Consider the following 72,089-nt stretch of genomic DNA (forward strand, 5'->3'; position numbering starts at 1 on the left):
AATTTTCTTATGATAGAATAAAGGGAGTAACAATTAAAGAAGACCGAAGTAGTGTAAGGTAAAAAAAAAGTCTAAACATTTTCTCTCAATCCTTTTATGCTAAATATATCAGTTTATTTGGGAAACCTAATTGAATAAATTTTTTTGTGACACTTATTACAGACTAATAGAATCCTAGGTCATTTTAAGTACCTCTCGACTTAAAAGTAATGTAAATTTCATAAATGATTATATAATTGTAATTTATTAATCAAGTCGCATAAGTATATTTTCTAACAAAAAATTAATTGATTTAAAAAAATTTAAGTTGAGATTTAAAAAATAATTGATTTAAAAATTTCAAAAAAAAAAATTGCAAATTTTTATCTTACTAACACAAAAGTTATAATTATAAAAAACCCAACATCTCGAAATGAATTTAAAATTTTTAAAAGGCCTAAAACATAGAATAAATTATCATTCATCCAAAATTGAGTTTTTGGACAATTATAATTTTTGTATAACTATGAAAGTTTTGTGATAATTTTATTAGGAAAGGATTTATTTTTAATCTTTTTAAGAAATAAAAATTATATGTTTTGGTGGAGTCATAATTATGTACCAAAACTAATCAATCCAATTTGCCACGAATATTTTGCACTTATTTTCTCCTTAAATACCAGCAATAGAAATTGATCTAACCTTCAATTTTTCACAGAGCTCTTCTTTGTTATTTTTTGATTTTTGCCTATAATTTTTTCTATATTTGAACTACAAATATATACCAATTTAATTTCTCAAAATAGAGAGATGTCAAGCTAATACTAACATACCCCTTCTCACAACACTCGAAGAATTATTTTGATTGTTCAAATATTATTGAGAATTTTGGGATTTGCTTTCTGTTTGTGTGTTGTTTGAAGAATTGTGACTAGCAGACAGGTTCTTCTTTTTGGCTTTGATGCCTGCTACACCTATTGCGGAGGAGTTGGAATTCCTGACAAAAAAATATATATCAAAATAATAAAATAACAAGAGATACATACATCTACAATAACACAGAGTAAGAGATACATATAAATATATAAACAGAGAACTAGAGATACGAGATAACACAATATGTATCTTTAAACTTAATAGCATGTATATTTTGTATGGTTATTTCACTAAAACAAAAAAAATAGATACATATAAATGCATAAATAGAAAACCAGATATACAAGATAATACAATATGTATCTTTAATCTTACAAACATGTATCTTTTGTATGCTTATTCCAATAATACTTTAAAAAAAAAATACAAGATACATTTAAACGCCTAAACAGAGAACCATATATACAAAAAAATACAATATGTATCTTTGAGCTTACAAACATGTATCTTTTGGTATGCTTATTTCAATAAAATTTAAACAACACGAGATACATATAAATATATAAATAGAGAACTCACTTTTTTGTGATACAAAATAACATAATATGTACCTTTAAACTTATAAACATGTATCTTTTGGTATGCTTATTTCAATAAAACTTAATAAACACGAGATAGATATAAAAGCATAAACAAATAATCAGATATACAAGAAATTTAAAATGTATCTTGTACATCAAAATATGAATCTCGGCCTAATAATGCCCAAATCTAAACATGTAAATACCTTTGGAAGCTCATCCCTAGAAATAACTTCAACAACTCTTATTTTTTTAACGGAAACTTTACCTCGGGAATTGTTAGATCATCTCTTCTTAGAAACATGAACTTTTTTCTTATCCTTCTTGGCATGCCTTTCCTGCAATTTCTTCATAGTATATGGATCGTTTCTATGCTTGGATCTATTTTCATTGAAACCATCATTTCGTAGTCAAAACTATCAGGACAAAGTTTACAACTTCTTCATATTGTTTGATAATGTCTAATTGAGATATCCAAGACTAAAAGATGGTTTTGAATCTCTATTCATTATATTAATTCAAACAATATAGATTAAAAAAAATTATAATCAAAGATTTGTTTAACAATATCACCGAAAAATCACTTTGTAAAAATAATGTCAAATTATTGCTTTTTGAAAAAAAAAAAATTGTCAGACAGATTAGAAGAAATTGAATATGATTTTAGGGAGAAATTTACCTTAATTCAAAAGTATGAATTAGAGGAAAAGATGGGATTAAACCCACCGTTGAAATAATGGCGTAAAATAAGAAAGAAACGGTTCTTAATTTGGTAAAGTAAGGGCGTAGGATGAGGGGATCTTTAACATGTATCTCAAGTTTTAGTAAAAATACTAAATGTTGGGATATTTGTAATATTTTTAAATTGAAGGAAATTTTAGTAGTTTTGTAACTTAAGTTATTTTTTTAGATAATTTTTTCTTTTACATAAAAGGATTTTCTACCCAAATTTATTTTTAAAAAAGAATATTTTTCTAGATTCTCGCCTAAAACATACAATAAAATTTTTCAAAAGATTTAACTAAGGACCTTCGGAAGGTATTTCAATCCTTTTCCATTTTTGAAATAGATCCCAAAAAAAAAAGGGGAGAGAGAAGCATATTGTCGTTCGTGTGTCCATATGACACATTTTTTTGTAGGCTAAATCCATTGGGAGACACTAAAATGAATATCTTTCACTTAAAACATCTTTACGAAAATTTGTATCATTTAAACACTTAAAAATACTTGATTATGACACTTTTCGTTGAGTCAACCCAAACTATATAAAGAGTGTGCACTACACTCGCCCATGGCATGTCAAAATGGTGAATTAAATGAAGACACGTGGCATTTCATCTAAAATCATAATTAAAAATGAATTATGAGAGAAAAAGAAGATATTTTCAATCAAAACTAAAAATAAAAGAAATTATTTTCTAAGCAATCCCACCTCTTCAGTCCCTCCTTCCCCCTTCTAAATAAACACCTCATTTGCTGAATTTCTTTTCAAACTTTCTCAAAATTTTCAAATAACTTCATACTACAAATGGGGGATGAACGCATTTTTATCCCTTCCGACTGAATTCTTTTCTTTTTTTGAAATAAAAAAAGAAAAGAACTTAAAATTCATTTTCTGATTTTGATTTTTTTTTTTTTATAAAAGAAATGCCACATCTCAAAGAATGGTCGCGTTGTTAATTTTTCGGTGACCAGGGTAGAAATAATAGGAGGATTAAGTGGAGAAGGAAGAGAAAAAGAGTAAAGAAGAAGCAAAAACGAAAAAGAAGGTAAAAGAATAAAATAAAAAAGAACTGTTTGCTTAAATTCTTGAAGTGCCTATTTGATGTGAAATTCACACCAATTGTCAAATCCATAATAATATTAAAATGATAAGAGTCACACACTACTACCTGTGTTCAAATGATAAAAAGTGTTGACTAAAGACGTCTTGAGTATCTTTGCGATAGGTTAAACCTTAGTGTTGACTAAAGACGTCTTGAGTATCTTTGCGATAGGTTAAACCTTTTTTGCACCTTGTAACCCCACGGTCCCATCAGTTTTTTCCACCCCTCTTCCTCTTTATTTCTCCATCGCTCTGCGTGTTATTTTCTTCCTCTCGATATGTTGATCTTTTTATGATAGAACTCGTAACTGGACCATTAATGAGCAGACGGACAATATTTTCCACTTGACTCATGGAACATGTCATAATCAAGAAGAGAAGCAAGGCATTACCATAACTCTCCTGACAATTAGGAAATTAGCCCAAATGGCAATTAACAATTCAATCATTTATAGACTGAAATATAAAAGAATTTTTTTCAAGACCTTGCGAAGATATGAAAACCATGAAAGAACAAACTTAAACTTGTTTCTTTTTATTCTTTTTCCCGAGTCGTCCAAATATTGAGCCATCCGTTTCTCAGATATGCAAATGAAGGCCTCTGGAATCTGGCTTTTGCTGGTTTAAATAGCATATCCACAAGCAACATAGATATTATGAAATGTAAGGCAACAACCACTTCTCAAAACTCATTTGAGGCATCCTGATATGAGTAACATCATGAATCTAGAAGTAGAACGAATGGTTGCAGAAATTTACTCTCCATACGGCTGAGGCTGACGAAATCATAGGCATGCAGGGGGAAATAGAAGTCGGGTGGAGTTTTCAAGTACTGCATCTCAGAAAAGATGCACAATAGAAGTACTTACAATACCTGTGGATCACCCTAGTCTCCAAAAGGTGCATATATTTGCAATTATAAATATGAGGTTAGTGCCCCGTAACTGTTTGTTTAAGCTACCAGTTTCCAGCAAGAAAACTCTTCAAATCTACTCTAAAATCAGCATTTTCCTGAGAAATGCAGTGCAGACTTCAGTAAATTATCTAATTATTCCCGGGTATAAGTTCCACTGCAGTGTACATCTAATAGAGAAAGCACTCTACTCATAAGAGCTGCATATAACACAACTTATTCCACATGTGAAAAGCCTCCACCGGTCTCGGCCTGAGTCCTGCATACATAGATACCATCTTTTAGTTGACTTATGGACAACAGGTAAATGTAAAAGAGAGCTGAAGCCAAATTACAGGAATTTAATAGGGGCCACAGATGGGGACGTCAGGGAGGTGCCAAGCCCAATATTAGATTGCACCAGAAAGGAAAGAAGGCTGCAGCCTGATTTACATTTATACATTGGGAGGATGGACAATAGTAGGTGAGTGGATTGTGCCAAACAACACATGACTTGCCCATAAGAAAAAGATCATAGCAACATGGTCTCAAATATTTTTATGCCTCAAAAAATACAGGACTTCCTTAAGTTAACAGTGGATAATCTAATTCCAGGAAATTTATGTCATTAATTATGAGAACATTGTGCTGACATTCTCATCAAGCGCGGCTTCCGGCAGAGAAGTCTTGGTGTTTTCCTTCTTTCTGCAAGTCTCTCAACCTCACTCATGTCAGAATTTCCATCAAAGTTACAAGCAGAAACAGAACCACCTTGTGGAATTATCATGGAAAAATTGAAAAGATTTGGCATAGCTCATCGTCCCTTACAGGGTTGACATCACGGATTTGCACGGAGAACTTGTTAGGTCAGTTAGCTGCTACAAATAATATTAAGAGAGGTTTTCTAGTAGTGGCTTATGGAATGTTCTTTAAGATGAGAATAAATGAACTAAAAGGGATTTATGTTCAACTGATCTGATCTATTCTCAATATGATGAAGGGCGTGAGCCTCAAGAGAATGGTTGCGGATGATGAGACATAGAATGATCAATAGATTGTATGTGTATCTACATGATCAATAGATTGCATGTGTATCTCTACACCCTTCCTTGTCACAAGATTAGTAGATATCTACTTTTTATATTTCTTTCACACATTTGGGCAAACATAGTGTGGCTATTGCTGCTTTAGTTGGGAATTACCATTTCCTTAATTAATTACATTGAACAAATAAAAGTTGATCTGAGTGTTATGCTAAATCTATGTTTGCATCCACCAGATGCATGTTTTAATGTTTCCTCACGCAAATCTGGACACGTCATTTCTTTGTGAAGATAATAATTTATTAATGTGAAGGCTTGGATGGGTCTTCGTTGAACATTATTAGTGTGTATACCCCACATGTAGGCTTGGATGGCTTGGATGAGGATGAGAAGAAGAGTTTTTGGGAGGCTTTGGATGAGATGGTGAGGGGTGTTCCCAGCAATGAGAAGTTTTTTATAGGAAGGGATTTCAATGGGCACATAGGGTCTTCTTTGAGGGGTTATGACGATGTGCATGGAGGCTTAGGGTTCAGTGTAAGGAATGAATGAAGGAGTTGCCCTTTTGGATTTTGCTCGGGCTTTTGGGTTGTTGATAGTTAATTTGAACTTCCCAAAGGAGGTTCAGTTGGTTACCTTCTGTAGTTCGGTGGCCAAGACTCAAGACTCGATTGACTTTTTGCTCCTTAGGAAGGGTGATAGGGTTTTTTGTAAAGATTGTAAGGTTTCACCTAGTGAGAATATTTCGACCCAGCATAGGCTTTTGGTGATGGACTTGGAGCTCAAGAAGAGGAGGAGAGATGAGGATGATATGCCAAGGATTAGACGAGGTAGCCTGACTTTGGACAGTGAGCTTGAGATGGGGGAGAAGTTGACAGGGAGAAGAGCTTGAGAGAGTAAAGGGGATGTTGATAGTACGTGGGATAAGACTGTCAGTTGCATTAGCGAGACGGCTAGAGAGGTGTTGGGTGTCTCGAGAGGTAGATCTGACAAGCACCGAGGGAACTAGAGGTGGAGTGGAGAGGTTAAAGGGAAGGGGGAGGCTAAGAAGAGGGCTTACGCAAAGTTGGGTGAGAGTAAGAATGAGGAGGAGAAGCGGAAGAATAGGGAGGAGTACCTAGGAGAGAGGCTAAGTTGGTGGTTATGACGGCTAAGAATGTAGTTTTCGAAAGCTTATACATAGCGTTAGAGGGTAAAGATGGTGATAGAAAGTTGTACAAACTAGCTAAGGTTAGGGAGAGGAGGGCTCGAGACCTTGACCAAGTGAAGTGTATTAAGGATGCAGGCAACAAAGTTTTGGTGGAGGAGGTTCTTATCAGGAGGAGATGGCAGTCCTACTTTCATAAGCTCTTGAACGAAGAAAGGGACACTAGCATTGTGTTAGGGATCTGGAACACTCCAAGAGGCTTCATGACTATGGCTATTGTAGGCGAGTTAAGGTTGAGGAAGTTAAGGTTGTTATTCGTAAGATGCATAGGGGTAGAGTGATTGGGCCATACGAGATTTAGATGGATTTTTGGAAGTGCGCGGGAGGGGCAGGGATGGAGTGGTTGACTAGGTTGTTTAACATCATTTTCCGGACGACAAAGCTACCTGAAGCTTGGAGATGGAGTATGATGATTCCATTGTATAAGAACAAGGTGACATTCAGGATTGTAACAATTATGGGGGTATTAAGTTGTTGAGCTACACTATAAAGGTTTGAAAGATGGTGGTAGAGTTGAGGTTACGAAAGATTGTGACTATTTCTAAGAATCAGTTTGGTTTTATGCCAGGATGCTTGACTATTGAGACCATCTATCTCATAAGAAGACTGGTGAAGGAGTATAGGGAGAGGAAGGACTTGCACATAGTGTTCATCAACTTAGAAAAGGCTTATGATAAAGTCCCCAGGAAGGTCTTATGGAGGTGCTTGGAGGCTAGAGGTGTACCTATGGTGTATGCTAGGGAGATTAAGGATAATAATGACGGAGCCAAGATTCGGGTTAGGACTGTGGGAGGGGACTTGGAGCACTTTCCCGTCTTGATGTGGTTACACCAAAGATCGACTCTTAGCCCATATTTATTCGCCTTGGAGAGGGATGTTTTGACTTTGTAAATTCAAGGTGAGATGCCTTGGGAATTTGCGGATGATGTAGTTTTGATTGATGAGACCAAGTGGAGGAGTTGATGCTAAGTTGAAGATTTAGAGGCAAGCCATAGAGTCTAAAGAGTTTAGGTTGAGTACGTCCAAGACGGAATACATGGAGAATGAGTTCATTGAGGCATCGCATGAGATTGATCCTAAACTCAAAGGCAAGTTCTACAGAGTGGTAGTTAGACCAGCTATGTTGTATGGGGCAGAGTGTTGGCCAGTCAAGAAATCTCAGATCCAAAAGATGAAGGTGGCGAAGATCAGAATGCTACGGTGGATGTGTGGGTGCACGAGAAAGAATATGATTGGAAATGGGATTATTCGATATAAGGTGAGAGTAGCGTCAGTGGAAGCCAAGATGCAGAAAGTAAGGTTGAGATGGTTTGGGCATGTGATGAGAAGAGGCACGAATGTCCGAGTGCGGAGGTGTGAAAGGTTTGCTAGGGATGGATTGAGGCAAGGTAAAGATAGACCGAAGAAGTATTGGAGGGAGGTTATTAGACATGACATGGAGTAGCTTTAACTTACCGAGGACATGACCCTAGATAGCAAGATGTGGAGGAGGCAGATTAGGGTAGAAGGATAGTAGGATGAGTGTGTCTTTGTTAGAAGGTAGGAGGTCTTTATTTTGGTATCCGTGCTTGTAGCTATAGTATTATGTTAGTTAGAATATGAGTAGAAATAGTATACAAAATCCTACTTGGAAAAGAATAGTATTGTAGTGTCTATAAATAGGGTGTCAATGTAATTATGTAGACAACAATTCAAATAATATTTTTCTCTATTATTTCTCACATGATATCAGAGCATTGGTGAGAAAATTCCTGAGAAAAAAATATCAGTCACCGTGTGTCAATTTTCGGTGATTGTTTGAGTCATTACCTGTTTTATGGGTTGTGTGCACAATATAATAACACCAAGAGGATCGAAAAGCTTAGGCGACAAAACACCCGACCAAAACCACTGAAAAGTCCCCAGCCACGCGCTCCCACGCACCTGCAGGACCAGCGATATCTGTCACGCGCCAACGTGTGAGCCATTCTCCGATCGACTTTTTCGGCCTTTTCTTTTTTGTTGGGATCGCCCAGCTACTCCGACCTCCAACCATCTTTTGTTTTTCAGTTTCAGCCAAGTTTCTCAAATTTCGATCGCCGGAACCCTAATTCCCCAACTTTATATTTTTTTCCGGCAATTGGACAATGTTTTTCCAGATTCCGGCAACATATTTTCTGATCTTTTACTTGGTGTCCTATGATTAAATCTAAGCCCTTAATGAGGAGATCAGAAAATCAACCGTCACAGTCCACGAAGAATCGACAAGGGGAAGGTCGATTTGAAAGATCTCGTCCTAGGTGTAGTTATTGTAAAAGGCTTGGACATGCCCACTGACCTAGAAAAAATATACATTAAAGTCCCTAGGAGGTTTCTAGTGAGATGTTTGAAGGCTAGATTTGTACCTATATCATACATTACTCAATTAAGGACATATATGATGAAGCCAAGACTCCGTGAGGATAGTGGGCAGAGACTCAAAACACTTCTAAGTCGTGATGGGGTTGCACCAGGGATAAACACTTAAATCATTTTTTTTTCCTTTGTGATGGACCAGCTGAGGCGACATATCTGAAGGGACGTGCCGTAGTATATTTGCTGATGACATAGTATTGATCGACGAAAAGCGACGGAGTTAGAGGGTTCAATTTGAGCAGGACTAAGAAAGAGTACTCCGACTGCAAGTTTAGCAACATGACTTACGAGGCAGCTGTCGAAGTGAAGATCAACACACAAGACATCTCCAACAAGAAGAAAGTTTCAAGTATCTTGGATCAATAATCCAAGATGGAAAGAGTGATGATGATGTTACACATCGTTTTGGAGAGGGGTGGATGAAATAAAGGCTAGCATCCGATGTCTTGTGCGATAAGAATGTATCACCCAAGATTGAAAGGTTAGTTTTATAAATTGGTTGTTAGACCAGCTATGTGGTATGGGGCAATATTTTGGCCAGTCAAGAACTCACATGCCAAGAAGATGAAAGTAGCAGAAATAAGCATGTTTCAGATAGATGTGTCGGCATACTAGGAAAAATAGGATTAAGAATAAAGAAATTCAGGACAAGATCAGACTGGCGGCCGTGGTGGATAAGATGAGGGAAGGGAGGCTGAGATGGTTCGAGTATGTGAAGGGAAGAGGCATTTAGTGAGGAGGTATGAGAGGTTGACTGCTGAAGAAGTATTGGGGAGAGGTGATTAGAAAAGACACGACACACCTACCACTTACCGAGGACATGATCCTATATAGGAGGATATGCAGGTCGAGGATCAGGGTAGAAAGGTTAGTAGGTAATCGAGCACTATCTAGTATTCCTTATCAATATTAGTATTCTTGCTCCCCTATTATTTTATTCTTCGATTATTATTATTACCTATTGTTCTCTTTGCTTTGGTTATCATATTATTTGTTGTTGCTATTGTCTTTTCTCACACTCTTAGCATGTTCATGTTATTTTTCCTTTTTGTTTTTTTATAAGTAATGTAAATATACACATATAGAAGTTTAAGGCTAGGGGATATGCAAGCCAACCAAAAAAAAAAGCATAGGGCGCAAAACTAGTACATTGTTGAAAAGCTTAAGCATTATTTGTAGCCAGCAAAATATGTAACCATGTCATTCATCTAGGATTGAGAACACTGATACTCCTTCCATCAAGTTGTTTAACCCTATTTCTATTTAGGGGTATCAAAATATTTGGGAGTAGAATTATTGAAGTATTTCAGATGGAACATCTATGTATCTTCGATATTCTTGGTTTCTTAGAAAGTTCCGCTTAACGGCAATGGGGGTGTGCAATTATCAGGTGCAACCAGCAATGCCCCTACTCCCTTTCCCTTTAGGTTAGGGGAGCACTAAAATGCAACTTCGATCGGATGCGGGAATCAAATCCCACCGCTAGGATATCCATCAACTACTAATATTATTTTGACAATATTCTTGATAAGTAGATGTAATTCTATTGAAATTATTTCGGTTACAAGTTTCAAGAACTAAAATTCATTTGATGAATAATAGTTTAAAACTTTAAATTTGATGTGATAGTTTCTCCACTCCTTTTCAACTATTACTACAGTATTTTCTTCTTCCAGTACTTGTAGTTAATCTAATAAACCAATCAAACAAATATTTCAAACTCCACGCTACCAAAGAATATTACAGAGAATGGGATGGAGGGAATTCAGATATCAGGGACGGCCAGATTAAATATCATACTGATACTCCATCTGCAGCAAGCTAACATGATTCAGAATCTATATGATGACTACCTGAAGGAATTTTCTCTTAATAATAAAACTGCAACTTAATAATTCACATCCTAACAAAAGATCCAAAAAAATAACTAATGCTGAATTTGCACTCAATTGAACTGCCAAAGTAGGAATTAACAGTACAGAAACTAAACATACATTGAACTGCCAAAGTAGGAATTAACAGTACAGAAACTAAACATACATTATCTTTATAAAAGGGAAAACAGTAACTAACTTGTGATCAGAGGGGTTAGGCATAATCTCATAAACAATATTTGCAACAACGTCCCTCTTCATCTGTACACAATTATTTTGGAAGCAAATCAAGATAAATACCTGAAACAAGTTACCATGGAATTCATCCAAACATTTTTCACTATGATTACCTGTGTGGCTTCTCCTTTCAAGCCAATATAGTGTATTTGTGTTGTATCAGCACCAAAGTTATCAGGGAAATGCAAAGTGATATTTCCCACACTTTGAAACCTTGTGTACCTGAATGTGTATTTACAGATAGCATGAAACAACCAAAATAGTCAGCCAGAATATAAGCAACCTTGTTGTAGATGTGTGGAAGTCAAATTAATTAAGTATTTAATTATATTTTAAGTAGCTTTCTTTATTATTATAATTTATATAATAGAACTTATGTTTCATAGTTTCATAAGGATTAGGGTTAGCTATAGATATTAGTATAGAATAGGGTTTATGTTTCCTACTTCCACAAGGATTAGACTTCCTGTTGTTGTAATAATACTCCTAGTTAAAGAGGTTTTGGAGGAATAAATCAGTAAGTTGTAGTTTAAGAAAAAACAAGAGATTTGGAGTTCTCTCGTTTATTGGACTCCAAGGTTTCAGCCTTCTTTAAAGAGGTGAAGAGATCGGAGTTCTCTCTTCCATTGAACTCTAAGGTTTCACCCTCCCTTTAACGAGCTGAATTTATATATCACCCTGCAACTCGATCCTTCTCTAAAGACCCTAACAAACCTTCTATAACAGTGATCTGAACAATGTGCTCAATGTAAATATCAGAAAATTTATCTTACAATGATTGTGCTTATGCAATATAAATGTCGACGTGTGCGCATGCACGCACAGGAACAATGTCCAAAATTGCAACTACAAAATTGACATAAAGACCCTGCAGCAGCAATGTTTTGGATAAAGGAGCAAAATACCTTGTCTGGTACTCTAGAACTCCTTGCAAATTTTCGGCTAAATCCCATTCCTTACAAGTGAAATAAGTATCAGAAAAGGTGGTCAGGGGTGGAGGAGTTATGTTCAAGGCATCAAACTTTCAAAAGCCAACTTGAGAAAATATCTGAACAGAAGTTATCAAAACGAACGAACGAATACGTATCTATATAAGTACCTGAACCACTTGCATAGATTGAGCATCTGAAAAATCAATGCCATCTCGATTGATGAATCTGGATGAATAGCAAAAGCCAGTTAGGGCAAAAAACAAATAGAACTTCTAGGATGCATGCATGTTGAAAGAAGTATGTATCGCCTCGGATTTCAAGAAATTTGTTACAAGTGGAAGCAGACTGAATTCGCAAGTCAAAAGGAAACGGAATATATACAAGATCCTCTCCTGCTACAATATATTACTCATCAAACTTTGCCAGCAATTTATGGACTTTACAATGCAGGAAGTGTTAATAATATACTCACGCCCTCATCTTAGATGGACTTGTTCCACCAGCACCGCCAACAATTGCTATGCTCTTGATCTTAACATCTGCTGTGAACCTATCATGATTAAGTTCAGCCAACTATGAATATAAGATGATAGTCACATGGAGGTGCTGGGTGACTAAGAAATGGCAATCAACATTTACAGACATAATTTTCCGTTAAACCACTTTGAAGATAAACCAGTTCCCCTATTTCTGCAACACGATCAGATGATTTGATATTACCTTTTCGACAAGTACTAATGAATTTTATTATAAGGATATCAATCAAAAAGCTAATGCTAGAAAAATATAGTTACACATTGTGCAGTTCCTCAATTGTATCCAACATATCATCGAAGTCTTGTACAAAAGCTAGATTGTACAAATAAGCTAGCAAGAAAAAACTCTAGATTTAAGGCTAAGACTGTTTCTCTTCATCTCTTGTAGCCTTCAAAAAGTCTCTTGCTCCTTTCTGTCCAAACAGAAAAAATGCCGGAGAGAACCATTTGGATATCCTATTGACTTAACTAACGGATAAATTTCTTCTATTCCAATTGAAAGAGAGCTAATGTGGGAATAAATGGGCAAAAAGAGACAGTAACGTTCATGCTACATGATATGCAAAGCAATCTAGCCCTATACAGTCTTTTGAATTGAAAGAAGGGGATAAAAAGGAGAGGAGAGGGGTGCGTTGATTTTTCTCGACTGATTTTTGGGAGGAAATAAGCAGGAAGAAAGAGAGAAAGGAGATAAGGCAGGAAGAGGAAAGGGGTACATTAGTTTTCACCGACTGTTTTTTGGGAGGAGATAAGCAGCAGATAGAGAGAAAATGGAGACAAATGGTGGTGAACAAAGCGTTAAGTTTTGTTTTCCGAGTCAACATGTGAGTGAAGATGGAGGAAAAGGAGGAACCTCAAGATAAAGTTTTATAATGCCATATAAGACCTTCAAATTATTATCAGGAGAAATGCTTCATCAAGGGAACTAGTGTCAAATGACACTAATTCCTTCTTTAAGAAAATTAATTATAATCAGTCCAATAGCAAAACTTTTTTACTCCTCTCTCCTCATCCCTCTTCCATGTACTCTCTTTCTTTATAATAGAATTAGAACCAACCTTATAAAGAATCATCCTATTATTATCAACAATATTTGCCTTTGGATTCTTGTTCCAGATCACCTAGACTTTGTAGCAATCAGCCCTCTCTATAAGATTTTTCTCACTTTCCTCAAAGAAACAAGTGCTGCAACATGAATCAAAGTAAAACTCTTTCTTACAGAACTTGTACTTAATCAATTTGGAGTATTTTTATTTTGTATGAGAATAGTTGTTCAAAAGAAAGAACAGGAAGACACCTTGGGGGTGAAAGGATTGAAACAAACAACATCACACAATTTAAACAAGAACAACAAAGAAGAATGAAAAACTTGTAATTAGGGAAACAAGTAAAAATAGGAAAAGCATCCAGAAAGTTTAGTTTTCTATTCAAAGTACACAGAAATTATGCTATTAAGTACTGAACCTGTGTTGGGACAAGAGCCATTTTAGAAGGTGACCAAGAGACATGGAGGAAAAGGAATGTCAAAATTCAGAGTGACAGGAATGCAGCCCAACAGAAACAGCCAGATTGCTGTGAGGCCGCTGAATAAAAAACAAAATTGACACTTATGGAATGAAAACAATCAGTTCAGAAACAAACCAGATTGCTGTGAGGCAGCTGAATAAATAACAAAGTTGACACTTACGGAATGAAAACAATCAGTTCAGAATCATCTTCATTGCTTTCCAAGTGGCCCTGTACCAAAGAATAAGTCAAAGTATAGAGACACCCAACGAGGAAGAGAAAAGTACCAAGTTTCACAAAATAATGAGATAAGTTTATATATATACATACATAAATATGTATATATATATATATATATAGCGAGAGAGAGAGAGAGAGAGAGAGACATCCAAAGAGGAAGAGCAAAGTACCAAGTTTCAAAAAATAATGAGGTAAGTGTGTGTGTGTGTGTGTATATATAATATGACACACACATACACAACTGTGTATCAAAAAAGTCCATATATTTACAACAATTGTTAGCACTCTGTCATCTTTCGTAAACCAACTTGATGAAAGACAATATCAGAAAGAATATCACTAGCCATGGGGTATTCCTTGGTAATCTAATTTTTTTATAAGCTTCCTCGGTAATCTCATGTTACCAAATTGAATGATAGTGAGATAGTCAATGATCTCACTTTTGATGCAACAAGAAGATATAACTAGTCAAAAGGGATTGTGTTGGTCGGTTAATTTGTCACATTTTACTCATGAAAGGCTGAGATTGGTATTCGTCTAGATACACCATATCATTCTGTAGATATAACAAATATGCTTTACCAGCTCAAACTTTAAGTGTCCTTGCTAGTAGAAGATTTAATGATATAGAAGATCCAGGAATAACAAAGCACACTAGGAAGCAGCAAAACTCTGTCCGTCATAAAAACCAATTAACGTCACCCGAGAAGGGAGCAAACTTTGCTACCATTTGGTTAAAGTGTCTCACTGGTACTTGAAGAAAAAAATTCAAAATCTACTTTTGGATATTGGAGGAGGTTATATAGAAAGAGTTCTGTAAGTAGAATGTTGCCAATTAGAACCCATGCAACTTTACACATCTTTTAAATTATTAGTAGACAACTTCTCTTCCTGTTGAGGTAGATTTCTACATCTTGTTGATATAACTTTACGTTCTTAACAGGGTATGAAGAAATGAAATAACAGATAAGAATGTAGAATTAAAAGCAACATAGAGGCCTTGAATATGTAAAAAAAATAAAAATCAATAAGGATGACAATTTAAAACTATGTGAGACTATGAGACTTTTAATTACACTAACATCTAGTTGATGTTAAAAGTAATAAGGTGACTTAAGATTATCAATGTCAAGCAAACACTGTCAGCTAGCAGAACATACGGCATGTTTTTATCATAAAAGCATCACATTCAAGAAAGGATATTCTCCTCAATCAAGTCTCTTTTCCCTTATCTAATAGTAGGTTTAAAGGATATATATTCAACTCCAACAAGCACCAAGTACATCATGTCTGTTCTTTTCAACAGGATTAGTAAGATAGGAAGACTATTGAAACTATTTATCTGGGAAATTATATCTGAAAAAATTAATCCAAAATATTTACTGTACAGACTGAGTCATCACTACAAACTATATGATAACAAAGTAAAGGGTCAAGGATTAGGATTGCTCCAGATCCAGCCACTTTTTTTGACAGAAATTACCTCCGAAGAATTCAAACGCTGCTCCCATGGTTTAAAAACTGATTTGACACTCCCTGTGACAGCCTCATTCAAAGCAGACACCTTTTGGCAACACAAGAGGAAGTGTAAGGAACATGAAGAATCTAAGAAATCTCTGTGTATGGTAATCTAAGTATAGGCAATTCAAGAAACACAAGGCTGAAGTTTATATCCTATCTCTAACAAGGGAACCACAAATGACAACGGTACTGGCATTTTGATTTGAAATTTGTTCCATTTTGACCCTTACAACCTTCTCTCTCCATAGAATTTACTTTGAAGAATTATACATTTGTAATATGGATGATCAATTACCCGGGCCAACACACACCAAATTTCTTGTTCGAGCTATATAGTGACGCTATCTTTACAACCACTCAGATTCATTAGATCAGAAGTTCGGAACTCCATTAAGTTTTCTATCCCCACTCGCTCCGTAATTTCAAATTTACATACATATGTCATTATGTTGATGGGATGAGACAGACAAGGATATCCAATGGGATTACTTCATCCTACCTTGCATATGGAGAACTTATCCCACCATTTATACAAACAACAACAACAACATACCCAGTGTATTCCCGCATAGTGGGGTCTGGGGAGGGTAATGTGTACGCAGTCCATACCACTATATCAGATGAAGTAGAGAGGTTGTTTCCGATAGACCCCTGGCTTAGGACAGAGAACAGTATAACAAACAAAAAACATAAAAGCACACGACAAAATGAGATAACACACTGCTAGCTAATGCAAGAAACAAGACAACCACAAGATAATAATATAAACTATCTTATTCGAAATCATAGACATCACCAAAACACCACGAACAAGAAACTCCAGACGCAGACAAAGCACTCTTTCCTACTGTTACAGACGAACTCCTACCCACTAACCTTTTACCCTAATTCGCGTTTTCCACACCTTCCTAACAAGGGTCATGTCCTCCGTAAGCTTAACTGCTCCATATCATTATCACCTTCCTCCAATATTTCTTCAGTCTACCTTTATCCCGCCTAAAACATCCATAGTCAGCCTCTCACACCTCCGTACCAGAGCATTTGAGCACCTCCTCACCACAAGCCCGAACCAACATAATCTCACTTCCCACATCTTGTCCTCCACTGAAGCCACTCTCACCTTCTCCCGAATAATCTTATTTTTAATCCTATCTCTCCTGATAAGGCCACATATCCATCGTAACATCCTCATCTTCGCCACCTTCAAATTTTGGATGTAGGAGTTCTTAACTGTCCAACACTCCGCTCCATACAACATGGTCAGTCAGATTGCCACTCTGTAGAACTTACTTTTAAGCTTTGAAGGAACCTTTTTATCACACATGACTCCCAAAGCGAGTCTCCATTTCAACCACCCTGCACCAATACGGTGCGTGACATCTTCTTTAATCTCACCATTCCCCTGAATCATAGACCCAAAATACTTTAAACTCTCTCTCTTCTGAATGGCCTGAGAATCCAGCTTCACTACCACATCAGCCTCATCCGACAAATCACTACACTTACATTCCTAGTACTTCGTCTTGGTCCTGCTCAATCGAAACCCTATAGACTCAAGGTTCTGTGTCCAAAACTCCAACTTATCAGTAAAACCTCTCCGAGTCTCATCAATCAGTACAACATCATCCGCAAACAACATACACTAAGGCACTTCCCCTTGAATACGCCGTGTCAAAACATCCATCACCAAGGCAAATAAAAAATGTTAAGAGTCGATCCCTGGTGCAACCCTGTCAAAACAGGGAAGTTCCCTGAATCTCCTCCTACCGTCCCCACACGAGTCCTCGCGCTATCGTACATGTACTGAATCAACCTAGTGTACGCCACGGGCAAACCTCTAGCCTCCAAGAACCTCCACAGAATCTCTTAGGGGATTTTGTCATATGACTTCTCAAGATCAATGAACACCATATGCAAATCCTTCTTCTTCTCCCAAAATTGTTCCACTAGTCTCCTCACGAGGTGAATGACCCCCGCAGCCGAGCGACCTGGCATGAAACCAAACAGGTTCTCAGAAATATTCACGATCCTCCACAACCTCAACTCTACCACTCTTTCCCAAACCTTCGTAGCATGACTCAACAACTTGATACCCCTATAGTTGTTGCAACTCTGAATGTCTTCCTTGTTTTTATATAATAGAATCATCGTACTCCATCTTCAAGTTTCGGACATCTTCGCCCCCTAAAAATGATGTTAACAAACCTTATCAGCCACTCCAAACCTACCCTACTTGTGCTTTTCCAAAAATCCACTAAAATCTCATCGCCCTGCCCCCACACATCCTACGAATAGCCCCTTTGATCTCCTCAACCTTGATACGCCTACAATAACCATAATTGCGACACCTCTCTGAGTTCTCCAAGTCCCCCAGCACGAAACCTTCGTCCCCCTCGTCATTCTCATCATTCAAGGCACCATAAATAATCCCAGCGAATATCCCGGAATTATTATCCTTATCCCACCAACCAAACGACCACATAGTGCTTAACAAAAGAAGAATCACCAAAACAACTTTAAATTGAGGTGCCCCATTACTACAAGGCCTAGCTGCACATACTCAAAACCTCCCCAATTCAACTATCTAAACCCTAAAGGAGGGATGATACTAGAATCCAGAAACCCTCCCCCCGCGCCCCCCCACACAAAAACTAGCAGTTTAACTTTGATAGTATGAAATAATCAAATTGAGTAAATGAAGAAGCCATTAAATCCCAAGTTGCCAAAATAGTTTTGAGGAAGTGGGTTTATCTATCCAGTATTTAATAATATTATAAATCCTTCAGTATTTAAAGTCTAATAAACAAGAAAACAGAGTAGTAGTACCTTGGGAAGGTCGATATGCTTGAAGAGAGACCAATCAGAGGAACAGTTATGGTCGCCGCAATCGTGATCATGCAAGCAAGCCATCTGGATTTTCTGCGTGTTTCTCAATTCTAACTAAAATAAACGCTACGAATATAGTTGTTGCCGGATAGAGCTTTTTCTTTTTGTTTTTTAAGCTATATGTTTGTTCGTTGGCTATATTAATAGCCTGTTTGGATTGCTTAATAAGCATTTTGAGAAAAAAAATATTTTTTTTAATAAAGAAGGTTTTTTGATAAACTTGCAAAAATACTTTTAAAATAAGTTGAAGCAGTTTTTCTACTTCTGGGAAGAAGTAAAAAAATTTTGCTTCTAAAAAAAAGTAGAAGCAAAAGCAAAAAATTATTTTTTTATAACAAAAATATCCCTATCACACACAAATATATATATATATATATATATATATACTAGTTTAATCGCACGTGCCTTACAAGTGTAGCGTTTAATTATTTAAAATTAAATAGTTTTATATTTTGCAGAGATTTTTAATAAAGCGTAAAAGTTTAAATCACTTTTCAAAAATCTTTCACACTTTAATATTATAATAATATAAACATAAACATATACACATATATGTTTTACCATTTTCAAGTTATTGATGGATCATCCTCTTTCTTGTTGCCACGGGCTAAGAAAGACGCATTAATTTAAACCATTTGCCTTACAATTTTTTTTATTTATATTTAAAATCGTTTCTTATTTTTAAAGTCAAATCTTTACAAAATTATTGATTATATTCTTATTACGTACTTAAAACTTTTTAAAAATTGGTACTTCTTAAATTTTTCTTATTCTAATAATTTTACATTTATTTTTTTATTTTTCAAATCTTCTTAGAATCAAATTTAGTTGATTTAGAATTCTTAAATTAATAAAAAAAGTATAGTTGTCATTAATTTTGATAACTTATAATAAGGAAAGGTTTTATCATAAATATATTTAAATAATTTTGAACTCTTAAATTAAGAATAAATATTGAAATTCTTATTACTTCTAGTAAGGAAACGTTTTTACCATAAATATATTTAATTAATTTTTAATTCTTAAGTATTAGAAAAAAATAGTGAAAAAACGATTTTGTCTAAAGTAAGGAATTTTAATAAAGGGCAAAAAGTTCAAACAATATATATGTATTATACAACTTATTAATTAATTAACATATCTTACAAGTTTGATTAACGTTTGATTTTTTAAATTTTATATTTCATATTTACGTCATAATTCTTTATAATTTATATATTGTTATTTTATTTTCACTCATTTTCTTTTAAATAAATTATTTTATTATTATTAATGATAACAATTGGCAGATGAATCACGTTACAAGATTGTATTTTGACATCACATATAAATTTTTGTCGAATATTTAATTTTAAATAAATAATTCATGAAAAGTGACATATTTGTTAAAATATAGTGTATATATATATATGAATATGATGACTGCTTATTCGTAGTAAATTTTGACACCGAAAAAATACATTGAAAAAAGATAACAAATGACAAATAGAATCTTATTTTAAATATTTGTCATCAGGTAGTATACGTATATGAATTTGGTTACTTAGTTTTAGAATTGAAACGGTAAAAACATATCCAAAAGAAAAGGTAACAAATAACAAATATTATCTCATTTAGATATTTGTAAGCATGAATATAGTGTTTGTTAACTTTTAGTAAATTTGACACGGTAAAATGAATCCAAAAAATAAGGTAACAAAAAGAAGATAGATTCTAATCAAATATTAGTTTGACCTTTTCTTCAAACCGCCTATTCATTCAACGAGTTTATCGTATTGCACACATTTTCCTTCATCTATAAATACAGATAATATTTCTCATATATACATATACTTTACTGCTCTCCAAAATATAAAGTCATCTCTATTATTAATAAGTTATTTTTTGAATCAAAATTGTTTTCTCATTTTAAGGTATGTTTTTTTAATAATTATAATGATAAAATTAGATTTTTTATGTGCATGCATAAAATAGCATATGTGATAATATCGTTGTCTATGAAATTCTTAGATTTTGTTAAGTTTTTATTTTGACAATAATGTTTTTATTTCACTATTTTGCGTAATGTTATTATTATTAATCATATATCTCTAATGCATAGAAAATGAGTAATGCTGAGAAGGCTAAATGGAGTACAGAAAACGTAGAGTTATTTTTAAATTTATGTGTGGATGAGTTATTGCTGAAAATCGTCCTAGTACCCACTTCAACAAAACTGGATGAATTAATTTGGTGACAAGATTCAATGCTAGAACCCGAAAAAATTATGACAAAGTCAAATTGAAGAACAAATGGGATAATCTTAAAAACACTTGAAAAAAATGGGACACTTTAGTTGAAAAGGAAACTGGTTTAGAATGAGATAGTGAGAAGAAAATCATTCAAGCGAGTGTCGAATGGTGGGATAGAAAAATAAAGGTACTTCTAATCTTATTACATATTATTCAATTAAACTTGATAAGTTATTATGTTATTTTGGTCACTAATAACATATCTTATTTCTTCTCATTATTGTAGAAAAATTTAGGGTGTGTTTGGTATGATGGAAAATGTTTTCCATGGAAAATAAGTTGATTCTCTACTTATTTTCTCATGTTTGATTGGTGGACGAAAAATATTTTTTGAAAAATATTTTATGGTGTTTAGTTGGTGAATAGAAAATATTTTTCAAAAGAAATATTTTTAGTTGTTTATTGGTGAGAGGAAAAAATATTTTTTGAAAAATACTACTAAACAATTAAATTGTATATCAAACAACTCTACTGCCACGCCTCAAATCCTATTGGGGCGGACTGGCACCCATAACCGAGGAGGCCCGGGAGAACCAGCTCATAACCTTATACTTCTCATGCATACCTCTATGACAACCTGAAATTTGGACAGCATCATGTTGCATATAAAAGGAAATAATCACTTGTATAAGCTCGAGCACACATATATATGTATATACAATACTTGGTCGTTGGAGCCATCACGTCTATTAACAAAACACCATCTTGACTGTACATTAGGTCTACAAAGCCTCTAGACAATACACAGATTTTAACTAAGGTCGGGACACACCCCGTCATATAACTAACTTCTATACAATACCAAAAGTGACTGGATATGACACGGGAAGCCCCGAAGTAAACTGGAGCTCACCAAAAACAGCTGGATATCCTGACTTCTACTTGTGCGGTGTATGAGTTGAGGTACCTATGCCTGCAGCATGAAATGCAGGTCCCCCGTGGGGGACGTCAGTACGAAATATGTACCGAGTATGTAAAGCTGTAGATAATCACATATGATATAGGAGCTCAATAGAAATCAGAAACAAGTGAATAAATCGTAATAGGAGTGGACCACACTTACTAAAACTTGTGACAACCTGTACATTGTATTTATTCAATCATTTTACCTTCGTTCTTATCATCTTTGTAATCATTACTGTACTGTACTGTGACCATTAGGCTGCCTCCAGTACATATCAACTGGGATCGACCCATGATAGGCTTATGCCCCTGGGATACCACCCATAAACACATAAATAGGGATCGACCCATGATAGGCTTATGTCCCTGTGATACCACCCGATAAGAGAGAACTTCCATTACTTAGTTTAATTAATCTTTGAGATTGTTATTTCGGTCGCCACCGTATTTTTGATACTTTGAAACAATGATACATCAATAAGAGACATATAAATAGACCATCAATGCAATAACAATGAAGTAAGAACGCATTGGCACATCAATGAAGTGTTTTAGAGTCATCAATGTCATAACAATAAAGTAGGAACTTATTGGTATATCAATGAAACGTTTTGGAGTCATTAATAGCACATGGATCTTGTTTGAGTAACCGGATACCTTCTGATATTCATTAGCGCAATAGACATGTAAGATTTAGAAAACAAGTAAGTATTGGAATGTCTTGACATCTTGTAGGGTGGAAACAAGTTCATTGGTAACGTAGGACATCATACAAAACCATTATGGATCACATGTTACTGAATAACTTTGGAAACTTTCTTAATAGAACAATTGTTCACTTTCATGCCAAAGATATGGTATAGAGTATGCTTTACATACCTGACTGTCAACCTTCAATACTAGTCCCAAATGGACTTCCCGTCTTTTCGAATTACTTATCTACAATGAACATATATAGCAATCTAGTATTAGCAACTAAACGTCACAATTCAATTATTTGAATTCACCAAACTAGTGGTTAATTAGTAAGCCTTAATTACACCATAAAGGGTGTCACTTTAACCCTCTTATACTCCAATTACATTCACATGTCATGTATATTCATACAACATCCTTCAATATCAAGTTTGAATTCATTTATCCTTCCAACCAATCCATTAAACCAAATTGAGTCATAGACATAAATAATTATCAATTCAATAGTATATCACCATATCCACCTTCCATAACTCAATTACCATATCCACCTTCCACAATTCAATACAACCAAACCATGCAAAATAGTCCATAACCCTATTTCCATCACCTTTCAATAACAACCAATACATATAATCCTCTATCACACATATACATATAGAAAAGAACAAAGGCAAACAATATTCATACCTTAGAATTCACATCTTGATTATGCAATCCTGTTTGCACAAATAATAGATGCCGTTCGAAGCTCTCAAGATGACAAACGCAGTTATCGAATTACTTTGGAATTTCTATGGTTGAATCAAAAGTAATTTAAAGATCAAATTTGGCTAGGGTTTGTTCTTTCTCAATGATTGATGATGAAAATGAGTTTTTGAACTCATATACATGTATATATACACATATTCCCATCCATAATATAATAGGAAATGATCAAAATGCCTTTAAAATTTAAATAATGTCAAATCTGTCCTTTGGTGGACTGTTTTGATAAGCTAAAGTAGATCGACCATAACTCTTTGCTCCGATATCGGATTTGGGTGAAATTGGTATCATTGGAGGGATAATTCAAAGGTTTTTCATTTCATATAAAGTAGGCCACCCAGTTCGTCCTGTACAAGGAGTTATGGTCGTTTGAAGTTGACCCTAAAAAGCTGTTTTGATAGGCTAAAGTAAAACGAGTATTACTCCTTACTCAGACGTTGGATTTGGATGAAACCAATTGCATTGGAAAGAAGACTCAAAGATCTTTCTTTTCATAGGTCACAGCTCTCCCAGTTCATATATTAAGGGAGTTATGATCGTTCGAAGTTGACTCAAAAATTCGGTTGGCCTCAGTAGTTTGTGTGCAAGGAATTTTCCTGCACATTTACTATTCCCAAATATCTCGGCCACCGTTTTATAGTTTCAAACGTGCTCGATTATATCTGAAACCTATCCGTGTTTGGAAATTTTTATATCGTTGGAAAGCTTATTCAATAACCTTCGCATGGATCCATCGACGGGCAAATTCCGATATAAATAAAATTAAAAAAAATTAATTCCATATAAATAAGACCAATACACGTACTTGAATACGCCAATACACGTACTTGAATACAGGGTGTTACATCAACATTCTTTCGGAACTAATTTAGGGCCCGTTTGGCCATGGAAATTTTTTCCTTTTTTCTGGAAATTTTTTACGGAGTTGGAAATTGTGGTGTTTGGCCATGAAAATTCGGAAAATAATTCCGAATTTTTTTGCTGAAAATGGAAAACAGGTTTTTGTTGTTTTCACAATTTTCCAACTCCAATTCCAATTTTTATTATTATTACATATAACCCCAATCTTTTAAATTTTTACATAAAACTCTCCTTATAACATTACTTTTTTCAATATTATGTATATAACAATTTTAAAGAATAAGATGATTATAATTTCAAACTTAATGCTATCCTAATTAATATATATCTCTTTTTCTCTCTCATCATTATTTCTATCCCTTATTTAATTTTCTCTCTTATTTAAGACATTATTTTACTGCTAATTTATATTTATATCCATAAATATATAAAATATTATATTTATACCCATAAATATATAAAGTATTTTATTTATACCCATAAATATATAAAGTATTATATTTATAATAAAAATATACAAAGTATGTTATATAAAGTTTATATCATGTATATACCATATACACACATATATAAATATACAAAGTATTAAGAAACATACTAAGCATATTTATAATATAAATATACAAAGTATGTTATATGAAATTTATACCATGTATATACCATATACATATATATAAAAATACAAAGTATAAAGAAACATACTAAGCATATTTATATATTTATGGTATATGATATAATATACCATAAATATGCAAATCATGTTTTACATAGAAATAATTTATTCACACACAGTAAAATCTTTCATGTATAAGAAAATTAAAGAAATAAATTAGTGGCACCCTAAAATTTAATAACAACTCATCATTTTCTATTTTTTAGGAACAAAAAATGACGGAAATAAATTAAATAAATTCCTAAAAAAATATATTTGTTTGAAAGATAATATTTGTTACCTAAAAACAGGAAGCAGTGATCTGTTAATATAACATCCATATTTAAAATTTTCAAATATGAGAAACGGCTATTAATGTAAATATTATATATATCATTATTGAAATTCATTAAATATGACCATGTATATGTAATTATTTTTATAATAGTGACTAATTGTGTTCTTTTTTCATTAGTAGGTAAATTTTAGTTGGGTGATTTTGACAGTTTGTAAAAATTAGGACATAAAATCATATTTAAAAAAGTTTTTTCAAAAGTCAAAAAAAAATTCAAAAAAAACAAGGCCAAACACAACTCAACTCCAATGTCAACTCTAACTCCGAAAAATTTTAGTTTTCATGACCAAATGACTACTTAAGCATAGCAAATAATATCAATATCAAGTATCAAAATATTATAAGAAGCTAAAATTTAAGCAACTATTACTTACATAATTCAAGCTTCCTAATTGATTCCCACAAATGCACAAAAGAGAGAAGTTTGGAAGCAAATATACATACATTATCAAAAACAAAAGAGCGAAGAGAAGTTTGGAAGCAAATATACGATACATTATCAAAAACAAAAGCGTGCGAATAGTAGTTGCTTCCAAATCCTATGAAACTAAACCAACCAATAGGTGTCACTATTGTTGTTGCTTGAATCGTTCCAGGCGGACTAGTAGGATCTTCAAAAGGATTCACCCTACCAGGCGGAGGCTTAAGTGGAGGCTGTCCATGCATCGCAATCTTTCCAGGCGGTATCGGCGCAGAATTCCCTACTGCAGCCGCAGCAATGCCAGTAACAGTTCCCAAAGGGATCTCACTTTTAGAACCATTAATAGAGTTCTGCTCCATGTAGAAATTTTTACCCATTTTACCATTGGAATCATCACTGACTGAATAATTACCGGCATTATCGTGTACTGAAGCTGAAAGATAGAAGTCGAAGTCTCAGAAACATCAGTATACCGAAGCCAAAATCAATCAATATATATACAAGAGAAATAAGAAATAGAGACATACCAGCAGAATGGTCACTTATGCTTAGGCTAAGAAGACATCATTTTTTCCCTTTCTGTATCCAACCCCACAAACCTTGCAATAGCATATAAAAATAGTGAAACAACAATAAATGTGACAGAAGCAGTCACAAGAACTGCAACCAAAATTGTTTTAGTGTTGTTTTTCTTATTTGATTGACCATCCGAAGTAGAGTTTTGACTAATAAAAGACTGATCGCTAGGAACAGAGATTTTGCTTGAATTGTTGTAGTCTTAAAGGAAAAAATGGCTTCGAAGGAGGATGGGCAGGTGGCGGAGAATTGGGAGTTTCAGAAGGGGAAGTAGCTGGAGCAGGAGCAGGAGAAGGAGAAGGAGCATCTCCAACTTGAAGCAATTCACGCCATCTAGGTGCACCGTACCAGGAAAAGAGGAAGTCCTTGCACTTGGAATACCATGTAGGTGAATGCTTCTCCTCTCCGAAAGTAGGAAACAGGAGATTTTTCTTCATTAAACAACCCATAAGGACTTCCTTATTGAGTACGTTGACATTTTTCTCTTTATTTTTGGTTAACGATCTTCTGTTCGAAAGAATTCCATGGCTCCCACTTGCTTCTTCTCCGGGACCACTAAACTTAAGATCTTCAAAAGCTTCATTAGAATGTAACAACTCTAGCCTACAGTTCAACCATAACTCTTCAGCCTGTAGCAGAAGATTACAATCAGAACTGCTTATGAATAGTCATTCTCAAAGATGTACAAATCAAAATACTATTAAATCAGAGGCAGGAGCTATTGATGTTTGTCCGAATTAAAGCCGAAGGCAGCAAGGAAACTTGAAGGGACATTTTTTGGAATTGCCGTTGAAAGAGCGACTGAAGTATGAAAGAGCCACTTAGGCCAATGAAGTGCATGTCTTGGCAGTATGAAGTCCTAACCTATACTGCACCTAGTTTTAGAGTTTAAATGTACCTTAAGTAGCCTTCAATAATATAACTCGGTGCCTAAAATGAAACATTCTCTAAGTAAAACGAGCCTAAGCAAACTCACACTGCGTCTAACTTCAGGGATTAAATGTGCCTCAAGCAAACCTAAGCCGTTAATAACACTATAGGGGAAGAGCAATAGTCGATGACCCAAGCACAGTTGTCAAAGGCCAAAAGAATTGAAAAGTACTGAGGTTTGCTAACACTTTAAGCATAAAGTGCAATTAAAACATGAGCTTTGGCAAACAAAGGTGCTAATGACACAGACACATATATATTATATGATATGCATGTATGTATATCATGGCGTTTTGGTAATGATTAAAATGTCACTTTGTTCAAACTATGATTGTTGTCTAGACGGCCTCTCAAAGATCGAGTCAATGGGCAATGAGACACATGCCTTAACACCTTGATTCCTCATGCCTAAACTGAAGTGCCAACTAAAGAAGGCGAAGTCACCTACCAAAGCTTCACCAAGCTCTAGGGCTTAAGTGAGTATTTAACAACATAGGTAGAAAAACAGCAAGAATTATCGGAATAGATACATCTAGAACTATAAGGAAATGTGAAGTCAGAGTTTAGGAGCAATGAGGCGATAGTGCAGTACATTTTATTTTGGTTCCTTTTTCCTGATCACTTTTCGGAGCGCGATAGCCAGGACCCAGATTGACTTTTTGTTGCTTAGGAAAGGGGATAGGGCGTTGTGTAAGGACTGTAAAGTCATCCCGAGTGAGAATCTCTCGACCCAACATAGGCTTTTGATTATGGATTTGGGTATAAAGAAAAATAGAAAGAGGAGGAGTAAGGAGTGTAGACCGAGAATTAAGTGGGGCGGCTTGACGCCAGTGAATGCGTGGGAGATAGGGGAGAGGTTGGCGGGCAAGGGGGTGTGGGAGTGTAGGGGGGACGTGGATAGTATGTGGGACAGGGCGGCAAGGTGCATCAGGGAGAATGCAAGGGAGGTGTTGGGTGTTTCTAGGGGCCGGGCCGGTCACCATCGGGGGGATTGGTGGTGGAATGAAGAGGTGGAGAAGAAAGTGGAGACCAAGAAAGAGGCGTATGCTAAGTTGGTGGAAAGTAAGGACGAAGAAGAGAAGCGGGTAAACAGGAAAGAGTACAAGCTAGCGAGGAAGGAGGCGAAGTCAGCGGTCACGGCAGCTAAGACGGCCGCTTTTGAGAGCTTGTATGCAGGGTTACAGGGGAAAGGAGGGGAGAAAAAGTTGTTTAGACTCGCTAAGGCTAGGGAGAGGAAGGGTCGTGACCTCGATCAGGTGAGGTGCATTAAGGGGGAGGACGGTAGAGTGTTGGTGGAGGACGGCCACATAAAGAAGAGATGGCAGTCGTACTTTCATAGGCTCTTGAATGACGAGGGGGACAGAGCTATTGTGTTAGGGGAACTGGAGCACTCAGAGGAGTGTCGGGATTTTAGCTATTGTAGACGTTTTAAGGTAGAAGAGGTTAGACAGGCAGTCCGCAGGATGCGTAGGGGTAGGGCGACGGGGCCGGATGAGATACCGGTGGAGTTTTGGAAGTTCGTTGGAAAGGCTGGTGTAAGGTGGTTGACTGGATTGTTTAATGAAATTTTCAGGACGGCAAAGATGCCCGAGGCGTGGAGGTGGAGTACCATGATCCCTCTCTATAAGAACAAGGGGGACATTCAGAGTTGTAATAACTATAGGGGGATTAAGTTATTGAGTCACTCTATGAAGATCTGAGAGAGAGTGGTCGAGGTGAGGCTGAGACGGATAGTGTCTATCTCGGAAAACCAGTTCGGATTTATGCCCGGCCGCTCGACGACGGAGGCAATCCACCTGGTACGGAGGTTGGCGGAGCAGTATAGGGAAAGGAAGAAGGATCTGCACATGGTGTTTATCGACCTGGAAAAGGCTTACGACAAAGTCCCCAGGGAGGTGCTTTGGAGATGCTTGGAGGTGAGGGGAGTACCGCAGGCATATATCAGAGTAATTAAGGATATTTATGAGGGAGCGAAAACCCAGGTGAGGACGGCGGGAGGAGACTCAGAGCATTTCACTGTCCGGACAGGATTGCATCAGGGATCTACTCTTAGTCCCTTTTTGTTTGCGTTAGTAATGGATGTGTTGACGCGGCGTATTCAAGGGGAGGTGCCGTGGTGTATGCTCTTTGCAGACGATGTAGTTCTGATAGATGAGACTCGAGGGGGTGTAAATGACAAATTAGAGATGTGGAGGCAAACTTTTGAGTCTAAAGGGTTCAGGGTGAGCAGAAGCAAGACAGAGTATGTGGAATGTAAGTTTAATGACATGAGGTGGGAGAACGAGGTAGTAGTGAAGCTGGAAGCACAGGAGGTATGTAAGAGGGATAAGTTCAAGTATCTCGGGTCCGTGATCCAGAGTAACGGTGAGATTGACGAGGATGTCTCGCACCGTATTGGGGCGGGATGGATGAAGTGGAAACTCGCGTCGGGGGTGCTGTGTGATAAGAAGGTGCCGCCCAAGCTTAAAGGCAAATTCTATAGGGTGGTAGTCCGTCCGGCCTTGCTGTATGGAGCGGAGTGTTGGCCAGTTAAGAACTCCCACATCCAAAAAATGAAGGTGGCAGAAATGCGGATGTTGCGCTGGATGTGTGGACTGACTTGAGGGGATAGAGTTCGGAATGAGACTATCCGGGAGAAGGTTGGTGTGACTTCAGTGGAGTGTAAGATGCGGGAAGCACGATTGAGATGGTTCGGACACGTGAAGAGGAGGGGCATGGATGCCCCGGTCCGTAGGTGTGAGAGGCTAGCGTTGGATGGTTTTAGGCGGGGTAGGGGTAGGCCGAAGAAGTACTGGGGCGAGGTGATTAGGCGGGACATGGAACAGTTACAGCTCACCGAGGACATGACCCTAGATAGGAAGGTCTGGAAGACGCGAATTACGGCAGAAGAGTAGGGCCAGATTGGGTCGCTAGTGTAGGGAATTACTTGGTGGGTTTTTTTTTTTTTTTTTTTTTTTTATTCCCGTTATGATTCCGTATTCAGTGTTCCATGCTTATTACGAATTTGTGTGCTTTCCTCTGCTTTCTTCTGTTTTATATTCCTTATGGGTGCCGTATTTATGTTATGTCATCTGCTTCTGTGCTCTACTATGTGTTTGTGTGATATCTTGTGCCTTGAGCCGGGGGTCTTTCGGAAACAGCCTTTCTACTTCATCAGAGGTAGAGGTATGGACTGCGTACATCTTACCCCCCAGACCCCACTAAGTGGGAATACACTGGGTTTGTTGTTGTTGTTTATAGTATTATATCGGAAACAACCTCTCTATCTCACCTCTGAGGTAGTGGAATGGACTGCGTACACTTACCCTCCCCAGACCCCACTTGGTGGGAATATACTGAGATTGTTGTTGTTGTTGTTTTAAAGTCTTATATTCTTAAAAGCGGTGGATCAAGTAATCCTAATTTCTTACCAATCTCTTTGTAGAAGCAATCCATGATGTTCAGCTATATCCTTTTTTAAAGTACAAGTTAACAACGATAACATACCTAATGTAATCTCAAAAGTGGGGTCTGGGGAGGGTGACGTATACTCAATCTCACCCCTATCTTGTGAAGGTAGAAAGGCTGTTTCCGATAGATCCTCAAGCTCAAGTGAAGCACATCAAAATAAATATGAAACAGAAATACAGTAGTAAAAAGACCATACAGAAAATAACAGAGAAAAATACAGTAGCAACCACAAATAGTATGATAAACGAGGCAAAGAAAACAACAGGTAATAGTAGAATCGAAGATCTAAAAATAATACTGATATAAGAGAAACTAAACAACGCTCTACTACCTACGGTAAACAGAAAAAAAAACCTCTAAAAACAAATGATATTCAATCAGTGCGTAAAAGTAAGTCAGATAAAGAGGAAAAGAGTACCAATTCTTGATTGATCCTCACGGAATTGATTTGATCGGCCAGTATTTGTTCCTCCGGGCTTTTGCCTTCAGGATTTTCTGCCACTACAGTAAAAAGCACCACGACGAAAACAAACAATTGGGCTGCTCCTCTCACACCCATCTTGAATCAGCATCAACAAAGCGGACAATGCTTCTCACGAGAAACTCAACATATCTCAAACCTCCCTACAATCCTTTTCGATAGCTTAGTATTTTCCATCCTTTTCGATTCCCTGCACCTTGGTTCAATAACCACAACAAAGCTCTAAATTCTAATGCCATTTCTTAGTCTTTAAAATCCATGAGGTCGGTCATTTGGGAAACAACATTGTTACTGGAAATACTCACAAGTCTCGCTCAACTAACTCACAAGAAGCTATCAATTTTCATAGATAAGTTAAACCCACATTTCAATTTTTGAGCAAAATTAAACTCAAATCAGAAATTCAAATTTTAATTTTTGAACAAAATTGGCCTCAAATCAGAAACCCAAACAAGCAAAAGAGAAAGAATTAAAGAAATTTTTGACCAAGCACCATAAAAGAAATTAGTTATAGACATACTTTTAAAATTCCTCTTGCAGTGGGGAGAAGAGAGAGAGGGAGAAAGCCGTGAAATTGGAGACGACGGTTGTGGGTGCAGGTGGGGGAAGGGTGGGGTTATAAGCGTGGCTCTTATTCTTATCTGAAAAATGATTTCCTCTGGTTTACTGAGAAGTCATTTTCTCACAAATGAAAAAAAATAAGTCACCATGAAAAATATTTTCTCAAAATTTTTTTATAATCAAACAAGAAAAAATGAAAAAATATTTTTAAAAAAATATTTTTCATCATACCAAATATATTCTTAAAAAAAGCTTACAATATCGAACTCAAATGAAGATATGTTTTAAGGATGTTGTTGCTATTGACGAACATGCATAAGCACCATCATCTGGAGTTTTACCAGATGATATGCAAGGAAATAAATGATTTCGACCTGAGCAACCATTTGAGTTTGATACTCCAATAAATAATGAAGAATTTATTGAAACTAAAAAAAAAAAAGTAACAGTGAGAGTGATACTAGAACAAAAAGAAAGGTATCAACAGAAATGAAAAAAAGTAATCCTAGTAAGAAAATTAGTTCATCAATAGAAAAAATTGTTGACACCATTGAATCACGCACTTCAACGGAGTCGAGAGAAAGTTCATTTAGTATTAAGAGTGCAATGACTATAGTTCGCAATTTGCCTGTTGATAGTGATTTATGGTGAAAAGCGAGTGATTTACTTATCAAACAATCAATGAGAGAAATGTTCTTGGCACAAGAAGATGCAGAATTGCAATTGCAATGATTGGAAAGGAAGACCATGCTTCATAAGGATTAGATTTATGATGTTATTTATTATGATTTGCTTTTAAAACATATGATTTTTTTTTCTTTTAATTGAGTTTTTTTAGCTATAAAAGTTTGTTTATTCAAGTTATTTAGTTTTTATATTTGAATAATTTACACTATGATTCTATGAGCAATAAATTGTCAATCTTACATTATTAAATTTAATAATATTTCTTTTATTTTTATTACAGATATGTCATTGGCTAGAAATAATTATGATGCGTCTGATGATGATGTGTTAGATGAAGAAATTTTAATTAAAAATAAGAGAAATAATGATAATAATATTGTCTTTGATGCGGCAATTTTCAGCATCACTTTAGCAATAGAATATTTCATAAAGTTTTGCTTAAAGGTTCCAAGCAGAAATTCTCTTCATACAAGTTTTTATTTCATTAAAGAAGTACTTGAAGGACATGATCGACGATGTTACGAAATGTTTAAAATGGAAAAACATATTTTTCTTGAGTCGTGCAAGCCTTTAAATGAACAATATGGCTTAAAAGCAACAAGAAATATGACTATCGAGGAGATGATTGCTATGTTTTTAATGGTAGTAGGTCATGGTGTTGGAAATCGAGTGATCCAGGAAAGGTTTCAATATTTGGGAGAAACTGTTAGTAGACATTTTCATCATGTTGTATATGCACGTTTGAAATTGTCTATGGACATTATTAAATCAAAAGATTCAACCTTTTATGATATACATCCAAACTAAAAGAAGATAAAATATATTGGCCATATTTTAAAAATTGCATTGGAGGTATAGATGGAACATATGTATCGTGTATTGTCCCTTCGAAGGATCAAATTAAATACATTGGTAGAAAAGGTTTCACTTCTCAAAATGTTATGGCGGTATATGATTGGGACATGTGTTTCACATTTGTATGGCCTGGATGGGAAGGTTTTGCACATGGTGCTAAGATATTTGATCAAACGCTTAAAAGATCAAATCTTAATTTTCCTCATCCACCACAAGGTTAGTGAATTTAATATTATGTTTTGCATTATCTTATAAATTGTATTATTTTTATATTAATTAATTAATTAATTAATTAATTTTTCTTATATTGATGTAGATAAATATTATTTAGTGGACTCGAGTTATCCAACAATGATTGGTTATTTAGGATCATATAAAGAGGAGCGTTATCATCTCCCTGATTTCAGACATAATTCTAACTTCAGAAATTCAAATGAGACTTACAATTTCTTTCACTCCAGTTTGAGATGAACAATTGAAAGAACATTTGGAGTTTAGAAAAATAGATTTGCTCTCTTACGTTCAATGCCATCTTTTAAATTCGAAACTCAAGTTCATCTTATTACAACTACTATGGCTATACGTAATTTCATACGACAACACTCTACTACTGATAAAGATTTAAACTATAATGCTAACGAAGACATCATCACAGAGATCGAAGAAGCAGACCAGCCTTTTGGTATACTTTCAGAAATACAAGACAGATGTTCTACAAGTATGGGAACATTGCCTGATAAAATTAGGGATGAAATCGTTGAGAGTTTTTGTGATGTATGAAGGGCTAATTATTTTTGTCGTTAATTTTTTCACATGTAGTGATTTAATTTATGAAATAACTTTCGTATTCATTTTTGTTTGATGTTTTAAGTAATATTTAAATTATTTAAGTAATATATCACCATTTAATTTTTTAAATGTATTTATGTATATAAATATTGATTGAAAATTTAGAGTACGTAATTTTTAATTAAATAAAAAAATTAATTAAAAATATTATAATAGATATTTAAAATAATTTTTCTCTATAAATTGATTTTAGTAATAAAAGTTTATTGATAGATGTCCTTTTTGGTCATTTGTCTCAAAAAAGCACTTCTTGAAAAAAATATCCAAACATAATTTGATTATCAAAAGCACTTTTCGAATGAATTTATCAAACATAAGCTGTTTTTTTTTTAAAAGCACTTTTTTGAAAAGCCATTTTATAAAAGTGCTTCTCAAATAAGCAATTTTGTAACAACAATCCCAAATAGGCCCTAAAACGCCTCTAACCACACTCTATGACATAGTATATACTATGTGGCTTGACAAAAATAAACTCTTAATTACTTTATTTAATCTAAATTTCAAGAGATAAATATCTATTATTCTCAAATTATTGTGGTATCACACATTTTAACTTCACAGACATTTTATTATTCTAAACTCAATTTTTATTTATTTTTATCGCCTCTTTATGATGACGTAACACCTTTATTACAATAGAGCTGACGTCAAAGGTGCAACATCAGCTAAAAAATTGACAAAAAATACACGACAGCTAAAAAGATTAACAAAAATAGGCTAAAATTTAGTTCAAGAAATAATAGGACCACAAAAAGTTGGAGTAACAGATGTTTTACTCAAATTTCAATTGATTATAATTTATTTATCTCTTCATTTTCTCTCTTTCCCTATCTTCTATTTGTATTTCTTCTTTTTTTCCTTTTCCAGTTTTTTGTTCTTCTTTTTTCTAGTTTTTTGTTCTTTTTTTTTTTTTAAATTTTTTTGTTTGTTCCTTTTTTCTTTCTTTTTTTTTTCTTTTTTTTATATCTTTGTTTTGTCTTTTATGTTTTTTCATCTTTTTTTTTTCTTTTATCGTTTTTGGTTATTTTGTCCTTGCAAGTCTTTCTTTTGTAATTTTTTTTCCGTTCTTGTTTGGTTTTTTCTTTTTGGTCATTTTTTCTCATCCTTCTGTTTTGTATTTTCTTTTGTTCTCTCATGTTTTGTTATTGTTGTTGTATCTTATATTTTATGTTTATTTGTATCATATTATATATTTTAAGTAAATTTATTATTTGAATAGTTTAATCGTGAATATATACAATTTATCATTTTTATTTATATACAAACAGGTATATTGATTAATTGTGTTTGCTTGAGTCTAATATACAATATACAATATGTCATTCGATGCAAATTATTGTTAGTATGTGTATGCCAATTTATCATTTGTATATTTGTATATTTGTATAAACAAGTATCATTTGTATGTATATGGTTTAAGCGATATAAACATGTATCATTTGATTCAAATGTAACATTTGTATTTGTATAGTTTAACATTTGTATAATTTATCATTTGTATTTATATTGTTCAATTTGTATAATTTAACATATGAAATCCATGCCTTTTGTACGGATTTCATTATTATTCCTTATTTTGAGCCGGGGGTCTATCGGAAACAGTCTTGCTACTTCTCCGGAGGTAGTTGTATGGACTGCGTACATCTTACCCTCCCCAGACCTCACGATGTGGGAATACACTGGGTTTGTTGTTGTTGTTGTATCAATAAAATATAATTGGTATCAATAAATATAAATACAAGTGTTTGTAGAAAGAAAAATGACAATTCTTTTTCAATTGTTTAAAAATACAACTGATGTTGTCAACTACAAATTTAAATACAAACATATGAACAAATGAAATTATAAATACAAATACAATATGCGGTCAACTTATAAATACAATATTACAATCCGAGACTACCTCCTAGTCGTAACACGATGCTTAGAGTCAGAAGTGACTCAAGCTAACCCATGGCCTGGCATGACACTAAGAATACTGAAAATAACTGATATAAAAATACTTATGTGAAAACTGAACTGAAGGATGAAATAAATATTCAAAAAAAACCAACAATAATATCTGAAAGCCTCTACTAAGACGAGTTGTTGTGACACGCCCCAAGCTAACTCTAATTGTCTAAAAACTGAAGTACGATAAAGACAAAATAAAATATTAATACTAACCCTCGAATGCTGAGAACTCACCAAAATGTTGTTGCTGATATGGTAGGAGGTCATACTAAACGTCATTCGGGTGTTGAGCGTCAGAAACTATATTAAAGATAATATATCACAAAGAAAGTATGAGATCAATACTTTGAATGTACTGAGTATACGATCAGTACTTTGAATGTACTGAGTATGTGATCAGTACTTTGAATGCACTGGGTATGTTAGATAGGAAGGCTGAACATGGTGTATGTAACATGATAAACTAATGCAATACCAAGTAATGAACATGTACTATATAATAAACTAAATAACTAAATACAAGGTCATGCAAATAGATGAATTCGAACAGTAGATTGTGGACTGTGGGAGCTAATAATAACCGGTATACCCCAATCTGAGCTAACCAAGGTCTAACCTGTAACCCCAGCTGGAAGGGTGTTCAGTACCTTGCTAAAGGTACGAACACTAACTGACATAAATCTACTAAACTGATGTCCAAAAAGGACTAAGGTGTCAAACCTAGTCTGACGGGTGACCCTTTAGAACCTACGATGGCGCCGTAGTTTTGGGACTTAGGGATTTCTACTAAAGGTCTTAGCCTAACTGATGGGTGAGCCTTCATCCCTACATTCTCTCGGTGTTAAGTACTACTCTAAATTGAATGACACTGACAACTGTTATGCTCAATAATAATAATAATAATAATAATAATAATAATAATAATAATAATAATAATAATAATAATCTGAGGACTAAAAATAAATGCATTATCTAAAAGTATTCAAAAAATGTAAACTGGAGGATATAGTACTCAAAAGTATATGCATGCAATCCCAGGTCATCAGGTGTTCATAACCCACCATCTCTAAAGAATGCAACTATTATGCTAGTTTCATAATTTGGGTGAAATTAAAGAATTCAATAACGCAAGTTCAAGCTTATGGATTCCACAATGCAGTTAGGATTTGTGTACATGGACATGTAATAACACTAAAATTTATGATAAAGTATGGATTACAACTCAATAAAATCAAGGGACTGAGATATCAAGAAATTTGACAACATCTATAAACCTAACTTATAAAGAAGGAGGTGAACTAAAGAATTGGGTTAACTTTGGTCCCACATACCTGGAGATGAGAATCCTAGAGAACTCTTTAAAATTAGAATCCTGAAGAAGATGAACTCTAGCTCTGCCTTGGAGAAAGAAATTACCTTTTTTTTTGTTTGAAACTAAGTGTAAGATGTTTTTCTAAGTAATGAGGGATTAAGGTAATATTAACCTTAATAATCAGCCTTGAAATATCCTAACCGACATAGTTCTGATCTTAAAAGAGTGGGAAAAGATTGATACGCCCCTCTAAAATTCATAACTAGAAGTTGTTAAAGGGGACGTACGGGACCTTCCCATGATCGTAGGACCAACCTATGATTGTGGGTTGTACTCATGGTTGGGAGTTGGATGAGAGCTCTCTGAACATGATCAGACGAGCCTTGGTATGATTATGGTATCTAACTACGATCATACCTTGGATCGTAGGTTCGAAGGTTTAGTTAGGATAATTTGTGGGACTCACGATTGTGCCTAGGATCATGGTTTCAAAGCACCATAATGGCTTTCTCTCATAGTTAAAAGTTATACTTGTCAACTTTTAGATGTTGGGGTTGTCTCAATTAGACAAAACCCTTGTACGATCATACAATGTAACTACGATCGCGGTTTGGCTCATGACATCTCACTGCAGGACAATGCTTTCCTAAAAAGGTCACAACTTTTTACCTTGATATCAGATTAAGGAAAACCTGGATGCGTTCAAAAGATAATTCAAATATATATTATTTTATGGGTCTATATCTTAAATATACTTCAGAATCTACATATTATTTTCATTTGAAACTGATCATCTCTCAAGGAATCTATCGATAAAGAAAGGTTTTGGCTTAGTTACTGGCTAGGAGGTTCTTGTGGCCTACATGATCCCTTATTATACTGTTAAAACTTTATGTTTAATACTATATGTACTTGAAGCATAGTTCTAACCTTGACTTCAATTTCTAGGGAGTTACAATATCTTTCCTTTGGGGTCATTCGTCCCTGAATGAAAACTGACTAAGCTAGAAGGTTAGGGGAAAAGAGCTGCAATTCCCACATTTTCTTCACCATTTCTCTTGATATTATTGGAACCTGTTCATACTATTTGTACTTGAAATTCCTACACTAAGTTTCTAAGATAGGAACACTAATATGATACCCAGCCAATAACTGAAATGCGGAATAAATTGGACTCATGGACGTATTATATAACATAATAATAACTGGGTGACATGAAATAGAAAGAATTAATTAATTATAGGAAAAATAATACCTCAAGTTGGTACTGAGTTCTAAGGGAAGAGGTAGGGGTACTTGGTCATCATATCTACCTCTGCTTCCTAAGTAGCTCCCTCAACTGACTGATTTTGCCAAAGAACCTTTACCAAGGTGACTTCCTTATTCCTCAACTTAGAAACCTGCTGGTCAAGGATCTCAACAAAACCTTTTTGTAAGAGAGACTATCTTTAACACCCACACTTTATAAGGGAACAACCGATGCAAGATCACCCATGCATTTCTTGAGCAAGGAAACATGTAAGACTAGACACAATGTTGCTAATTTTGTTGACAAATCTAACTCATAGGCTATATTGCCAAAATGACCTACAATCTCATAAGGACCAATATAGCAGGAAGTGATCTTTCCTTGATTCCTAAGTCTACACACCCCTTCATAGGTGAAACTTTCAAGTTGACAAAATCACTAACAACAAGCTCATGATCCCTTCGACTTATATCTGCATAGGAATTCTAATGACTCTGAGCCTTTCTCTAATCAGCTGAAATTTCTCTAGAGCCTCATGGACTGAGTTTGGCCTTATCAATGTAGCTTCACCAACCTCAAACCAACCAGTAGGAGATTTATATCTCATAATATAACATTTCTTAAATGAGGCCATCAGAATATCGTGGTGATAGTTATTATTAAAAGCAAACTCAATCAAAGGCAAATGATCATCCTAACTTCCTTTAAAATCGATTGCGCATGTCCTCAACATGTCTTCTAAGGTCTGAATGGTCCTCTATACCTGACTATCTGTCTGCGAGTGAAAAGTTGTATTGATATAAACTTGGGTACCAAGAACCTTCTGAAATGTCTTCCAAAACTGAAAGGTAAATAGAGTACCTCTATCTAAAATGATAGTTAAAGAAACTCCATAAAATTTTACCAACTCCTTTTTTATAGAGCTTAACATAGTCCTTAGCTGAGTCTGAAGTGTTATTTAGCAGAAAATGGTCGACTTAGTTATTCGATCCATGATAACCTAAATAAAATAATGTTGACAATGAGTACGAGGAAACACTGTGATGAAGTCCATATTCACCACCTCCTATTTTTACTTAAGAATACTGATGTCCTGAAGTATACCATCAGATCTCTGGTACTCAACCTTAGCCTATTGGTAACACAACCACAAATTTCACGATATCTTTTTGTATATCATTCCACCAATAGACTTTTTATAAATTACGGTACATATTAGTGACTCCTAGGTGAATAAAATATTGAGAATCGTGAGATTTCACTAGGCTCCACTATCTCAAGTCATCTACATCTGAAATACATAGTCTTTCCTGATAGCAAAGAACACTATCTTTCTCTTGGGAGAAAACCTCAACCTTCTAACTTTGGACCATTTCTTTTAATTTAAGCAAAATAGGATCATTATCTTGTTGTTTTTAAGTTCGTCTACCAAAGAGGATTCTGATCCTGAGCATCCCAAGTTCTTAGGATCTAGACCCTCTAAGAGATGAATAATTGAATTAGCCATGTTACTGAAGTAATGTCAAAGTTGCCAGTGATAACGTCCCTAATGATGACTCATTGTTAAACACAATGAGTTGTCAGGAGGACTCTTTACCATGATATTAAGAAAGCCTAGGTTTTGGTCCCTTGACAACGAGTCCAGGGTACGACCCATTGTGAGACATAACGAGTCATTAGGAGAGACTCGTTGTCACAACAGAAGGATATCCAAGAGTTTAACACCTAACCATGATTCTTCATGAAGACTCGTTAAGTTAGACAATAAGTCGTTATTAGAGACCCATTATCATAACAGTGAAGGACTAAGTTGTCGACTCTTAGGTAATGACTCTAGGCCATGAGTTATCGACCCTCAGGTAATAACTTCGGGCCATGACTCGTGGTCAGACCTCATGAATCGTTGCCCAAGCCGTGATGATTGTTATTAGGATTTTTCTACATGTTTTAATTAGGATCATTTTAGTTTTTTCCTCCCTTTAATCTCTCTTCCATGGCTTAAAAACACCTAAATAACCTCTTTACCTTTTAGTTATCAAGATTAAACCTTACTCTTTCCTCTTGAACTTTCATGGTAAGAGATATTAGGGTCTTAAAAAAAATTTAACACACAGGCTCTAAACTTTAAATCCTCTTTAACTTCTTCCATATTTCAGGCATGTTGCTCAACCCTAACTTGTGTTTTTACATTAGGCCATTTACTTACTCAATCTCCATGTGTTTAAATTATTGGGTTTGAAATTGGGTTGACGACTTTTGATTGATTATTACTTAAATTATTTTCCCATATTTTAAATGTGTTATTTATGCTTGATAAATGGTTTGCTCTAGACTGAGTTGGTGCAACATGGTAGGGTTTGGAATGGGTGACATGGGTTTTCCAAATTTATGGATTTTTGACTTGGTAATGGAATTAGCCTCAACCCACCTTGTAAACTTGATCTTGAATTTGAATAATTGCATGATTTAACATATTTTTTGAAAACATTGCATTGTATTAATGGATAAAAATGGTTTTTGAAGGCCCTTAGTGGCCATGGTTTGGATTTTAAATAGAACTTAGGAGTCTAATAGTTACATAAATTGGTTTGGCATAATTATATAAGCTTTCAAGCATATTATTATGACGAGACCAGGTTAGGAACATGCCTTAATAAAGACTCCTTTGTAAATAGTTGGATTATGCATAAATAATTTTAATTTAGGCTTAAAGGAAATTATGTAGCTCATCGTGAAGGTGTAGGTCCTGGGGGGACCAACACTGGAAATTACGTTTGCCTTCATGGGGGTCTATGTGACTGTGTATTTTGTGCACATATTGTATTTTGGATATGGCTATCACCTTGGTGTCTTTAGCATTTCCTCAATTTTCTCGGTACGTGCGGCTAACACGCATTGGGGCCCTTCCGACAGAGGGAGCTGGACCCATATAGCCCATGGGTGACTTTAGGATGGGGTGAGCTACAAAGTTGAGGTTAATATTTTAAACTCTCATGTTCATGACTCTTGTCCTTATCCTGACATCCTATATATGTATATTTAAATGTTGTGCTTGTGGTTTTGACTGGTTTTGGCAATGGCATTATTTTATCACTTTTCCCTGAGTTACATGCCAGTTCTTGCCCCACTGACTGTCCCTGGATGCTACATTATTTCATGATGTAGGGTTCGAGGGATTTTCTATTATTACTATACAGTGTTAGGTGGTGTAGTACGTCGGTTGAGTTATTGTGAAGTGGTGTGCCTCCATCTTTTGAAAAGCTCTGCCATTTTATTAGGTTTTGTTTTATATTTTAGGAATTGTGAATTCTATTTTGTCTTGGTCGGAGGCATGTACTGACCTAGTTTGGTATTTCTGGTTTTAGAGGCTTTTGTGGACAGTATTGGGATGATTGGTTGTTTTGTTAAGACTTTTAGATTTTATTTGATCCATCTATCTTACTTACTATTTAGGTGGGCTTCCTCTGTTTTTTATATTATGCTCTGGAGGTTAGTCTAATGGGGTGGTATCTGGCTCACGGTGGGCTTAAGGTACCTATCATGAATAAACCCTAGTTTGGGTCGTGACAAAATTATTGTCAGAGCACAATTCACCCACTGAATCAGGCTCACCCACTTGTTGTCAGCAATAAGGTAAACCACACCCACATCTAACCACTTGATGATCTCTTTCTTCACTACCTCTTGCATATGTGGATTAAGACAACGTTGATGCTTGATGCTAGGTACACACTCTAGTTCTAGTTGAATTTTATGAGTACAAATTCCAGGTAAAATCCCGATAATATTTGCAATGGTCCAACCAATGGCCCTTTTAAATCATTGTAATACTGAGATTAAGGCCTCAACCTATGTATCAACTAAGTCTATAACAATAATAACTGACAAGGTCTTTTTGACCCCCATAAATGCATAACACAAGTGAGAAGGGAGGACCTTTAACTCTAAGACCGGTGGCTCCTCAATTGGCTGAGCAAGATGAGTCACTCTATTCTTTACATGACAAGGGGTCTTGTCGTAATGGACATCCCAAGTCTGACTGGTACCGGAGACCACCCCCATTACCCAACCTAACCTCCAGCCATTTGCCCTGAATTGGCTGAATTTCGAACATATAACAAGATAGTGTAACTACCAAGATTACAAACTCTAGGATAGGTATATTACCGAGACCGACCGTTTCCTACCAACCATACCACGCTAAGCCAAACCATAGATCCAACCATTACCAAATAAGTACCAAAACATAATATGATTAATTCCAAATAAAATACGATGGAACAGCGAGAAATTATATTCAATGATGTCAGCCCTAATACCAATGCCAATATTAAGGCTGACACTAATACTGATCCCACCCATACCAACCCATAGCAGTACCACAAAACTTCTAACCAAAAGAATACTAAAATCTAGTTGGGACATGCCCCCAACCACAACCAAAACCAATATCCATAAATAAATCAAAGTATGAAATAACATCTATGAAATTGGAGCCATTTGAAAAGATGGAAGCTCACTACTTCAATCTAAATGCTGACCCTGGCATTTGAATCGCTAAGCATGAGCAGTAGAATAGCCGGTTCCTACATCGCGTGGGGATACAACACCCAAATATGGGTTAGTGGGTGAACGCTAGCATGAACTCAGGATAAGGATAAAATAATGTCATTTATAAAATCAAGAAAAAGTCATCCAATTGCACACAACTACACACACACACATATATATGTATAACCATTCTAAAAAATGGGACCGGGTTTAGCATGCCATTAAAACATTTACCTGGGATATGTGGCTTTGCCATCCTAAACCACCCACGGGCTATATGGGTTCAGCTCCCCCTGCTGAAGGGGTCCCAGTGCGTGAAGTTGCATGACCAGTGAAGAAAACCTAGGATGACTAGTACATCCCTCAAAATATATAGTGCAACATCATGCACACGGTCACTAGGACCAGACCTTATATTGGCAAATATGAGTTTCCAGTTTAGATCCCCCCGGGACCTCTATCTTCTACGACTTTGCTATACATCCCTCCTTTAAGCCCAACTAAAACCATTACCAAGCAACCAATCAAACCATTAATCATTTATTAACCAAGGCTATTAGATAGTGGTATATTCATATGGACTATAACTTGCAAGTATTATCCTTAGCAAATCCTTAGGGTATTCCCATGTATCCCATATAATTTACAATTAACCAAAACCATGGCTACCAAGGCCTTTTAAATCCATTTAAAACCTTTTAAACCATTTATATCATTTAGAGTTCCATTACCAAGTTAAAACCATACATAAGTTCTATTGAAATCATTTGACTCAGGGTACGTGCTTAGAGGTTGGGTTGGGTAATAGGGGTGGTCCCCGGTCCTGGTTGGACTTAGGATACCCATTATGACAAGGCTCTGGTTCGGGTTGTGTCAAATCCCACACTTAAATAAAGGATAAATTGACACTTGTTTGAGATACCAATTTGTCCCAAAAAAACTAAAAGCAAGTTCCAACTTTGATTTTGTTCGAGTTCTTTATTGTTAACTTTCGGTTCATCATAAAAGAGGTAACTTTATCAACTCCTAATGGTTATTTATTGATTTATTTTTTGTATAAATAAGTTGATATGTGTATTCCCATGTAAAATATATAGTTTCTATCATTATTGTATGTAGGAGCCTTGAAGTAGCCTAAAATCATAATGTAGGGCCTTATTTTGAATTAAATACTACGGTTAGGCCTTCACCGAAAGTTGAACTTGAAGGAGTAGAGTAATACCACAAGTTGAGCAGGTTAGTTTACTTTGAAAATCATGATTCTTGACATATGTGTGTACATTGGACTTGTTGAAATTTCAAATAGGTTATAGGGGAGTGAAAATTGAGGAAAAATTTAAACTTTTTAAATTTTTAGTTTTCTTCAACTTTTGCAATCCGTCACTTTTGTTGGAAACTAACAACTAGTTTTTCAGGTACATATGGCACCAAAATCTGCTAAGAAGAAGAAGGCCGATACCTCGAGGAGACGGACATAGTCTCCCAAGACTAGTGGTTCAGTGGAGGAGTACTCGATGTAGCGATGTAGAGACATTGTAGTTGGGGTGACAAGCAGAGTTACTAGAGGACAGATACGTCAGAATGCTCAGGCAATTACAGCCCAGCCAAGGATGAAGTCATCACGTATATTACCCCCATACACTCTTCCACCATATGATGATGATGATGATGAGGACGAGATAGATTCTGAGTGTACTCCACAGATTACAGCTCAGGTCCCCAGTTTGAGGAGGTGTCTCATAATGCATCTGAAGATGCTGAGCAAGAGGAGTCATCAGTAGCACCCTAGTTTGAGGAAGATACCGCCGTATATTAGTCAGATGTACCCCAGTATGAAGAGGGTACAAAGCAGACTTCCCTTGAGACACCAGTACAGCAGGGGCAGTGTCCCGCACCTTCTTATACCTTAGAGACACCTCTTGATAAGGAAAATTCAAGATGGTGTGTAGAGAAGATAAGAGATATTTGATAGGGACGATCGCATTACGGAGGACGGATGACCTAAGAGGTTTATTTATGAGGAGCATCAGATTTATCTATCTGGGCTTAGCGAAGTACCACAGTTGTGGGATTTCTTTAATTGATATCAGTTAGAGTGGATGATAGAACACTTGGTTATTACAGCCTGACTATGGTACATGAGTTTTATGCATCATACCGAGCGATGACAGTTCTTCCTATGCTCAGATTTCCAGGCCTAATGAGGCACATGGAGCAGCCACAACTTGATCATACACTTATAAGAGGGTTCAGAGTAGATATGTTAGCAGAGCCTATTCGCTGGGTCATTTTTGGTCCAAATTATATCACTCTTACATCTATAATTGAGTATAACTATAGATTGAGAGTCATACGTGATCGACATATTATGTGAGAGGATGAGCATAGATTAGAGAGAGTTGAGATGGCTAGGTGGATAGTCAACTATATTTCACCTTTGGGTGATGCTATCCCATGGATTGAGGTTCATGGTATGATCAACAAGGGAACATTGACCTTTGAGGCCAAGTTTTGGTGGTTTCTCATTCAGCATCAACTGTTCTCCACAACTTTAAATAATTTGTTGACATAGGAGGAAGCAGCCCTGATTGCTAGTATGATGGTGGATATGCTATTGATTTTATAGCCATCCTCCGGCATGAGATCTATGACAAATTATTTGGGGAAATGGCTAATTTGCCATTCCATTGCATGATCCATAAACTATGTGATGAGGATGGTATACCTAAGATACCGAAAGTAGATGAGAGATTATGTGTGACAGATACTGTACAGGCAAAGAATATGAAGGATCTGGCACGCCCAGGCCTTCCCAGGAGATCTAAAGTTCCTGCTACAGAACCTCATGTCCAGACCAAGAGAACATTAATTTTCAAGTGTTGATATGGATATAAGGAAGCAGAGAGAGGGTCCAAATTTGAGTACTCAGGGTGAGGGACACCAGCCACTTTTTTATCTACCCCAGCTTCGATCTCAGAGCCGGTTGACATATCTTCAAAGCCTACTTGCCCATCCACTACAACTCCTGCTAAAGATAAGATTACTATATCTAGAGAGTTCTTGTATAGTTAAGTGGACTGTTAGAGGGTCGTTGATGCTCGGTTGAAGGTTGTTTAGACCGAGATGACTACCTTATACGAGTAAATAAAATCTGGGGTTCGAACTAAATTCGAGCAGGCAGAGGCCATATGGGAGGTCGTGCAAAGAGTTGCACTATATGAGCTACGTGCTTACTTCTTGGCAGGTCTTGATGAGTTTAAGCGATAGGTTATAACCTATTTTATAGAGATAGAGGCGCTGGATCTAGCCTAAATAAGGGAGGATTTTAATATATTACGAGTAGAGGCACGCTCTGTAATAGAGATCCGTGTAGTAGCCACTCCCTCAGTTATACCCTAGTGGTCCAGATATCACCTCTGCATGCACCGAAATAGTTTGATTTCTTTGCAAAGGATGAGAAGGAGGTCCTGATAGTTGGGGCTAAGAGAGGTCTCATAGGAGACTTGCAAGATCTTGATATGCCATATGACTAGGCAGATAAAAGGGACAAACATGATTCGATGGAGACTGCCGTCATTGACAGGAAGAGGCATATAGAGATAGCCGGGGGTGCATTCTCTAGTAGTGCACCGCCTCCACTACCGCCTCCGCCAGTTGATATGCCCCTATCTGGGGATGATCATGACATAGACGCTTAGCGCATCCTAGTTATGTTATCACTTTCCTTTATTTTGTATTATTTTCGCGCATTGAGGATAGTGTGTAGTTTTAAAGTTAGGGGTGGGGTATACCATAACTGTCGTGGGTTTTTGTTGTCGTGCTTTTTTTCTGTCGGTTGCGGTATGGTTGTAGAACTGGCATGTCTATGATAATTTATGTCATATTGTGTTTTGTTTCATATTGTGTTGTGTTTTCGTGTAATTAGGAGATTTTTAAGTATTTAGGATAGTTATCACGTTTTTATAGATTTTTGAGAAAAATGACACCCCTCCAAAATATGTGTTTTAGAACTGTGTGAATGAATATATGTGTGAACATTGTGGATTTTATTATGGCATTAGAATTGGGGACATGATAATCACTTGCTAATAATTGCATGAACCGGATAGGTGGTAGTTTGTAATATTAATGCTGTATCATGTGCGTGTGAGAGATGCTATTTAGTTTATTTTGTGTGTTAAATCCAAAACTTACCCGGTTAGTCTTGTCTAAGTTGTAGGATAGTCGATTAGAAAAGGATCATAGGCTATTTTTTTTTATCTTAGTCCACTTTTATCCTAAATGATATTTCCTATTATGAAACAGTATCCCTTGATCCCTGTTTTGAGCCTTATAGCCTATATTTCTTTGTTTTCACCTATTCACCTTTCCATTTATATTACAATGAACCTATTTTGGCTCTGGTCCTCTTTGGACATTGTGAATCTCAACTCAGGCAATATGTCTTAGTTGAGAGTGGCTATATAGGGGTGCATAGTGTAAAGTGGGTATGTAGAAGGGTAAAATAAGTGAAAAAGTTAGTAGGGCTGGGTGTGGTGGAAAAAAATAAAAGAAAGAGAAATTAAATAAGAAAAGAATTTTTTAGTGTGAAAATGAAAGAATAAAAGACCACACCCAACCTGAATGTGCAATAAAGAATAAAAAGGGAGAAATAAGGGTGGAATAAAAAAGAAAATTAGCTAGTACGTAAGACCCCAAAGTTAGTGTAGTGCCTAGGAGTCTTAGTCACTTGATATGTTTGTATGTACCATACCATCCCCCAAGCCTATATCACAAGCCGAGAAAAGTCCTACAGTAATCCTAGCCTGACTGTCTAAAAACAAAGGTAAAGAAAATAAGGGCAAACCTATGGTATTTGATGCACGTTGATTGGAATTTACTTTTGAGTGTGAGTGTCTCTTGACTGCCCCTGCATTAACATACATTATTTCATATGTGTGAGTTGGGACTTCTTTGTTGTGAGGGCACTTGAGTCATATTGCTAGCTATTTACTTGTTTTGGGTAGTGTAACTTGTATATATGACTGGTTATTTGTTGCTACTGTAATGCCATACCTTGATCCCATCGTGTTACATTGTTGTGCTTCATGTTCATACACAATTGATTTTAAAAAGTGAGATTGGAGGGGGTGTTATGTTTTGAGCTTAAGGTGTTGATTGACTGCCTTGAATAGCTTAGATTCTCCTTGTTGGGCGTCATATTTGTTTTGTTGTATTTTGTTGCCTAAAGACATGCAAACATTCTAAGTTGAGGGTGTTTATGTGCTATAGAAATACATCACTTTCGACACTTAAAACTATGAAAGTATGCAAGTTCTGAGGTTGTTTTGTTAGATATGATGCATTTTGGGTATGTATTGTAGGAAATCATATTTTGGATGCTAAGTTCATGAAAAAGATGAAAAAGGTATTTTTGGCTACTTATGGGAGCAATTATGGATGTTCGGGACACTTTCAAGCTTGCTCGTGATCAAAGCATGTACAGGAATTAAAGAAGAGCTAAAAAGATTACTCCCAGCACTTTCTAAGTCAACATGCGGACGCATGTGAGAAAAGTAAGTGTCAAAAGTTCAAAATCTCGAGAGCTAACCTGCAGGATTTTTTGGTCCTGGCACATGTAGTCACCACTTGCGCCCACCCTGCAGGCAACAAGTACTGCCTGTGTCCAGGGTCAGGGCGCAAGTAGGGACCACATATAGACACCGACTTCTTTTTTCCTATTTTATTCGGTCTTTGATTTTAGGGTTTCCTTATGTACTATAAATACCCCTTATGTGTTTTTAGTAGAAGTTACGCACTTTCGATGCTCATTAACATATTTTGATTTTGACATTCAATTTTGATCTTGGAACTCTCTTGTATTAAATTAAGTTGATGAATTCAGTTACAATTTTGTGTTTTCTACTTCTTATTATTGTGATTTCAGCAATGCTTTCAATCATGAATGATGTTGATTACTTCACAAGCATGAGCGGCTAAAACCCCATAGCTAGGGTTGTGGAAACCTGACATATTGACAAAGTAGGGGAAGTGCTATTGTTTTTCTGAATCGATACTCATGCATGAATTGATTTATATTCACTATAATAGTTTTCTTAATGGGTGCACATGTTAGGATCCCTCCTAGATTATTGCTACTTAAACCAAAAGAGGACTAGTGACTAGGAAAAGATAAAGACAATAGTAATTTGGAGTTTAATTGTCGATCCACGCTTCTAGGTTTTATCTTAGTAAGATTGTTAGATTTCATCTAATAACTAGAGTCTCAAAAGGTAATAGTTAACTGGGGTCAATATAAGGATTAGTAAGACGACATGTTGAGGCTCAAAAGGTAAAGGGTGAAATCCTTCTGCTCGTCCAAAAAATGTAGAAGGTACATAACTTATCGATTCTGCATGCAAAGTATCATGTTGTTTCAACATAGCACGATAAGCCTATGAAATTGAGAAACTAGGGGAACACAATCCTAGTTTTCACTCATGACTGATTGCAACCGAAGTTGATACATGCCACTTGTTTGATATTGTTTCTCAAAACCCCCCATTTACTTTTTCAATTCCAACGTTGATTACAACAATTGAGAGCCACAATTCCATATATTCCCTTAGGATTCGACCTTAAACTTTATTGGGTTACTATATTTGGCAGCGACCGTATCATCTTCTGAGAGGAGGTGTATCTTGGACGTCACCAGTCTAATAATGCATAAAAATGAAGATGATAAACTTGTAACGTACCCTTAACCACATCAGAAGAACTCTCCTGATTATGCCTTGTCTGAAGAGCATGCAAATTATTCTGGCGTTGCCTACTGGTGGCACTGGAAGTGGCACCCTGCTGAGTCGGGCGGGCCACCTGCTGGGGCTGATGAAAAGTTGGACTAATCCAGCTGACGAACATCCTTACTCTTCTGGACAACCACTAGGAAATCCCTGATCCTATGGACTGGCTTACTGTATCCAAAACACACATCACTACCTGCTCTGTACTCACCCTGATGATTCTTACCACACTTTCTGTAGAGCATATTGGTGCTGGTGTTGATGAAAAGTTAGACTAACCCAGTTAACGAACATCCTTACTCTTCTGGACAACCACCAGGAAATCCCTGATCTTGTGGACTGGCTTACTGCATCCAAAACACACATCACTACCTGCTCTGTACTCACCTTGATGATTCTTACCATACTTTTTGCAGAGCATATTGGTATGACCACTATTTACACTACCCCAGGACTTAGAGCCTGGCCCTCTATCTCAATTTTCTTACTTGAACTTAGGCACTGGCTGAAGATGGAGCTAGAGCTGAGAATTTCTGGTAGAACTAAAAATGGTTACCGCCTTCTGACTTTGACTATGAGAAATTGAAGCTACCTGTCCTTGCCCTCTTATTCTCTCTTTCCATATCTTTAAGTTTCTCCTTTTTAATCCGATGAGCATGAACCATAAGTCTATAAAGGTCCATCTCCTTAATCAACATGGTGATCCTACGCCTTAACCACACGATCGGATACACCAGACACAAACTTACTCATCTTGAACCTAGAGTCAGCCACCATAGTTGGAGCATACCTTGCCAACTGAGTGAACTCAAGCGAGTAATCCTTCACAATCATGCTACCTACTTTAAGTTTATAAACATATGAACCTTGGCTTCCCTCATCTCTAGTGAGAAGATCCTGTCCAAGAAGGTTGTAACAAAATCCTCCCACTCAATAGGTCTTGCATCAATACCCTGTCCTCCTTTCACTACTTGAACCAAGTATGAGCTACACCCTGCAATTGATATGTAACTAATTCCGCACTCTCACTAGAAGTGATACCCATGATATCTTTCACTTTCTGCACAAATCCAAAAACTCTTGTGAATCCTTCTCAGACTTAGATCCCGAAAATAAAGAGGGATTCATCTAAGTAAAATCATAGATTTTAACTGCAGTTATATTTAATGCTGGATTGGCTGGAGCAATAACCTATTGATTGTTCTAAGTAGCTACAGAATGGGGTACGACCGTAAAAGTGGCCCTGAACTCGACGTAAGAGGCATAGTCATATAAGGGATTTCCTGAATAGATGGTGGTGCAGGTTGATCCCTGTTCCTTCTTCTATTATTTCTTCAGAGATGTATTGGATTTAAAAGAAATAAAGAATGAGTTATAAGGAAGGAATTCACTAGAGCTTATGCTCTGTCGCACAACATGAACACTGAAAGAAGGGAAATTTTCCTAAGAATGACTTATAGACTCTTGCCCATAAGTGTGACGTGCTTCACACCCATGCACAAGACTCTACTCAACGTGGCTTTCAGACTTCATAGGACACTATGGAACCTTAGGCTCTGATAACATGTATTGTCATGACCGAGGGATACCTCCTAGTCGCGACACGGTGCTTAAGGCCACAAGGGACCCCAAGCTAACCTATGAACAGGTACTTGCTACGAGCACTGAACAAAGTAATTCCAAAATGACAAATACGGAAGATAAACTGATGAAATATGATTCAACATGGATTACTGGACCGAGTATAATAAATATGTATGAAAATACAAAAATTGATAACATCTAAAAGATAAGTTGACTACTTGAATATCTAGTCTAAATGTTTGAAAGCCTCTATTGCGAGGAGTTAATGGGACAAGACTCCAACTAACTTTAACCGACTAACATAAAAGTAAATACTATAAATAAATGAAATAAAAATATTATCCTCAATCAATGAGGACTCACTACTACTACTGCTGGGAAGGAGCTAATCTGTCTAAGGATGCTCAGGAAACTATGCATCAAAACCTATGTTATAAGATAACATAGTGCAGAGAAAAGTATGCGATCAGTACTTCGAATGTACTGGTATGTGAGGTAAGGATGGACGACTGAAATACTTGTGAAATCTGAACATGGATGCATAAACATGTAAAACTAAGAATGCAAGACCAAGTATAGTGTGTACTGATATGATCTAAATAACTAAATAACTAATATCTAAATAACTAAAATAATTTTTAAACTGACTGAATAAAATACTAAAATCAGACTACTTGGTCAAGCATACCTGAACTGAGATAGACTAAGTACTAACTGAAAATTTGGGAGCTATCATGTAACCACCATACCCTAATTTAAGCTGATCGAGGTCCAGCCTGTAACTCCAGTTGGAAGGGTGTCAGTACCTTGCCATGGGTACTAACATCTGGCTATGTGGATCCACTAATCTGATGTCCAGAAGGACTAAGGAGTCACCTCTATTGGCAGGTGCTCCTAAGAGACTGTCAACCCTTAACTGGCAGGAAGACCTCTCAAAACCTACGCTGGCTACGTAGTTTTAGAAGTCAAGGACTACTACTAAAGGCAAAGGCTACGCCATCTGCTGGCAAGTGAGCCCCCTTCTCTGAGTTTACTCGATGCTAAATCCTACTCCCAACTAAACTGATACTGAAATCATAAACTAGTGCATGCACTGATAACTGATATGCTCAAACATGGTGTTCTAAAAACCGACAGTGCATGCATAATCTGAAGTAATCATAAACACGTAAATTAATGGTGCTCAACATGATTATATCAAACTAAATGTAAAAATGAAATCATGAGTTTACTGACTCATTACTTGAAAAGTCTGAAACATAAGTAAGCACGTAGGTTTCGAGTATTCATAACCCACCAGCACTGAATGATTACAAAATTTGATAACAACACTTAAAACAATGACATATAGTCACAATTCAAAGACCTGAAACATGAGACATTTCAATAACCTAATAAATTACTTGAATTTGAACATAAGAAGAGTTAACCTTGGGAAGATATCATGTTTGTATCGTTTAAAGCATGAGTTTGAGAATTTGACATGATGTTGACTAAACATGACATGGGGTTTTGGAACTATAAGCATATAGGAATATGACTCACAAGGGATAAAACTATTATTATGGCTTGAATGTAAAAATAAGGAGGAAACATAGATACATTTCATGATTTACATTAAACTTGATCATAAATTAGAGTATAATTCATACTTGAATCAAAAAAAGGGTTTTGGGACTCAATAGGTGAAAGGAACTCATTGATGAATACCCCACATACTTCAATTGGATGAACTCTTGAAGAAGGCTTGAAAGTCGAACTTGAATCCTTGAATTCTTGAGAGAAAAGGCTTGAATTCCTTGTTCTTGGGAAGGGGCAAAGGGATTTACGTAAATAATTCTAATGATAATGGGCAAATAATGCCCTTTTTAGGTGTTATAAGTCATGTTTTAGATGATTGGGGTTGAGGAAAAAGGACCAAGATACCCTTTAGTCCTTTAATTTAAGAAGCTGGGAAAAATACACTGCCTTGCTGTAAAGGTCATCGCGGAGTATAGCCTCTGTGACGCGGACCTTATTATGGTGTACAGCCTCCGCAATGCAGCCCTATTGTAGAGGGTCACTGCCTCCGCAGTCCAAACATGCCCCAAATCCCTTTCAAGGAATCGTAAACACTTCTTGGATGCCCCTTTAACATACCTAAGCATAATTCAAATAAAAAATTTACATTTCAGATTTGGGAATGCCAAAAATAAATTCCTCCAAGTTTTGGGGTCTTGAAAATGGCCAAGTCCCTTACATTTAGTAAAATTTCATGCCTTGAACTCCTTAACATGCCACTAAGAGCTAAAAAAACTTAAAATATTACGGGGTATTACAATTTGATTCCCTGGATAACACTGAATGGAATTATATTGAATTTCTACTAAAATCAATCCTTGTTAAGGCGATATTTTACTATACTATCTTTGAATAGTGAAGCAGTTAGATATATTGTGTTTTGTGCTCATCAGTATTCAAATCTTAGAACTCAAGGTTGGAACTGCAACTCTTTCCCTATCCTTTCAACTTAGTCTTTATTTGGGGACGAATGACACCAAATGGTAGATATTGTAATACCCCAAAAACTTGAATGAAGTGATAACAGTCAAATTACACTCGTGAATTGGTGTAGCGGATGTTGTCAATATATGTTTTACCTAATAAGAAGTTGGGTTCGAACCACAAGGGGTGAAGACACAAAATTCAAGGCCTGAAAGTGTTAGAAGTCAACTAGGGGTTAACTCGTAATGCATATAAAAAACAAAAATGTAAAATGGGGGATTTGTTGAAATGTTTTTATAGTAATAATTTCTTTCATTTTAGAATATTGTCTTCAAGCTGAAAATGCTTGAAGTATAATCAATTTGGAGTGAACCTTGGGGTTATGCCATTCTAGATGTGAACTCATGCATGGGTAATTGGGAATTTATCAAAATTTAGCTAGGAGACATGGGTAGGCTAGATTTAGAGGTATTAGTGTCAATCTTTCAATAAAACACCAAATTTCACAAATGGGTTCTTACGAACACCTCATAAGAGTAACAATTTCACCAATCCATGGCCTCAATTAACATCCTTATGTCTAAGAGATGCTATTAAATGAAATAAAACAGGTTATTGTTTACATTTATTCCTCTCACTCATACCCCCTCTTTCAAGGATAATTTGAGTTCAAAGGTAATTGGGATTTGCAACCCCTAATTCTCAGCTAAATCACGGAATAAATGCAAAATCCATAAAAGATATCTAATTAGGAAAATAAATAAACAACACCTATGCACTAATCACAACTTTTTCAAGCATAACCCCAAGATGAAGAATTAGCTACTCATAAAGAGAGAAAGTAAAGATATACCAAAGCTTCCATTAAGCTGGTCCATAAAAAATAAAGAAAATGAAAATCCAAGCTTTGATTTTCAATAAATCTCCAATGGAAAGGATTATTTCTTCACTTGGGAATCACTCTAATGTGTTCTTCCCTCAAGAGTAATACAATCTTATTTAAAGATCATGAAAATGAGCTAAAAATCCCTATTTTTGCCCTAATTCTAATCTGGCAAATATTACAAAAGTGCCACCTTACTTGATATGCTTGAGTTGATCCAAATCAGATGGAGAGCAAATCCAAAGCAGATGAAAAGCATATTAGGTGTAGATGGGATCTTTTCTTTCTTATTTGACCTGTCGTTGACTTAAACGGCTTTCTCCTTTTTCCTTTTCAACCTTTACCTATATAAATGAGTATTATGTATGAGATTAACATCAAGTCGATGGAAAAGCATGATAATTTAAGCTTAAAATGTGCTAGAAAGTCATTGAATTGACGACTTATCAACCCCCCAAAACTTAAATTGTTGCTTGTCTCGAGCAATTGAGAATAATTCAATGAGATAGATTATTTACAACTCAAATCCACCCAAAGCTATACTAAGGGACTAAGCAAACAAAGCTCTACTAAGACTTCCCAAATATTTCATGGCAACAAGTAAACAAAAATTTTTCAAAAAACACATAACTATGAAGCAAGGATGCAAGTTTGTATCAAATGAACCTTTCAAATCAACAAAGCATCTCAAGAGGTGACATAAAATCTTCAAAGATCATCTCAATCTTCATAATGTAACCTACCTTGCTCGTTTACCCAAACTGAGAGTAAGACTTCACCTTCTACCCTAAAGTATCAATGTCTCTCACATGCAAGAGTTACTACACACAAAACATTTCAATGTTAAAGGAGCTATAATAATGAAGCATTCACACTCGCTCTCACAAACAAAGAAATTCAAGTACAACAAGTAGAACCATAGGCTTGCCCTTTATGGTTTTTGCCACTTATGTAGAGTTACCTAGTTTGGAATCACCAAGGTCTTATGGGTCTAGATGAAGGTATAAGGTGCGGGGAGGAATATATAAGAGAAGTGACTAAAAAACCTCCTTCAACTCAATTGCTTATACCCTTCTACCCTAAAATTTTCAAACTATCCACCTTAGTTGCCTCCAAACCATTTCTTTTGTTTCCCTTAACCCTTAGCTTAACAAATACCAAAAAAATCCAACCCGTCATTTTCTTTCTTCACTACTTTGACTTTTTCAAAAAACTTTCTAACTTCAAGCTCTTCTTAGCCCCTTTATTGTTTAATTTCTCTTCAAGTTCTATGGGATAGGCTATTCAACTTCATCATCAAGCCTATCTTTGTCTCTTAAGCATATGATTTGACAACCTTACATACACCATTCTTGGCTCATCTTAGAATAACATATTCTTCCCCCAAACTTGGAGTTTGAACCACCCTTACAATATTCTCCCAAATACACAAACCCCCCAAACTTAGGCTTTTTTGCCTATAATTCATTATTTAGAGTCATGTGATGCATCAAAAGAGGTTAAGTGCCAAAAGAAAGATTTTAAAATGGTTTGGATATTTTAGCATGGTTACCATTACAAGAAGAAAGAAAAATTGGCAAAAATCTTAAAAGGGTTAACTAGAGAACAATGTTAAGGTGGGAATTTGGCTATGTGAAAGGTTAAAAATCCTTGGGTCATCTTCCAGGTCGAGCTTGCCTAGTATTTTGCTTTGAATACACTCAAGGAAAGTTCTAGTCTATACGTAAGCACAAGAATTATTCAAAAATCTTACCACACATGGCATCGTACTCATAGAGCAAAAAGTTAGTCTCCCAACCAATTTGACCAATTTGGGCTTAGTAAGTTACTTCGAGCCAAAGACTCATCCTTGTAAGGAGAGAACCAAAAATTGAATCTAATGGTCTCACTCAAGAGAAGGCTCAAGAACATCTTTTTTCTTTTTTTTTTTAAAAAAATAAAACTATATTTTTGTTTTTTTCTCAAAATCATTTCATTCCTTACCAATGACATTTTGAAAGTATTTTCAAACTTTTGCCTATTCTCAATCAGCCCAAAAGACTAGATACATCACGTAAGGATGTTTCTTTATCATCCATCATAGGTGAACTATCACTGGGTTTGACAAAGCAACTAAACTAATATAAAAACAAAAGATCAAAATAAAGAAAAGACCAAATTTTGATCTTTATGAAAGAACCAAGTTTTGAAGAAATCCTTGGAGTTTATTGGACACGTACATACAAAATACAACAAGAAAATACATATCGCATTACCTGAAATGAACCATCAATACCAATACAATCACAATCGGGTATCACATTATTAATAAGCACATGAAAAAAGCCTAACAAGGGCAATATTTGACATATTTATCTATATGCCTAACAAAGGACAACCCAAATCAATGTTAATAGAAAAGAACAAAACCCACGAGGGCTAAACTAAATAAAAAAATAGAGTATATCTCCATAATTCATCTAACCAATGCCATCAAATGAAATCAATAGGCATAGACCATCATGTCTAGAGTAAGGTACCCTACCCCCCGCTAAAATTCATTGCATTGTCCCCAATGCAAAAATAAAAAGAGATTAAGGGAGGGTAAAGACTCTAGATTAAGGGAGGGTAAAGACTCTATGTGGTGCACTAGGCACACGGGTCCATATCAATGGATGGTCGTACTGCCTTACTAGGAGCCTCTTTAGACTAGTCTCTTCAAACTTGGTCTGCCATCAAAGGCAAATCATTATCATTTTTAGAGCTAGAAGTATCCCCATCCATCTAGCTCAATATGTGGTCTGTACCTCCAGACCTTGTTAGACTACTTTGCAAACCTATGCTTTGCCATTTTTTGGTTGTAGCTTTCATTTTTCCCTTATTCAGAGCATGACCCTTCTTATCATCCCGTGGCAAATTTTTTCTTGGAGATATACCTATGAAAAGGAAAACAAAAACAACACAAAAGATAAAAGATAAAAAATGTTTTGGGATTTTTTTTATCTATTAAGAAAGAACATAAAGTTAAAAAAATTAAGGTGGATGCAAAGTAACTTCATCATTACACTTCTTAGTATTCTTTCCTTACAATACTCAGTTTTTTAAACTTGACATTGTTACTCATTCTTCACCTATCGCCCAGTTGTCTCATAACACATTCATTGAACCAATAGAAACACAAATAACCCTATACCATTAAGAATGGTGTCACCCAATCTATCATAGGTCAAGGCAAGTATTCATGTATCTCGAGTTACTCAGATTTCACCCATGAATATTATGATAAGCATATTTACCAGCTAAAGCTATCGAAGCCACATTTATTCATAAACTTTATAAAAAACACCGGCTTAATACCCTTAAGAAGCAATTAGACTCCTATTCATGGTTTAAGAATGATCACATTATTCCCCAAGAAAGATCACGTTTACCATTACAAGCATTCAAGGTATTCCTCTCTTATCGACATTTTACCGAACACATAGTGCACATGTAAACTAAGAGCTATGGAAAAAGAGAATATAGGCATATTTGAGCAATCTCAATTCACCAATACATCACCTAACACACCATTGATATTCAAACTAACCCAACTATATCATCCAATGCTCAATCAAGCAATCAAACTTTAAGTGGGTATTTCATCAAACATGTGGTGCACTAGTTTAAGTAAGTAAGAATTTCAAGTAAGACATGTAAAACAAGGCTGGCATTCAAAATTTGTCACTCCAACCATCACAATTTACCAAAATAATCTCAAGTAGCTCAACTTCAACGCAAAAATATTATGGAAGTGAAGCACTATTTTCAACTTTTATGAGTATTCAAAGAGGAAACCATAAAGATCATACCATTTACTTTATTAAAGAGAGGAGAAAAATGAAATAATTGTCCAATGTAATTATACGATTTTTCATTCTTTAGATAAGAAATTTAGAGTTTGAATTAAGGTTAAAAGAAATTAAGAATGTGATAAAAATGAGGAGAGAAATCACAACGAAAAACTTCTGATGCTCCATGTGTGTTAGACCTACGCCTGGACTACTTAAGCATGTCCAGCACAGGTCAAAACAGATTGCCTGGATAGCGTTGTAACTCTCATGCATTCCATAATAGCTAGACCTATGACTAGACTGCTTAAGTAGGTCCAGCAAAGTTAAAATAGTGCCCAACCTGTGTGATCAGCTCCCATGTTTGTTCAAGATGTGTTGGACCTATGCCAGACCGCTTAAGAATGTCCAACACAGGTCATAATAGTGTGATTGATGGATTTTAAACCATATTAAGGGCACCTGCGAGCAAGGTATGCCGGACCTGCACCTGGACTACTCAAATAGGTTTAGCACAGATCACGATAGTTTGCTCCCCATCATGTATTTTTGCATGAAACTTTAGGTTCAGGGCTAGATTTAGAGCTTTCGAACCTACCTTCTCGCATCCCAATTTTGCAAAATTACCTGAAACAACCTATAATTAGTATCAAAACATTAAGAAAAATCCTTGGGTTGCCTCCCAAGAAGTGCCTTAGTTAAAGTCGTGGCACGACATCATTTAATCATTATTTTGGATTCTTGAATTGAAGTGAATCAACTATAGTCGCTTCAACTCCACCAACATGGTACTACATCAATCCTTGTCCACTCACCATGAACTTTTTTCCTCGTGATCCTTTAACTGAATCTTTTTTATTTGAATACACATTTGAGACCATGAATAGGCCCGACCACTTAAAATTTTCTATGGAACATTTCAACCTATAGTTGAGAAGAAACACATTATCACCCACACAAAACTCTTGATTAAATGTCTTAACTTTATGTCATTTTTTTTTTGGCTTTATTTGAACAACACATGGGAATGATACCTTTTATGTCCTCTACGGTCCACCCAAAAACACTAGTGAATTTTTTAACTATAGATTTTGAGGAATTCATTTGTCGAGGAAATAAATCATCCACCATAATGGTTGGCAAAGTATTACTCTCACAAGGTTTTCTATTGTAAGAACCAAAACTCATCATCAAATCAACCACCTCATCCTTTTCTTCAATCACCACACTCCCCAAGTTACGTAATGCACTCACCAAAGGATCATTCTTAAAATCCTCCTCTATGGTGTTAGTCACCTCATCTTCAACCATATTAATCATCGAAACAACTTACACATCCTTAGGTTGTTTCATAGGCTTACACACATTGAAAAAGACCTATTAATTATTCACTCTAAACTTTATTTCACCATATTCAATATCCACCAAGGCTCTTCTGGTAACAAAGAATAGTCTACCTAAAATGATAGAGACCTCGTGATCTATCTTGTAATCAAGAATAATAAAGTCAGATGAAAAAATAAACCAATCCACTTGCGAAAAAACATCACACAGCACTCTCACGAGCTTCTTAATAGAATAATAGGCCATTAAAAGCCTTACGGGGATAGTGTAAGGACACCCAAACCTAACTTTTAAAACATAGAAAATGGCATCAAATTAATGCTTTCCCTAAGATCACACAATGCTTTTATGAACTTGTGCACCCCAAAAGTGTAAGGATAGTGAATGCACTCAAGTCTGCTTTCTTTACCACAATTGTGCTAGATATGATGGAACTACAATTGTGGGTTACCTCTATAGTTTAAACATCCATAGCTCTTTTCTTTGTAAATAAGTCCTCCATAAAGTTATCATACCCAGGAATCTCTCTCAAAGCTTCTAACAATGAGATATTCACCGATAGGTTGCTAAATTTAGCAAGAAATTTCTTAAACTTAGTATCATCTTCCTTCTTCATAAGCCTTTGTGGGAATAAGGGAGGAATTTTGATTTGAGACAAAGGAACAACTAGAGTTTCATCCGATTTTGGAGCATCACCATCAATCACTTTAGGAGCTTCCTCACTTCCAGCCTTTTCTTCACTTACCTTTGGCTTTTTAGCAATTTTTTCATTGGTCTTTGGAACTACATCCTTTGGCTTCTCTACCACTCATCTTCATTTTTTTTAGCCTTTTTGGAAGTAGGAGAGGAATTTTTATCTGCAGCAAAGAAACAATTGTAGTTTCATCCGATTTGGGAGCATTACCATCAACCGTATCATTTGACTTCTTTAGTTGCTTTTTATTTTCATTTGCTTGTTCATCACTTCCCCTTTCATAGAAGTATTCATCAAAATCCATAATATCTTTACCAAGAGTCTGATCACTCCTCGTGACAACAGCCATAATGTAAGTATCATTCTTAGGATTAGTAACCATTTTACTAGGCAATCCATCTTTTGAACTTGCATTGAGATGAGCTAAGATTTGAACCACTTGAGTTTCCAGTTGCTTCATAAAGTCCAAATAAGATATCACTATCTTATTGAGTTGTGAGAAATTATTTTTCATATCTCTCATAATCTTATAGGTTCCCTCAACATGTATCAAGATACGAGCAAGGACATCTTTAGTTTTGAACTTCTCCTGGTGAATGGAGCTTGACTCTTGACCCTCAACCCTATTATGTGGAGGTATGTTTCGATCATAATCCATATCTTTATCTCTCTAATCCCAATCTCTATTACACCAATCTCTATCGCGATTCCTTTCCTTCCAACTTAATTCCCACCTTGCCTTCTATAGGTAGGGCGGGAACTACCTGATTGGTTTGACAATAATTGAATTTATTCATCAAGAGACTCTGTTTCCTCATCATTATAAGCTTTAACAATCTTAGAAGCAATGACATTGACTACCTTAGAAGGAACTCCCATTACGTGCTTGGTGAGAAAATCAAGTTGAGTCTCTACTTTAGCAATGTTATCATATCTTTTGATGGAACCCTTGGGGGTTTCACCTCATAGTGAGGGACCAGGTCCCTCAAAATAAATCCTAGGAAAAGTACACAAAAATAACCAGGAAGTAAGAAACAGTGCAGGAAGAGTAAAAACATAAGATTTTTATGTGGAAACCCAAGACAGGAAAAACCACAGCTTTCCCTTACAAGCAACAAAGAAATCCACTATAATCAACCTCCTAATTATAGTCTAGATTTTAGCCTACCTCTAGGCTCCTTTCGCTTGTAATAGCTCTGCTACAAGCTTATCTTGGTAACTCTACTAAGGACTTTCTCTACTAATTAACTCTAATCAGTATCAAAACTTAGGCAACTCTACCTAAGCACCCCACTCAACAAATGAAAATACTAATTTTATAGCATGAGTAGTTTATTACAAATCATTACTCACTCAAGAACAATTTCAATTTAAGCTCACATAAATAGCTAAGAACTTGAGCACTATTGAATTGAGATGTTTGTTGCCTCTCTTCACTCTTTGTAATTGCCAAAAACTATTTGATGAAAAAACGTCTCTTCCTTTTATAGTTAGCGATGATTAGGGTTGGAAGATCATTAGACCAGTTATCCTAATTAGTACAAAATAGCACCTTCAAATTTGTTACACAAGAGGATAAAACTGTGCAGATAATGCATGCCAGCTGTACTATACCTTGCACATACAGGGACCTGGTCCCTTGCAGTTAGCTGTACATCATCAAAACTAAATGTAACAATTTTCCACTTTTTTTATGATGACAAACCAACCACACAATTTTTAGCATCAATGCACATTCATCATAGTTAATCCGTGTAATTACCACATGAAAATGAATGTTCCCCTTATCATAATGCTTCCTCCATCATCATGCAACACAGGGACCTGGTCCCTTATTGTTATTTGCAGCAAAAAGTTCTGATTTCTTCCCCTGTCAACATGCACCTTCATTTAGTGCATTTGCACACTTCCTCTGGACTTACACACTTTCCCTTTTACTGTACCTTTCCATACTTCCCCCATCAGCATCACACAAACACCTAGTCCTTATATATGGATTCAATATTACTCTTTTTGGCATCATTGAAAAGGAATAACAGTAAATGATAAGTAAAGATAAGTATAGGCTAATTAACTCATGGTCACTAGGGCAACACTAACATGAAAAATAGTTTTGAATTAAGGAAAACAAATGAAGTACACAAGTAGAATTCATTCACTTATAAATAGTAGTTAGCATCAGTACAATCATATTAAAACAATACACAAGACAACTGTCTTCAAGAGCCATCTCAAGGAGCAAAGTATGAAATTAATACTGGATTTATTTAAGGACAGAGATAATAAGACCTAGGTAGAGGGAGGTTTGGGGGAAGGGACTTAAGTAATATTTCTAATCTTGAATTTCTAGTATTGTGAGCATCCAACAACTATTTAGTGAGATGTTGTACTTCAGTATTCAGTTCTTGAACTTTACAAGTCAGTTCAGGCACTCTTGCATGGAGTTTTGCATTTTCAGCTATAAGTTCATCAGTGGAACCTGGTCCTTTAGAGGACAACCTTTGATTCAAGTGCACTATTTAAGCATCCTTGGCATCCAACTTAATCCTTAACTCCTCCATTTCCTTTCCCAACCTTTGATAGCTAGCAACTTAGATACTTAAGACACAAATCCAACTTTACCCTCTATACATTCATTCTCACCAAGAGTTGTTAGGCTGATCATTTGCTTCGTTGTTCAAGGTGTTCCCTTAGTTCCATCCACACCATAATTTTTAAACACCTTGTTCATTATATATCCATATCACATCCCATGTTTGCCTTTTTTTTCATACACCACTTTATGTATATGATCTATCATTAGAGCTGGAAGACTTATCAATTCAAGATTGCTCAAGCTTTGAATAAAAAATAGGTCAACACCAGAGGTAATTATTCTTCCTTCAGATCTTTGTAATAGGACTTTGTTAATGAATTCAAATACCAGCTAAAATTTACTTATCAGGAATTTCTTTTTCACGGCAAATATGGAAGTCCCTTCTACCTTTGATGCATTAGTTATAAACTCAATTGAGGGCTGCTGGTTTACAATGTCCTCATGCCTATAATAGGCACATCCAATAACTTGCCCAATTATTATTCATTTAGATTAATAACCTTTCCCTCCACCTGTGCAGTTAAACTCAAACCATCCTCTGAGAATTTCATGAAGTAGTAGAATTTCCTTACCTCAGGTTAAAAAACCTTTATAGTTGTTTCCTTGAAAAAATATATCCATCCTTGATGCCTGACATATTCTACCAACTCCACCATCCCAGGCTTCTCATATATTCTAGGATAAAAAACTCTTCCTGACAAAACTTTTTGGGTTTTCAAGTTTCCAATCCCTCTTTCTCTAGATATATCTTTCCTTTCCTCTTCTTTTTTCTTTCTTTTGGACTCACTACTAGGTTCTTCTTTCTCATACACCTGTGTTGTTCTCTCCTTAGGACCAGGTCCCTCAGAGGCTTTCTTTCTTTTAATAACTATATTCTTCTTTCTTCTTACAGCAAGGCTGCCAGACCTTGACACCGTTTGAACATCCTTTCTTCCTTCTTTGATAGCAACAACATTCCCTGATTTCAAGTTCTTTCCTCTATCAGCCTCTACAACTTTAATATCTTCATTCTTTCTTTTTCTATTTCCCCTAAGTTTCTTCATAGTGTATCTCAGAGGCACATCCTCAGCATCTTCCTCATTTTCCTTATTTATTGGTAAAAACATACCTTATCATCCACCAGTTCTCATTACCAGAAAGATCAAACTTTTTAACAGGTATTTCTTCACCAAATAATTGATTAAAATGGGGTTTATATCTGAGGTAACAGGAGAACCCAGAGACTGGTGTGTTTTAGAGAATTTAGTTTTTTGGATTTTTTAAATAATACAGGAAAATAAGAGTTTTTAGGTTGAGAATTTTTTGTTTTATTAGTACCCTAAACCCTTGGTTTGAATTATCTATCATAATTTGCTCAGCATAAAAATCCAAGGTTAATGAGGGTTCAATGGAGACTGACTCAATTGTAAGTTCTGGATTTCTTATGAAGTTTAAGGAAGTAGTAATATGATCCATTTAATTTTTAGAAAGAAAGAAGAACTAGTTTAGTTTAGGGATGATTTTAGCTTTAGGAATATGAATTAAATGGGTTGAAGAATACTGAAAAGATGGTTTGATTTAGTAAATTTAAGAGTGATAAATGTCATAAAAATGTTCTTTTTGAAATGACATATCTGAACCTAATAAGTGTGACTCTTCGTTTTGCAAAGGAATTGATAGTGTAGAAAAATATATAGCTTTTTAGACAGTATTTTGTGATTATTTAATCATTTTGTAGACACTAACCTAAGAGATAAGACCAGGTCCTTCTACTTTTAATTGAATTGCCTGCTTGTATCAACTTTAATTGTTTCCTTCCCAAGTTATTACCATGGGTGTATACCTGCAAAGGTATGTAACTAAGTTAGATTATACAACACCTACTTTATCTTAGATACCTGCCTCTTAAGCATAGCCAATTCTTAGAGTTACACTTGTTGGAATTTTTTTTTCTAATATGAGTCTTCTAAGGACTAGGTTCTTTGAATTCAACTGTTTCAAAATATGACACCTCCACCTTGAAGTGCCTTTAAAGAGAGAGAACACAATCAGATCTTCTAAGATTAAGCTCCGAACACCCATTTTTAATGAACATTCTTGATTGCAATCTCCTTTATCCAACTGGACCCATGATCACTTGTTTGATTTGGGAACCCACTTAAGTTTGAGTTCCCAGTAAGAAGAAAATGGTGTGATCAAAACCTTCTTGGACCATATAGGTATATACTTCTTCTTCATTTTATTCAAATACTTGAATCCATTTGGCAGTGTATTCTCCTCCTGAACATATCTGAATTTGTTTATTCCAGTATTTATCCAGCTTTGACAATTACCTTTAGTATGCCCATTTTTTCCACAATGATTGCCCATATGTTTAGGAGCCTTCTTTCTGGCACCATCGATAGTCTTTCTTTGCCACCCAGCAGTTTGGAATTTGCTTTGATAGCCTAGTCATTTGCCATCATTAACAACCTGACTAATTAGATTAGAAAGCATATATGAAGAAGCAATCCATTTAAGAGATTTATTCAATTCTTGTCTTAAGCGGACCAAGTCCCTCTATAACTTTTCATTCTTGTAAAGTGCAGACATGAGGTATTTTTGGGAATCCCTCAATCTTTCCTCAAGATCAACTTGAAGCTTCTTTCTTTTCTTTTCTATCTACATCATTTACATTTTTCAAATTACTCAACAGACTTAGATTTTCAGATTTTATTTTTGTGAACAACTCTTCAGTTTTAGAAATTTGGAGAGTTAAAATAATTAAGTCATGCCATTGATTTCTACATTTTCTTCCAAGGTATTATTTTTAGCAGATAGTTCACATACAGAGTCTATTAACACACTTGAAGCCTTTTTATCTTTGTAGCAGTGTATTTATCTAGATTCTCCTTAATGTCAGATAAAGTTACCTCATTTCTTTTTTCATTCTCTATGTTTGAAATAAATGCAAACAAGGAATCATAGATAACTTGGCTGTCTTCCACTGCTAGCATAGAAATATCTTTAGTCTTTTCTTCTTCACCTAAATCACTGGAAGAATCTCCCCATGCTGCCAGATATTGCTATATAGTATACTCAGTTGTTGCCTTCCTTCTTGAATTATCAAGGACCTAGTCCCTGTTCTTTCCCTTGTCACCTTCAGTCTTGAGGTACTCCTGATAATCCATTTTGTTCAATGAAAAGTACTTAATGAAATGCTCAAGACTTCCACATTTGTCACATACCTTAGTACTACTTCCCTTTTTATGCTACTTTCTTTTCTTTGGAAGTAATCACTTACCTTCATGGCTCTAACAATCCTATTTGCCGAATAGGCAATATTAGTGTCTTCATCATCAGCTGGATCATATTTAAAAGCTTTCAATTCCAAGGATTTTCCCTTTTTCTTCCTTCTTCTCTATCCCTTTCAACTTCTTAAGCTCATGAGTCTTTAGATTTCCAATGAGTTCATCCATTATGAGGGTTTTCAGATTTCTTGCTTCAGTTATGGAATCTACTTTTCTTTCCCATAACTTAGGAAGAATACCAAGAATTTTTCTCACTTATTTGTACAAGGGAATCGCTCCACCTAGGCATTGAAGCTCATTTGTGATAGAAGTGAACCTTGTATGCATTTCTTGGATTGTTTCTCTTTCTTTCATGGTGAAGGTTTCATATTGAGTAGTCAGCATGTCCATTTTTGAATCCTTCACATTAATGGTGTCTTTATGAATAATGTTCATGCAATCCCAGACCTCTTTAGCATCTTCATAAGCTGAGATATTATTATATTCATCAGGACCTATGCCACATACTAACAGTTTCTTGGCCTTGTAATTCTTTTCAATCTTTTTCCTGTCTTCATCATTGTACTCTCTCCTGTTTTTAACAACCATCTTTATAACCTATCCTTCTTTGACTTCTTTAACAGGCACATGAGGACCATCAATAATTTTGTTCATCAACTCACTATACTAAGCTATAATGAAGTCAAACATCTTGGTTTTCCACCACCCATAATACTTCCCATTGAATCTTGGTGGTCTAGTAGTAGATTGACCTTCTTCTAGATTAGGTGGAGTAGCCATGCTGACCAAGACACTCTAGGTGTGAACCTTTTAAAGTGACCTCACTCTAATACCAATTATTGGAACCCTCGGGGTTGCACCATACAGTGAAGGACCAAGTCCCTCAAAATCAGTCATAGGCAAAGTACACAAAAATAGCCAGGAAGTAAGAAACAGTGCAGGAAGAGTAAAAACATAAGACTTTTACATGGAAACCCAAGATGGGAAAAACCACGGTTTTCCCTCATAAGCACCAAAGAAATCCACTATAATCAACCTCCTGATTACAGTCTAGATTTTAGCATACCTCTAGGCTCCTTTTGCTTGTAATAACTCTACTACAAGCTCATCTTGGTAACTCTACCAAAGACCTTCTCCACTAATTAACTCTAATCAATATCAAAACTTAGGCAACTCTACCTAAGCACCTCAATCAATAAATAAAAACACTACTCTTATAGAATAAGTAGTTCAATTATAAATCATTACTCACTCAAGAACAATTTTAATTTAAGCTCACATAAATAGCTAAGAACTTTAGCACTATTGAATTAGGATTTTTGCTGCCTCTCTTCACTCTTTGTGATTTCCAAAAATTATTTAATGAAGAGGCGTCTCTTTTATTTTATAATTGAGTGATAATTAGGGTTGAAAGATCATTGGAATAGTTGTCTTAATTAGTACAAAATAGCACCTACAAGTTTGTTACATAAGAGGACAAAACTATGCAGACAACGCGTGTCAACTGTACTATCCCATGCAAATCCAAGGACTTGATCCCTTGCAGTTAGCTACTCATCATCAAAATTATATAGAACATCTTTCTCATTTTTTTCCTTTGCTCTTGTCTTACAAAAAATGCAGAGGGAGCTACCACGACCACCTTGGTATGTCTTGAGTGCCAACCTCTACTTTGCTTGGTCATTTGATTTAACAAAGCCGCTGTGACCCTATAAGATTGTTTGACAATAGATCCACTAGTCTCATTTAGGCTACCGTCTTATTTAGTTGATCTAATGCCCTATATAAAATTTTAAGAAGAATTTTATCTAGAACCTAATTATTTGAGCATTACATTAACTTGTTGTTGAATTGTTTTAAGCATTATATGATGGTTTGCCATTAAATTGGCAAAAGTTGATGATTTATCCCTTAGTTGCAACATCTGAGAAGGAGGAAGTACGTATCCAAGAATGCTTTTGTGAACTCAACTCATGAAGTGATAGATCTTGCAGGCAAAGATATCAACCATAATATCCCTTCTCCCATCAAAGAGAATGGGAAAAGATGCAAACAGATTAATTCTTGAGATATGTTATCTATGTTAAATGGAGAACATGCATCAATAAAATTCTTTAAATGTAGATTGGCATCCTCATGTGATTGGCTTCCAAACAACCCTTTCATTTGGAGCAAATAAAGCATCACGTTAGTAACATGAAACACTCTATTTCCATCATGGTGGAATACGAATAGCACTATCTTGACCCGCATCTCCGAGGTGATCCTTATCCTCGAGATGTCTATCAAAAGTACCGATATTACTATGTGTTATCTCATAGTACCGTATATACTATCATCATCACTTGAGAAAGAACAAAAACAACAAAAAATATAAACTAAAATACTACAGCTTGCCTAAAGTGACTAAAAATACTACAAGAATGGAAACTATGTTTCACTCCCCGGCAATGATGTCATTTTTTATAACACTCAAATTACATTTTTGAATAGGTGTAGTGGATATTGTTAGTATATATTTTACCCAACAAAGAGTTGGGGTAGAACCACAGGGTGTGAAGACACAAAATTCAAGGCCTAAAAGTGTTAAAAGTTGTAACACCCCTAGTTCTTAGGATCTAGACCCTTCAAGAGATGAATAATTGAATTATCCAAGTTACTCAAGTAATGTCAAAACTGCCAGTGATAATGGCCATGATGGCGACCAGTCAAACATAACGAGTCATCAGGAGGACTCGTTACCACGACAGTAAGGAAATCCAAGTTTTGGTCCCTTGATAATAAGTCCAGGGTACGACCCATTGTGAGACACAATGAGTCATTAGAAGGGACTCGTTGTCATAACAAAAGTATACCCAAGAGTTCAGCCCCGAACCACGATTCTTCATGATAACTCGCTACGTTAGTCAAAGAGTCATTATGAGAGATGCATCGTCATAACAGTGAAAGACTAGGTTATCGATCTCAGCTGACGACTCCGGGCCACGACTCGTGGTCAGACCTCACAAGTCGTTACCAAAGCCATAACGATTGTTCTCAGGATTTTCCTGCATGTTTTATTTAGGGTCTTTTTGTTTTTTTCCTCCTTTCAAACTCTTTCCCATGACTTAAAAACACCCAAATGACCCCTTTTCCTTTAGTTATTAAGATTATACCTTACTCTTTTCCTTTTTAACTTCCAAGGCAAGAGATACTAGGGTTTTGCAAAAACTTTAACACTTAGGCTTCAAACTTTGAATCCTCTTCAACTTTTTCCATAGTTCAGGCATGTTTTTCATCCCTAACTTGTGTTTTTACATTATGACATTTACTTACTCAACCTCTATATGTTTAATTATTGGGTTTGAAATTGGGTTGAGCGCTTTTGATTGATTATTACTTGAATTGTTTTTTCATGTTTTAAATATGTTATTCATGCTTAGTAAATAGTTTATTTTGGACTGAGTTGGTGCAATATGGTAGGGTTTGGAATGGGTGACATGGTTTTCCCAAATTTATGGATTTTTACTTGGTAACGACATTAGCCTCAACCCACCTTATAAACTTGATCTTAGATTTGGATAATTGCATGATTTAACTTATATTTTGAAAATATTGCATTGCATTAAAGGATAAATGGATAAAAATGGTTTTTTAAGCCCCTTAGTGGCTATGGTTTGGATTTTAAATGGAACTTGGGAGTCTAATGGTTAGCTGGATTGGTTTGGCATAATTATATAAGCTTGAAAACATATTGTTATGATGATACCATGTTGGGAAAATGTCTTAATAAAGACTCCTTGGTAAATGATTGGATTATGTGTAAGTCATTTTAATTTGGGCATAAAGAGAATTGTGTAGCTCACCGTAAAGGTATAAGTCCTGGGGGGACCAATACGGGAAACCATAGTTGCTAGTTTGGGGGTCTATGTGACCATATGTTTAGTGCACGCATTATATTTTTGATGGATATCCCCTTGGTGTCTTTAGCCTTTTCTTGGTTTCCTCGGTAAGTGCAGCTAACACGCACTAAGGCCCTTCCGACAGGAGAAGCAGGACCCACATAGCCTATGGGTGCCTTTAGGACAGATGAGCTACATAGTACAGGTTAATATTTTAAACTCTCATGTCCATGACCCTTTTTCCTTATATATATGTATATTTAAATGTTGTGTATGTAGTTTTGACTAGTTTTTAGTAATGGCATTATTTTATCATTTTCCCCTGAGTTATATGTTAGTGCTTGCCTCACTAACCATCCCTGGATACTGCATCATTTCATGATTAAGGGCAAAGGGGTTTTCTGTTACTCCTTGCAGTGTTACGTGGTGTGGTACGTCGATTGAGTTGCTGTGAAATGGTGAGCCTCCATATTTTGGAAAGCCCTGCCATTTCATTAGGTTTCTTTTCATATTTTAGTAATTGTGAATTCTCTTTTGTCGTCGTCGGGGGAATGTCCCGACCTAGTTTGGTATTTCTAGTTTTAAAGGCATTTGTGAATGGTATTGGGATGATTGATTATCTTGTTTAGACTCTTAGATTTCATTTGATTCATCTATCTTATTTACTATTTTGGCTGGCTTCCGCTGTTTATTATATTATGCTCTGGAGGTTAGGCTAAGGGGATGGTCTCCAGCCCATGGTAGGCTTGAGGTACCCGTCATGACTGGTCCTGGTTCGAATAGTGACAGAAGTCAACTAGGGGTTGACTCGTAGTATGTATAAAACAACTTAAATGTAAAATAGGGGATTTATTGAAATGTTTTTATAGTAACAATTTCTTTGCTCTTAGAATACTATCTTGAGGATGAAAATAATTAGAGTAATCAATTGGGAGTAAACCTTAGGGTTATACCCTTCTAGGTGTGAACACATGCATGGGTAATTGGGAATTTATTCAAATTTAGCTAGGAGATATGGGTAGGCTAGATTTAGAGGTATTACTTTCAATCTTTCAATAAAACACCAAGTTTCACAAATGGGTTCTTTCGAACACCTCATAAGTGTAACAATTTCACCAATCCATGGCCTCAATTAACATCATTATGTTTAAGAGACGCTATTAAATGAAATAAACCAGGTTATTATTTACATTTATTCCTCACCCATACCCCATCTTTCAAGGATGATAGGGGTTCAAAAGTAATTTGGACTTGTAACCCCTAATTCTTAGTTAAATCATGAAATAAATGCAAAACCCATAATAAGATAATTAGGAAAATAAATAAATAATACACATGCACTAATCACAACCTATTCAAGCATAATCCTAAGATGAAGAATTAGCTACGCATAAAAAGAGAAAGTAAAGATATACCAAAGTTTCTATTAAATTGATCCATGAAAAATAAAAGGAATGAAAACCCAAGCTTTGATTTTTAATAAATCTCCAATGGAAAGAACTAATCTTTCACTTGGGAATCACTCTAATGTGTTCTTCCCTCAGGAGTAATATAATCCTGTTTAAAGATCATAAAAATGAGCTAAAACCCCTTATTTAAGTCTTAATTCCATATCTTCCAAATATTACAAAAGTGCCACCTTACTTGATCTGCTTTAGTAGATGCAAAGCAGATGGAGAGAAAATACAGAGCAAATCCAAAGCAGATTGGGTGCAGATTTGCTCTTTTTTTTATATTTAACCTCTCATTGACATGAATGGCTTGCTCATCTTCCATTTTCAACCTTTACCTACACAAATGACTATTAAGTATGAGATTAACATCAAGTCAACAGAA

At 35.7% G+C, this 72,089-nt stretch overlaps 2 protein-coding genes across 5 annotated transcripts; both read right to left on the bottom strand.

The window, feature by feature from the left end:
* Positions 1-4,148: 4,148 nt before the first annotated feature.
* On the bottom strand, positions 4,149-18,665 carry LOC107838936 (PITH domain-containing protein 1). 2 transcript variants are annotated; one of them, XM_016682230.2, is made up of 10 exons: positions 18,467-18,649; positions 15,603-15,683; positions 14,085-14,110; positions 13,985-14,008; positions 12,310-12,387; positions 12,005-12,062; positions 11,811-11,860; positions 11,019-11,127; positions 10,868-10,929; positions 4,149-4,433 (listed from the first exon to the last, which is right to left on the bottom strand). In XM_016682230.2, the coding sequence occupies exons 1-10, from the start codon at positions 18,548-18,550 to the stop codon at positions 4,391-4,393; spliced, it is 615 nt and encodes a 204-aa protein (XP_016537716.1). In that variant the 5' UTR covers positions 18,551-18,649; the 3' UTR covers positions 4,149-4,390. The 2 variants fall into 2 exon arrangements, with proteins under 2 accessions (XP_016537716.1, XP_016537715.1); XM_016682229.2 differs by lacking the exon at positions 13,985-14,008 and having other exon boundaries at positions 14,061-14,110; positions 18,467-18,665.
* Positions 18,666-25,367: 6,702 nt separating this feature from the next.
* On the bottom strand, positions 25,368-31,620 carry LOC107838935. 3 transcript variants are annotated; one of them, XM_047395731.1, is made up of 4 exons: positions 31,431-31,573; positions 30,848-31,106; positions 26,001-26,678; positions 25,368-25,906 (listed from the first exon to the last, which is right to left on the bottom strand). In XM_047395731.1, the coding sequence occupies exons 2-3, from the start codon at positions 30,986-30,988 to the stop codon at positions 26,217-26,219; spliced, it is 603 nt and encodes a 200-aa protein (XP_047251687.1). In that variant the 5' UTR covers positions 30,989-31,106; positions 31,431-31,573; the 3' UTR covers positions 25,368-25,906; positions 26,001-26,216. The 3 variants fall into 3 exon arrangements, 2 of the variants coding, with proteins under 2 accessions (XP_047251687.1, XP_016537713.1); XR_001664900.2 differs by having other exon boundaries at positions 26,001-26,072; positions 30,848-31,618; XM_016682227.2 differs by having other exon boundaries at positions 30,848-31,620.
* Between the last annotated feature and the right edge of the window lie 40,469 nt (positions 31,621-72,089).

This window comes from Capsicum annuum, chromosome 8, assembly GCF_002878395.1.
Source record: "Capsicum annuum cultivar UCD-10X-F1 chromosome 8, UCD10Xv1.1, whole genome shotgun sequence".
NCBI classification, from domain to species: Eukaryota; Viridiplantae; Streptophyta; class Magnoliopsida; order Solanales; family Solanaceae; genus Capsicum; species Capsicum annuum.

Excerpts from the sequence above, each read along its gene's own strand:
- LOC107838935 (XM_016682227.2), bottom strand. The coding sequence starts at position 30,988 with ATGGGTGTGAGAGGAGCAGCCCAATTGTTTGTTTTCGTCGTGGTGCTT. Across the intron at positions 26,679-30,847 it reads TGAGGATCAATCAAGAATTG|GCTGAAGAGTTATGGTTGAA; the intron begins GTACTCTTTTCC and ends CTTCTGCTACAG.
- LOC107838936 (XM_016682229.2), bottom strand. The coding sequence starts at position 18,550 with ATGGCTTGCTTGCATGATCACGATTGCGGCGACCATAACTGTTCCTCT. Across the intron at positions 12,063-12,309 it reads AGTCCATCTAAGATGAGGGC|ATTCATCAATCGAGATGGCA; the intron begins GTGAGTATATTA and ends CTATTCATCCAG. Across the intron at positions 11,128-11,810 it reads GTTCTAGAGTACCAGACAAG|GTACACAAGGTTTCAAAGTG; the intron begins GTATTTTGCTCC and ends ATACACATTCAG.